This window comes from Cololabis saira, chromosome 22, assembly GCF_033807715.1.
Source record: "Cololabis saira isolate AMF1-May2022 chromosome 22, fColSai1.1, whole genome shotgun sequence".
Classification (NCBI taxonomy): domain Eukaryota; kingdom Metazoa; phylum Chordata; class Actinopteri; order Beloniformes; family Belonidae; genus Cololabis; species Cololabis saira.
The window spans coordinates 25,399,664-25,471,528 of record NC_084608.1 but is presented as its reverse complement, the minus strand read 5'-3'; the positions used below and the strand labels follow the sequence as shown (position 1 = coordinate 25,471,528).

Below are 71,865 nucleotides of genomic sequence, written 5' to 3'. Positions count from 1 at the left end.
GGACTGGGAGTCGAACCGGGGACCTTCTTGCTGTGAGGCAACAGTGCTAACCACCAAGCCACCATGCTGCATTATTTGTAAAGCACTTTTCATAAAATAATCTCAAAGTGCTACAGAAACCAACAAACAAAATAATCAAAAAGGATAAAAATCAAGACACATAAGAAACCAGAAGTAAAAGCATAAAAGCACAGAGACAATAAAAACACCTATAAAAGACCAGGGAAAGCCTTCCTGAACAAAAAAGTTTTAAGCCCCTTTTTAAAAGTGCCCACAGACAGGGTTGGTGTAGGTGTTCAGGGAGTTCCATAATCCTGAGCCTCTCCGTTGATTCCTCTTCCATCAATAATTGAGCTCACTAAACACCCCAAGACATCTTCACAGATCTGGCTGCATCGTAATGTGCCACAGTTCGTGACAACATAACTTTCTGCTCATTATGTTATCTTGGGGAGTTATGGTATTCTCACCCTCACTCTGGGCCATCTAAAATCTACATCACTTTCATTGGTCATTCTAAACTGCGTGTAGAAGTGAGGGGAAGAACGCAGGCCTATTTGTCTTATTTATCTCTGCATGACCATTTACCAGCCAGGAGATCTACCCAGAATGTAACCCCTCTTGAGCCCAGTGACATCTGGGGTGAGCACTAGTTTCTTACCATTTGGAGAATTCAGACAGCTCCATTCGTGTTTCTCCAGGTATTCCAGCTTCCTTCCACAGTCCAAAAACATATGTCAGGTTAACTTGTGATTCCCATAGGACTGACTTGTGAATGCGTGCAACCCCATGCTGGACTGGCAATCTTTCCAGGGTGTATCCCTGCCTTTCACATGAAAAGAGCTGGGATAGGCTCCACCAGACCCCTTTGGGCATATATAAGTAGATATAGATGATGGATGGACAAATAACCTTATGCTTCAAACTAAAACCAGCCCATGAAAACATCTGCTATGAACTAAATCTCATGTGGTTCAGATTTTAGTTCAAACTTCTCAACTTGAGCAAAGACCTGGTACAACTCAAGGTCTGATATCAGGTGGGAACTCTGAGCAGGGTTGAGTGACAACAGTAAACATATTGCTAGTTTCATGACACATTGCAAGTGTTTTGTAAAACAGGCCAGACATGAGATAACAGAATATATTTTATTCTATAAGCCAGTACAGTTGATTTACCTATAGTAGCAGATGTTGAAGAAAAGGTAATAGTCAATAGTTCTAGGCCACAATATTTTTATTTCAGCTAAAACTTTAACAAAATATGTACAGGCTTGAAGATGCTGGCAGTTACTACCTTGCTGAGGTCTTTATTATACCTGGTGATGTGGTATCCAATGCAGGTACCATGGCCACTTGGCTTTAAAGCGTGGCCTCTTGTGCGGGGAACTTGGCCGTTTGGCCAAATAGCTTGGCATTGCTGGGTTTGGGGATGGGTAGCCAGTCAGTGGGGGCTCCTGGGGTAGGTAGCTGTGCTGTGGAGTCTCTTGGGGCGGGTAACCATACCGTGGAGTCTCTTGGGGCGGGTAACCATACCGTGGAGTCTCTTGGGGCGGGTAACCAAACCATGGCGCCTCTTGAGATGGATAACCGTACTGTGGCGCCTCTTGAGATGGATAACCGTACTGTGGCGCCTCTTGAGATGGATAACCGTACTGTGGCGCCTCTTGAGAAGGATAACCGTACTGTGGCACCTCTTGAGATGGATAACCGTACTGTGGCGCTTCTTGAGGTAGGTAGCTGTGGGGTGTGGTCTCTTTGGGCAGGTATCTGCCCTGCTGGGTCTCCTGTTGTGGGTAACCTTGCTGTGAAATCTCTTGGTCTGAGATACCATGCTGCCGGGTCTCCTGCTGTGGGTAAGCTTGCTGCGGGGTCTCCTGTTGGGGGTAACCTTGCTGCAAGGTCACCTGCGGTTGCTGCGAGGTCCCCTGCGGTGGGTAACCTTGCTGCGAGGTCACCTGCGGTGGGTAACCTTGCTGCGAGGTCACCTGCGGTTGGTAACCTTGCTGCGAGGTCACCTGTGGTGGGTAACCTTGCTGCGAGGTCACCTGCGGTGGGTAACCTTGCTGCGAGGTCACCTGCGGTGGGTAACCTTGCTGCGAGGTCACCTGCGGGGGGTAACCTTGCTGCGAGGTCACCTGCGGTGGGTAACCTTGCTGCGAGGTCACCTGCGGTGGGTAACCTTGTTGCGAGGTCACCTGAGGTAGGTAAACATGCTGCGAGGTCACTTGCGGTGGGTAACCATACTGTGAGGTCTTCCGGTCTGGGTAAGTGTCCTGTGGGGTCTGCTGGGGTAGGAAATCGTTCCTTAGTGGCTCCTGTGGAGGGTAGCCATGTTGTTGGCCCATGTGGGGCCACTTGGGCCAGTGCCCGTGCTGCATGTGCATGTGCGGCCACTTGGGTGGGCCGTGCCGTGGGGGGACATGGGGCAACTTAGACGGGGAATGTTGCTGCAGGAGCATTTGGGGAAATTTGGGCATATGTTCATGCTGGTAGGGCTCATGGAGCCAGGGGAACAAGTCAGATTGTTGCCAAGTCCAATGGGGCAGGTAACCATGATGTCTGGGCTCCTGGACCATCTTATGTTGGTGACTATACTGCTCCTGATGCTGGGGCACCTGCCGCTGATAGCCATGCTCACTACTAACTTTAGGCACTTGGGATACATGTGGGGGAGCATTGTTGGGGTCCTGGGATGTCACCGACTGCATAAGTTGAGTGCTCTGCAGCTGAACTTGGGGTGGACAGGTAGTCTGTTGGGCCACCTGGGGTGGACATGTAGGTTGCTGGGCCAACTCGGGCGGACATGTAGGTTGCTGGACCAACTCGGGCGGACACGCAGGTTGCTGGGCCAACTCGGGCGGACATGTAGGTTGCTGGGACACCGGGCGCTTCTCAGGCATCGGCCACCCCCGTGGCTGCTGTTGGGGTTTAGAACCCACATCCTCTACTGGAGGCTGTTGAGAAAAATCTGATGAATGCTGTAGGTCAGGCACAGCTTCTGCTGCTTCAGACCCATTATCAATAGTGAAGTTGTGGCTGCCTGTGCCATTTGCGTTCACAACTGAATCATCAAGTTGTCCAGTGTTTGGTAAAGATTCATTTCTGGCGTTGCAGTTTCTTGAATCCCGTTCAAAGGTTGCATTATGAACATCCTCATTTGCATATTCTGAAGGGGATTCTGTCCCGTTGGCTGCTGAAAAAAAATGTAATGCTTAATACAACCACTCTTCAAGTGCTTGAATACAACCAGAGAAGTCATTTTGTTCAAGGAAAGCTTACCTTTCAGTTGATATCCTTTGACAGATAGAAAAAGCAGCAAGAATCTGAACAAGACATCCAAGTTAGAGCTTCTTTCAAAAATGTCATGTTAAAGCAAGACATAAAAATAATAGTGTTTAATATTTATTCTGTCAAACAGTACTGAAAAGAGATTTTAAGGAGGGTATTATTTCATATAATTTGGCTTGTCATGAAAATAAACTTAAATGAGAAAATAGGCCACTTGCATTCTGAATATTTGTAATACAAGACAAATTTGTTCCAAAGACAAAAAAACTTAGTAAAAGCCTCATGATTGTATCTATATCTTTACCCATGAATATCAATACTTCTGCAGCCAACTTGCATGTTTTAGATTCACAACATGTATTTATTTTTTACATTGGTGTTTCAATCACATTCATAGTCTGATTGATGGAACATTTTATTCCTAACTATTCTTAACTGGTAACTGGTTTGGCTCCTTAACAATTCAAATTAATGGAATAACTAATGATAATAATAACCTGGGCGAGTTTTTCAGGGGATACCAATCCTCTAAAAATGCTTTCCACTTCACTAAAGGTGTTAGTCCTTCACATTAAAGAAATAAAATTAATAAACTTGCCTTAAGAAAAAGCCCATGGCATGAGCCATAGTAAACCGTGAAGTCAGTGTGTCAATCACCGAGGTGACTTTATCAGCTTCCGTCATCAACTAACAGGACACAGCTGTCGAGGACACGTGCACGGACCATGACAGGTTTATTGGTTTATCTGGAACAGGAAAGACTGGCATGAACTTGGCAGACTTGAGTTTTTGGAGAAACAAGGACTGATATGTGAGGAAACACCTGTCATTATTTATTTATGATGCGTATAAGAGATGTGTGAGGGAAGTAGTTGGTGGGAAAGAAGGTTGTTACTTAAAATGTATTTGATTACCATACTTCAGGTCCAAGATTAAAAGGTTAAACATAAACACTGAACTGAATAATTTTCATATTTATAAAAAAATATTGATTTAATAAAGTTCATTTTGTCTCTGGATTACAATTTATTTTTTTCCAGATATATAATAAAGGGTCTTTAATTATGAGGTGCCAAGTGTAAAAATGTAGTATAAAAGTTGTAGCTAACACATTTTCATTATTTATCTCACTTTTCTTATATTTAGCACAAACATTTAATCACATATATTGAGGTAAAAAAAAGAGTATTAAATCTAAATATTTAAATCTAAATGGTATATATTATATCTAAATGTTAAATATATATCCAAATTAAAAACATATTAAAAACATATATGTTTCAATAAAAAAATAAATAAAATAATAATAAAAACTTGACGAGGGACTCAAGTGAAGAGGTCCATGTCCTGCAAGCCCCTCCCACTGAGCACCTATGGGTGCAGCTCGGGTTGCCAGATCGGAAAAATAAGCGACAGCCATATGAATGCTGAAAACACTGGTGTGGAAAAATAATGTGAGGAAGTTGAATGTGTTTGAATCAGTTAAATTTCAAATATTACTTCAAGAGTCAAGATGCGTCATGGCCGCATATGAGGGAGGTTATTTACAGCTTTCTTTTCATCCGACAAGTGAGTTTTTAAAGTAGATGTTTCATCTACTGTACCTGGGACAGTTTTAGTTTCAGCTGTGAATTCTAGCCATCCTTTTTTTTAAATTTATTTATTTTTCTTTATTATTGTATCTTGAAATACAATGAAAAATTAAGACCAAAGGCGAAATTCTAGCCTTCCTCCAAGTCCGTCCGCCGCTGCCGATGCGTCATTATCAGGTCTGGGACTCAGGTCTGGAGTTCACAGCCGAAACTGTCCCAGGTATGAAACATCTTCTCTAAAACTCAGTTTTCTAATTAAAAAAAAACTATAAATATAGTATCATAGAAAAACAAAATGAATCGTGGCCACTTTGTTACAGACTCACACACATTAGTAGTGCGTCGGGTTGATGCCGCGCGTAAAGATTATTCAGAGGAAATGAGAGGCGGCAGATATGTGCATGCCTGAAACAATCCAAAACTACAAAAACATAAATAAATTAAGTTAAAAAAGCCAATGAAACATGTGACTCCTGATATTTAAAATAACTGTAGAGCTCTTCTGTGAAACTCCTGAAGTGTGCAGAGGACATGGACTGATCCAGGACGTGATAAGTCTGCACAGACAGTCAGGAAGTGGAACAGATGGTGCAGTCAGACCAATACATCCATGAGTCAGACACACCTGGAGCTGAACCTGCTGACAACTTTGGACTTTAGGAGGAAACCCTCACCACTCCACTGAGGGTGTCTGGACATGTTCAGGTTTCAGGGATCCACAATTTCCTGGTACCCAAAGTTGAGTCTATCCTACAATCCATCCTACCAACCCTCCGACTATAAGAAGGTGTGGCAGAGGTAACAGTAAGGTCTAGAAAAGGTCATGGGGCCGACCCTTCACTCCATCAGGACCTGCACCGGTCCAGGGTCAAGAATGAGGCATTTCTGCAGACCCCTCATACCCTCACACAAACCTATCAAACTAATCCTAATGTCTGGTAGACACTGAAGAGAACCGCACACCACAAACGTTTTTTTATTCAATATTTATTTATTATTTCAGGTTGAAGTTTTTAATTTGATGTTTATTTATTTCAGGCTTAAGTTTATTTAATATGTATTTATTTCAGGTTGATTTTCTTTTTCCATTTGACTGGCCTCCAGCAGGAGGGTCCCCCCTTATCATCCAGGTACTGGTCCAGGTTTCTTCCCTCCTAAAGGGGAGTTTTTATCTGCCATTGTTTATGTAATAATTGCTGGGGGGTCATGTTCTGGGTCTCTGGAAAGCGCCTAGAGACAACTTCTGTTGTAATAGATGCTATATAAATAAAATTGAATTGAAAAATGTAATTGAATCATACAGTCAAACTACTGTATCGGTACTTACAGTACATTTGTTGTTATTGATAAAGGTTGTCAAGTTAAATGGCATTTTGTTATACAGTAATTTTCTACCTAGGATACATTTGGGATGCTGAGAGATAAATAAAACCCGCCTAGGGCCCCAATTCTGTCTAGTTTATACGGAAGAGTATTAGGGCCAGGCAGGAGAAAAATAAAAATAATATTTAAGAGGAGTAAGATTTTTTTTCATTATGCACTTCGAGAAAAAAGTCAAAATGTCGAGAAAAAAGTCGAAATGTTGAGATTAATGTTGAAGTACAATTTCGAGAAAAAAGTCGAAATGTCGAGAATAATGTTGAAGCACAATTTCGAGAAAAAAGTCTAAATGTATTTCAACTTTATTCTCGAAATTCAGACTTTATTCTTGAAATTGTATTTCAACATTAATTTCGACATTTCGACTTTTTTCTAGAAATTGTATTTCAACATTATTCTTGACATTTCGACTTTTTTCTCGACGTTTTGACTTTGTGCATAAGAATCTTCCCCTTTCAAATATTTTTTCTCCTGCATGGCCCTAATACTCGTAAGTTTAAACTGTAGTCGGTAAAAAGAAAACAAAAATAAAACTCTAGTCGGTCTAGTTTACATATTGTTTTGATTGCTGTAGCTTTTATTCATTTATTTATCCATTTACAGCTTGTTCTAATGAACAAAAAGACAAAAAGTCAACCGAATTAAGTTGCACGATAACAAAACTACATTTCCCATAAACAACGGCATTGCGTAATTATTAAATAACTTCCTGAAATGAACATTCAAAATAAAATAAAAGCTGCTTCATCGTTATCCAAAGACCCATACAAACACCATTCCGTGCTTTTATTTTGAAAGCAGCCCTTCCTCCCGTTGCAGCTGCCGACCTGCCTGCGACCCGACAACTGCATTCCCGCATGAACCGGCCGAGATGCTGCAGTCGGCCGGTTCGAGGCTCCGCCTGGCCGGAGTCGTGCTGCTGTCGGCGGCCGTATACTACGTCTACGTGCCGCTGCCGAGCGGCGTGAGCGAGCCGTGGAAGCTGATGCTGCTGGACGCGCTGTTCCGGAGCTTCATGCAGGCGGTGAGAGGGATGCGGCGCGCAGGTTGATCACATAAACGCAGATGCAGAAGCAGTAGTTCAGGGTTGTGTAATGTATACATTATACTGTTATGTACTAAAAATCTGCGGGAGAAATAACGTTTATTATAGTGTCCCATTTTATTTCTGCATCAAATATTTGTGCGTCAGTTCAGTTTTTATTTACTTTTTTAAAAAACTGCAATTCCTCAAATAATGTGGTTTCATATTAAAATTAATTGTGGATTTTCTTTTTCTTTTTTAAAAGCAGACCCGGTAGAAAAGGGGGAACCAGTCACTTTGATAAATTGTATTTTTAAATCCTTATACAAAATGCATTTAGAGGCAAACACGATGAATGTTTTTTAATTTTGGTCATCATAGGAATATGTTGGTTGTAAGGTGCTACAAAACCTTTCAAAATACTTAATTAAGAGTGGAATGAAAAGTTAAATATACAATTAAATGGAATTGGATTTTGTTTTTCTTTTTTAAAAACAGACTCGGTAGAAAAGGGGGAACCAGTCACTTCGATAAATTGTATTTTTAAGTCCTCTCTAAAAATATAAAAGGCATTTAGAGGCAAAAGCTATGAATGGTTTTTATTTCTTCATCATCATAGGAATATGTTGATTGTAAAGTGCCACAAAACCAGTTCTTTTAAAATACCTAATTAAGAGTGGAATGAAAAGTTAAATACACAATTAAATGGAATTGGATTTTCTTTTTCTTTTTTAAAAGCAGAACCGGTAGAAAAGGGGGAACCAGTCACTTCGATAAATTGTATTTTTAAGTCCTTTTTAAATATACAAAATGCATTTAGAGGCAAACGCTATGAATTATTTTTATTTCTTATAATAAATAATAATAGATTTTATTTATAGAGCACTCTTCATTCAGGGAATCTCAGAGCGTTTACAAGATTAAAACGAGTTAAAACAAGTACAGGAGAAGGTCAGTATCAATAAAATTTAAAAACTCAGAGACTTAGAAGCGGCGAACAAATACCCTTCTCCTCTCTACTTCTTCATCATCATAGGAATATTTTGCTTGTAAAGTGCCACAAAACCTGTTCTTTTAAAATACTTAATTAAGAGTGGAATGAAAAGTTAAATACACAATTAAATGGAGGGTTGGCTATTTAGTGGCATCAATTGATTATTGTTAACCATCTTCCTATTACAAAGGAAGATGATTAACAATCTCAAAATAAAATTTGATTTAACACCAATATTAGGTGTGCTTAAGACTTTTAACCAGCACTTGTACTAATGTATCCTTACTTTATTATAACTCATGAATACAAAAGTTTTCCTTTGCAGCCTTTTACTTAAGGTGGTACTAATTTAGAGTTTTTTGAGTACGTCAAACGTCAAATCGCTGCAATATGTGATGCACGATAATCAGCTGTTGGCCCCACAGGGAATAAGCCATAAGACGTTGCTTACACGCTTATATTAAGCTGTAAGTAACTGCTTTCATTATGGACGAAGCTGCTTATTGTTGCCATTAATTCAAGCCAGAATCCATTAATTCTGGCTTGTAAATTAAATTACCAGTTAGACTCATGCTGCGAGTTATATGTGTTGTGAACCACTAACAGTTTGTATAACTTGTTAATAGACTGTTTTATATGGCATTTGGTTTATATTCATGTATTTACTGCCGCAGTGACCTTTGTTCATCGGTGCAGGTGAACAGGAAAGCGTGAACTCGTGAAAAAGTCCACCTTTGAACCTGCTGCCGAACGGCCTTTAACCCGCAGGGCTTTGATGGAGGCACGCGTGACGGGGCTGAGACTGTATCACGTTTAGCTGCAACCAGCGCTGGATCTGTGGCGCGACGTTCCCAGCCCGGCAGGACTCGCCCTTTTGTCATTGTTTTGGAACTTTTGTGCTTTTTAAACTTTTGCCTCGTCACTGCAGAGACATAACAATGACAAAAGGGCAAGGCAGGGCAAGGCAAATGTATTTGTATAGCACAATTCCTACACCAGGCAATTCAAAGTGCTTTACAGAAGCATGAAATCACATTAAAATCATAAATAGAAAATACATTTCAAATAGCCACTATATGCTTATGATAATACACCTTAAATTTTAATCTTTTGCACTGTATGTCCTTTTAATAATTTTAAAGCAAATTTGTATTTCCTTTCTTTTCTTTTTTTTCTTTAATAATAATAGTAGACCTAATAATAATAAAATGAAATGACATTCCTGATAGCAGCAAGACCTGCGGTTGTCGTCCATCTCCATCTCGCTAATACGAGGAGATTTTATCTGGAAAAGAAGTTTGGAGTTCATCACAGACCCAGAAAACCAGAGTGTTTTAATTTTAGCTCTGTGGTGGATTTGTGATTTTGACATAACCGTTTAATAAACAGTTTGTTCAGTTCATGGTCATGGTTTAAATGAAGAGAACGAAATGTGGCCAAAAGTGCCGTAGGAGCACATAAGAGCACATAAGAGCACATTAGAGTACATAAAAGTATCTCTGAGTTCCTAAAGGTACATAAGAGTGGATAAGAGTACATAAGAGTGCACAAGAGTACATAAGAATACATAAAAGTACCTCAGAGTACATAAGAGTATGTAAAAGTGCATAAGAGTACATCTTTTTTTATTTCTTTAATAATAGTAATAGACCTAATAATAATAATAACATAAAATTACATTAAATTATAAGTAGAAAATACATTTCAAAGAAATGTCAGAAAGAAATAAATAAAAGAAAGAAAATACCAATTTGCTTTGAAATCATTAAAAGCACATACAGTGCAAAAGATTTACTTTTATGTACTCTAATGTGCTCTAATGTGCTCTTATGTGCTCTTATGTGCTCCTACGGCACTTTTGGCCACATTTCGTTCTCTTCATTTAAACCATGACCATGAACTGAACAAACTGTGTTTATTAAACGGTTATGTCAAAATCACAAATCCACCACAGAGCTAAAATTAAAACACTTTGGTTTTCTGGGTCTGTGATGAATTCCAAACTTCTTTTCCAGATAAAATCTCCTCCTATTAGCGAGATGGAGATGGACGACAACCGCAGGTCTTGCTGCTATCAGGAATGTCATTTAATTTTATTATTATTATTAGGTCTACTATTATTATGAAAGAAAGAAAAAAAGAAAGAAAGAAAATACAAATTTGCTTTAAAATCATTAAAAGCACATACAGTGCAAAAGATTAAAATGTAACGTGTATTATAATAAGCATAGAGTGGCTATTTGAAATGTATTTTCTATTTATGAGTTTAATGTAATTTTATGCTTCCTGTAAAGTACTTTGAATTGCCTGGTGTATGAACTGTGCTATACAAATAAACTTGCCCTTATGTTATCGTTATGTCACCGCGGTGACGAGACAAAAGTTTTAGAAGCACCAAAGTTCCAGCTGAGCTGCTGAATCTCCTGCAAACACGGCGTGTTTGTGCTTCCAGAGTGACGTGGCTCATGCGCTGGGTGTGTGCCACCGCGTCCACCTGCTGAACCAGGTGGTGTCCTGGGTGGAGGTGATCGAGGCGCGCTCATCGCCCACCGTGCACGTGATTGACACCACCCTGGGAGGCGTGCCCGCCCGGGTCTTTCAGCCCAACGGAGGGAAGAAGCTGAAAAGAGGAGTCATCTATTTCCACGGCGGAGGCTGGGCGCTCTGCAGCGGCAGTGAGTAAACAAGTGCTGTTTACTCTGGTTTGGATTTTTACAGCTTTTAAGTCACTTTGGCCTCATTCAGGCACTTTGATAATATCGCTAATTGCACCGACAGTCATGTGCAAAGGTTAGCACCTCCTCTTGAAATCTAACGTTAGAAAGTACACTTGTGGTTAAACCGCCTGAACCGAGACCAAGACCAAGACTAGTTCAGCTCAAGACGAGACTAAAAGAAATCCTAGTTATTTCCTGATCCTGCATGATTGTAGAACATCAGCTCCATCCTGGTTCAGATAGTTTCCATATGAGCTTGTATTCAACTGCATGAAAATAACACAAAGAAGTGGATGATGATGTTGAACTCACTATAAATGTTTTCATCAATCAGCTGATACACTATTGGAGGATTGACTCCAGTGCTTTTAAGGATTGACACGACTACTAACTAGTCCCAGTCCTCTAGCAGAATAACCAGCTCCAACACCCCCCTCCACCTCAGAAAAGGAATGAAGAGTAAATGTTACTGATTTACATTGGACTTTATTTGGAGATGAAACCTGAATTTTAGATATTAAAAATACAATAATCGACTTGAACTTACATTATTTACCATTATACTAATCAGATTACACTGAAGAACTGCTGATCACAAGACTCTGTCACCTTGCTGTGTGCAACGGCCTCTCAATTATCCAAGTCTGAGACCAAGACAAGACCAAGACCACATAAAAGGGGTATCGAGAACTACAAGTCTACTAGAAAGTAATAAAATGATTTGACTGTACGGGGTCTTCGTGTAAGAAAAATATTGTGCAACATATTTAGATTATTTTGTATCTGGTAGCAGGGCTGGGGATCGATTCAAATGTCAAGAATCAATTCGATTCCGATTCTTAAGATTCAGAATCGATTATCCAGTTTGATTCGATCCGATTCAATTCGATTCAGATATTGATTTGGATTAGTGTTATTAAAAAAGTTTTTTGAACTGTTGCATGAATGATATGACTGTAGTAATTCAACATATTAATACTAGTATTATATTGAGATTCAACAGCAAGTATTGGCAGCTAATGATGCTGTAAGGACCAATCACATCCCAGAATGCTGATATTCCAGACTATTCCAGAACAATTATTTATTTGTCAACAATTAAACAAAAAAAAACAAGTGGGAAACACTAATGGCGCTTTTACACTAGTACCTACTCAGCGCGACTTGACTCACCATGCCTCGTCCCGCCTCCACTCGCCTCGTCCTCGTTTGTTTTTAAATACCCAGATGAGAAGTAGGAGGTTGGAGCGAAGCTGCTGTGACGTATTTGATTGTGTGATCTAAACGGAGAAGACAACAACACTAAAGATGTAGAACCTGGAGGAGATGATAGATGTGCTGCTGGGTCTGTGGCTTGTGTTCCATATCAAGTTAAAAAATGAGAGTGAGAGAAGCTTCAAGCGGTGACGCTTTTTAATTTTTTTTAGTTTGACTAGCCGCTGATGAAAGGTCCGTTGGGAGCCACGAGCAGCTATGAAGTGACAGAGTTCCTGGTAGATCTGGTTGCTCCTTATCGCCCGTCTAGATCCCTTTTTAATTCTCTCCTCAGCCACCAGGTTTATGAACATCTGCACCTCAGGGTTGGATCATGAAACAGACTTTTGGAAGCCACGAGCCGCTCTTGTGCTGATTCCCGCTTCCAGCCCGACGCAGCACGCCCCTTTAGTGGGGGTGGGAACCCCCCCAGCAGCCCCGGCTTATAGCAGCAGAACGAAGAGATGGACTAAGGGACTGCAATGGTGTTTGCGTTGTAGTTTCACTTTGACTGACGTTATTTTGCTGCTTCGCAGGGATGCGCTCCTATGACCTTCTTTCTCGGAAAATGGCGGAGGACCTCGACGCCGTCATCATGTCTGTTGAGTAAGTGTTGAGCTTTTTGAAGGCTGTTTTTTTGTCTGAACACGCAGAGTCATTGCTTAAATGATCAAAGTCCTGATAGCAGCAAGTTGTCGTCCATCTCCATCTCGCTAGTACGAGGAGATTTTATCTGGAAAAGAAGTTTGGACTTCATCACAGACCCAGAAAACCAGAGTGCTTTATATTTAGCTCCGTGGTGGATTTGTGATGTTGACATAACCGTTTAATAAACACAGTTTGTTTAGTTGTCATGGTCACGGTTTAAATGAAGAGAACGAAATGTGGCCAAAAGTGCCATAAGAGTACATAAGAGTACGTAAGAGTGCATCAGAGTTACACACCAGAGTACATAAAAGTACATAAGAGTACATTAGATTACATTAGATTACATAAGAGTACATAAGAGTGGATAAGAGTACACCAGAGTACCTCAGAGTACCTCTGCTGGACTGGTGACCTGGGTGAACCCGGGTGGGCGGAGCTCCACACTGACGTCCCCTTGTTTCCTGTTGCTATAGTTACCGTTTAGCTCCCGAGGCCGTGTTTCCGGATCAGTACCACGACGCCTTGGCAGCATCCCGGGCCTTCCTGTCCGCCGCGGTTCTGCAGCACTTCAGCATCGACCCGGAGAGGGTCGGCATATCTGGAGACAGCGCCGGGGGGAACCTGGCGGCCGCCGTGGTGCAGGAGGTAGAGACACACCCACCTCACAGGGGGAATCAGGGGCAAATACACCTGTTCTGATGTTTGGAGGCTTTCTTCATCCTGCAGCTGCTCTGTTGGGGGTTTTGATTATCAACCGGGGCAGAGATTAAAAGCATGTAAGCAAGAGACACGGACAAAAACACTTGGCAGTGCACGGACTACAGCTTTAAGATGCTCCAACGGGGGAAAGGTTACACTTTGTTATTACTGCTTGCTACTTTATTCTATTTTATTATATCTTGATATTTTATTTTGTATATTTTGTACAGTCTGTTCTTATAGTTGTCTATATGTTGTCCACCGTCACTAAATGTAATACTGCCGCTACACTACAATGTAGGGCTGGGCGATATGGACCAAAAGTCATATCTCGATATTTTCTAGCTGAATGGCGATACTCGATATATATCGATATTTTTTCTGTGCCTTAATTGGGGTTTCCCCCAAAGCATTATAGCATAGCATCTCTGTTAGCTTCATTTTTTTCTGAGGCAAACCCTTAAAAAAACAGTCAGTTTTAATACAAAACCTCGTGCCAAATGTCACACAGGTTCCTTTATGAACAGAGGTCTGCACAATATCAACATTTATAAAACAAATGAAATAAAAATAAACTGCCTGCATATATAGAATAAAAATGCTTCTTGAATAAAATAAAACAAATATCCCTTTCCTGCATAACAATTAAATTAAAATACACTGTGCAATTAATACAATGTAGATATGTGATAGTTGTGCAAATAACAAAACATTTGTGCAAATCTCAAATAAAACATTCAAGTCAATTTGTCAGAAAATAAGCTATATCAAAATCATTTTTTTTAAATCGATATAAACGATATTGTCTCGTACCATATCGCGTTTGAAAATATATCGATATATATTAAAATCTCGATATATCGCCCAGCCCTACTACAATGTCTGTCTGTTTGTCTGTCTGTCTGTCTGTCTGTCTGTCTCTCTCTCTCTCTCTCTTTTCTCTCTCTTTCTATCTATCTATAAATCGAAACTCAGGGTGCTTTCAGATGGTTTTGGGTTATGTTGAAATCCCGCTTGTCTTGCCTTTTTAGGTAGAAGTCGTCCCCGTTTTTTCACCAGAAACACCAGCAGGACCTTGATATTACTAAAATAACTTTATATTATATACAGAAAGCAGGAAAGACTCTCCTGTAGCCATCTATGACTAAACTGCAGTCGTCATGTGGAAAAATAATGGGAAACATGATCAGGTTTGATTCATTACAGTTTTAGACATCAGACGTATTCCAGTGACTCATCAGCAGAGACACATCTAAAAGATTTAAAACCGCGGGTCTTGAGAGTGGTGTCACCGAGCAATGATGTCATCTAGATCTGAGGGGAACTGTGACATCACAGGCCCAGATCAGACTACAACTATCCACCTTTCCCATATTTATCTCCACCCAAAGTCAAATCCTGGTGAACAGGGAACACCTTGCAGATGTCAGTGACTACTTTACATGCAGTCAAAATTCGGGTTATTGCTAATATTCTGGTTACTGAAACATTCGGAATATTCTGTTTACATGCGTGAGCAAACAGGGTTATCCCTGTTTACATGGTAATTAATCATTCGGGATATCTGGATCAAACCAGCGACGCGCGGAGAACGTGATGATGCAATTCCCGTAATTTCCGCTTCTTCTTCCTCTATCCAAATTCAAACTAAATGCTGCTTCGTGCAACTTTTCACTCGCCTTCTTGTAAATCTCGCTATCCCGGTACTTTCTACCGTCTACAAATGCAGAAATGTTCATATCCTTCATTACATTTATGAAGTGATTAGTCTCCTCCTCACTCCAAAAGTGTGGCGTGGTCTTGGTTTCTCCATGTTTTATAAGAACTTCCTGGACTCAAAAGACCAAGATTCCTTGCGAAAAGAGCATGTGCAGAAAACAAATTCATGTTCCGTTTGATGGGGATATCCCGTTTGGCGTTTACATGACCGAATATTCGGGTTTTAAAAGGAGTAACCCAGGGGTCATATTCGTGTTTTTTAAAAACCGGAATATGAGCAAATTCGGGTTATTCAAAGGGGTTATTGGTGTTTACATGGCCGTGCAAATTCGGGTTATTGCCAATATTCGGGTTTTAAAAGGGTTAGTGAGTGCATTTAAACGCAGTCAGTGTGACACGCCCTAAAAAGGGGGTGGAGTCAAACTATCAAGGTGGCTTTTAGAAACTCTTCTGACTGAATCTAACCAGAGTCTCTCCTTTCCCACAGCTCGGCTCGGACGACACCCTGAAGGTGAAGTTCAAGGCCCAGGCTCTGATCTACCCGGTGCTGCAGGCGCTGGACTTCCACACGCCGTCCTACCAGCAGAACCAGGCCGTGCCCATCCTGTACCGGCCCTACATGGCCCGCTTCTGGCTGCAGTACCTGGGCGCCGACTCGTCCCTGGAGCCGCTGCTGCTGGCCAACAACCACAGCGCCCTGGACCAGCCGGGCATCAGCCCAACCACCCGCTCCAGGGTCAACTGGACGGCTCTGCTGCCGGCCGAGCGCAGGAAGCACTTCCGACCCGTCGTCAGAGAAACCGGGTTACCGGGGCTGGTGGGCAAGGTGCCATGGCTGACGGACGTGAGGGCGGCGCCGCTGCTGGCGGAGCAGCGGGTCCTGGCTCGGACGCCCAAGGCCTACGTGATGACGTGTGAGTTTGACGTGCTGAGGGATGACGGGATGATGTACGCCCGGCGGCTGCAGGACGCCGGCGTGGCCGTGACCAGCGACCACTACGAGGACGGATTCCACGCCTGCATGGCCTTCGCCTACCTGCCCATGATGTCCAGCGTCGGCCAGAGAAGCATGAACAGCTACATCCGCTGGCTGGACCAGAACCTGTAAGCCGGCCGGCGCCAGCGATCCACCCCTTCACGGCTTTAACCCAGAAAGCTCAGGAGGAGAAATAGCACAACATAGACTAAAAAGTGTGCGTGTGTGTGTGTTTATGTGTGTGTGTGTGTGTGTGTGTGTATCTCGTTCATCCACTGTATCGTTGCTTCTTCGGGAAGGAGCATCTTTTTAAAATCTAAAACCACTAAAATCCACTGGACTTAAAGATCTAAGTTTCCACCTCCCTGGAAAGTTTCCCTGAAACCAAAACTTCCTCATTCAGTCGTAACCAAAGAATGAAAAAACATTATTCAATGCAAAATATAGCAGAAAGATAGTATATTTATGATTTTTCTTTTAGTTTATTTATTCATATGTTTATAAATGAAGTAAAATCTACGAATTTAAAGTTAAACAGAGACATTCTGACTCGACACTGGATCTGAAGCTGCGCGACAGCGCCCCCTATAGAGCCGGAGTGTAACTAAACCTTCGCTTTTTCTTTGTGCAGTTCCTCGAATGACCAGCAGGGGCTGGATTTAGACATTTTTAAATACCTCATCAGGTAAAATGATCAAAAAGTCTTAAATTAATGCATCATTGGCACTGACGTGACTCGACATCTGTTGATGAAGACTCGAGTAGAATCATTGTTTTAAGGAAAATCCAGCTTGTTATGCTGGTAAATGTGGCCTGGAAGGATCTGGGGATGGAGGTGGCTCGGCTGGAGCTCTGGAGGAGCTGGACCCGAGCCCGGTTTGAGATCCAGTTAGGGATCTAACCAACCCTCAGAACCCTGCAGGTGATGTCACAGAAGGGTTGGGCCACTTATCTTTATACAGTCTGAGATGAAAGCAAGTACATCGTCCTCATAGCTCATCGTCCATGAAATACCTTTCATGTTTGCTGGATACGATACTTTGGTCCGGGTCCGGTTTAGCGGTTCTCTCTCTGAAATTGGCTCATTTACAGACCCGGCGAGTGCTACAGTATGTGGGTCAGGCGTGTCGTAAAGCTGGTGTACCGGGTCAAAGTTCAGCGGTGTTGTGTTCTGCACAAATGGGTTCATGCAGCCGAGCTGAGCCAAATGTGGGCCAAAGACAACTCCAGATGCGGGCTGGGTTTGGGCCGAGCACGCCTTTCTCCAAGACGTAACGTTACGCCTCAGTGACCTCATCCCGCTTTTATTTATGGTCTGTTAAGCCTGAATTATGGTTCTGCGTCAAACCAACGCAGAGCACACGCCGCTGCCGTGACGCCGTCGTGAACCCTTCTGACTTCTCCGTCAGTCCATTTCTCTGCGGTGCAGTACCCCCCGTGACCGCTAATTTGCAATCTTTTCCTGAATTGTTTATCTGACTTTTTCCGGTCACAGTGAATCAAAGAGATAAGGACAACTACTGTGCAAAAAAACAAAACAGAAAAAATCACACATACACGAAGAAAAGAGCGCTGAAAGTTCACGACTGCTTCAAACCGGAAACCGGAAATGCGTTGCTACCAAGCGAACCAATCACAGCCCTCTCCGTCTGCTCTCGGCGTCGTTTTGACGCAGAACCATACCTCAAGCTTTAGGAAGAACTGATGTTCTGACAACTTCAGACTGGGTTTAGTTTCAGACGTTCCTCCAGATGAAGGTATCACTGTTAGTTGTGATCAAGTTCTGCACAAGTTCTGGTAAAGAGGAACGTCTGAAACTCTGGAGGCCCAGAACTGCAGAAGATATTCCTCTTTGGCTTCAAGTTCGGTCCCCAGACTGTAACGTAAACAGGAATAATAAAAGAGAAAGAAAGAAAGAAAGGATGGGTGACTTGAAGGTTTGTTTCCAGAGCAGAGTTTTTAAAAAAGCTGAGTGATGTGGAGGATTAAGGGCAGGAAGTCGTGACCATCACTTCCTCCGGGTTCAGCCCGGGGTTGGTGCAGGGGGTGCGGTTACACTAGCAGACAGGGAGCGATGCGAGTGAACTCTGGCTGCAGAAACACAGCCAGCCAACATACTCTGAAGAGTAGCTCACGATTTGACTTCTGGCCGTTGTTAAGTGCAATAATTCAGCGTGAGATGTTCAGACTCGGAGGAGGGAACGCCACAACTCCTCATCTGCTGCTTCCATTACAAACTCCAGCAACAATATTTATTATCTGCTCTGACACAAACAACACAAGCCGTCAGAGTGAAATGTATGTCGGAGTTCAAGGCCGCGCACGCTCTCAGGATTGTGCAACGCCGCCCTGCCGCGCCTGTGCAGCCACGAAACCGATGAGAGATCACCGGATCGCCACGAGAGGAGTTCCCCGCAGACGATCGGGTTTCTCTTATGAGAACGATGCGAGCGAGCGCCGTGCGGACGCGCGGCGGCCTTGGCTCGAGGCCCAAAGGCCGCTGATCGCAGCTTTGAATGTTTAAGTGCAGCAGAGAGACCGGTCCGGGGGTCCCTCCCCACATGAACGCTTCTCATTTGCACAGTAAAATAAGTCCTTTATGAGAAATATGGGGCCTCCGAGAGCCGGGCTCTCAGCTCTCAGCTCTCAGCTCTCAGCTCTCAGCTCTCAGCTCTTAGCTCTCAGCTCCGCATGTGAAATCCTGCATCGCATCCATTACTACTGTGCGGAGAGAGTCTTAGCATAAGTTGAGTTATGCAACTAGTTGTTTATCCAGGAAAGCAGACTAATGAATCTCATGAAGTAGCTGTTGTTGGCCCCGGCGACGGTTCTGGCCGTACGAAGGGAGCAGGCCGACCATCTGTCTTGTTTTCTTTTATTTTGGTCCTCCAGTGTTTTATGTGCGTTACAATCATGTGAACTGCTCTTTTTTTCCTCCTTTTCCTCCATATGTTGGTGTTTAAAGTCACATTCCTGGATAATGTTTTACTGTGGTAACAAGTACGAGAGGGGCTGCAGGGGACGGCGTGCAGCGGGGGTCCCGTCTTTCTCCGTGCTGAGCCTCGACATCTGCGACGTCGTGCTTAAGAATGTAGTTTTCTGACCGGCTGAAGTGGAATATTAAAAAAAAAAATCAAATATCCAAACGTGTCTTGTGATGTTTATTCTGTCGCTCCCTCCGCCTGTCGAGTATTTAACATCTGTAATGTTTTACATATAGGAAGACGTTGCCAATTTGAAAGGACATGCTATCGTTGCTATGGTTACTAATAGGAAAGGAGATGATTAAAGTTACTAAATACCAGGCAGGAAAAAAGTGTTTTTAGAAACGGCTTCACTGCAAAAACTCATTTCTTAGAAAGTTAAAAAGCCTTTTTTCAAGAAAGAAGAAGACTGTTTTCCAACTATTTTGCTGGTTTTAAGAGTTCTAGTCGAGTAATTCATAAATGTTAAAGATATTTTTGCTCATAATAAGATACATTTGACTAGATTCAGGAATATTAGGCTGATTTCTAGCAGGGTTGTTTTTAGAAACTGCTTCACTGCAAAAACTAATTTGTCAGAAAGTTAAAAAGCCTTGTTTGAAGAAATAATAAGACTGTTTTCAGACTATTTTGCTAGTTCTAGTCTAGAAAATCTTAAAGATATTTTTGCTCATAATAAGACAAATTTGACTAGATTTAGGAATATTAGGTGGATTTCTAGCAGGGCTGTTTTTGCAGTGTTTGAAATCGATCAGATTTTCAGATTAGCGGCTGATCAGGATGGACAGTTTACCCTCCGTCTCAATTGATTGCTGGATCTGATCTGGGTCCGGGTTCTTATGGGTTGAAGAAGTCAACGTTATTAGTTTAGAGGATGCATGAAAGCTGAGTCCACACATGAAAAAAGAAAACCAGCCAATCAAACCTTGTGCATTCTGCATGAATATCATGAAATTCAACTGTGCCCAAGATGGACATGAGCTTTTGTGTTGCTCATTTCTGAAGCAGAGTTTCTGCCGAAGACCCGGGTCATCATGTGTGTACAGTTCACTTGGACTGAGATGTAAACAAGCGCCTGGGTTTGTGCAGGACTGCAGTCTGTGTGTGTCAGCAGAGATACGAGAACAAGCCGTCTCCCTCAGACTATCTCGCCCAGGCCAGCCTGAAAACAGACGACTGCCGGTCCGAATCTCCATGCCTCCACTTAGCACACGAACGAACGAGAGAACAGACGGAGACTGTCCAATGAAGTCTGAGGTCGTCACAAACGCCTCGCCTGGTTTTCAGTCGGGGCGGAGAGGATTTGGAGGCTCAGGAATCAGGAATGCGAGGGTCAGGGTCAGGCAGCCTCCCGTTATCAGCGAGATTTCACTTCTGCAGCTCATATAGACTTAAGAATGTACAGACATAAACATAAATACATGAATAAACGATGCTCTTATGTTGCTTTTATGTCATATTTAGAGAATCTGCTACTAAATACTGATGAGAGTCGGTTACTTAAAAGTTTTCTGATCTGATCAAAGTACAAAAGTCCTCTTTTCCATGTCTCTGCAGCTCCGTTCACATAACAGCGGGTTTAAAGGCCTCAGACACGGCGTGACGACGGAGAGCCTGGATCATTCCCTCTGATCTGGTCAGCGATGTTACAGTAGCTCATTGATAAACTTTGAAGATTTAAGATACAGATTTCTCAAATTGGTTCTTGCTTCAGACTCCCAGAAATAGTCACTTAAACAGATAAAAGCGCTTTTGTAACGAAATATCTGCTTTAAATCCAGGATGTGTCACATGTGTCACCCCTAAAATAACATCTGCTGCTATTAGAGCTGAGATGTAGAGAAGGAAGCTGTTTATTTCTTTGGTTAGTATATTAACCTTTTGTTTTGACGTTAATGTGATGGTAAAGGTTTATGTACATACAAGAATAACGAAAGACCATAAAAGTACTTAACAGTCCTTCAGTATCAGCCGGTACTTCAGTTTATCATAATACCTCTGAACATATGTTCCTGTTATTCTCTTATTTTCTTTGCTGGATATTTCACAATAAGAGTCTAATACAGAAGGTGGCGCCAGATCCTTGATTGGAGACCGGTCTCCAATCTGAGACTCAGCTGCACAAATACAAGTACTGATGTCATGTATCGTGTAAAACATCCATGTTTGCAGTTCAGAGGTCAGCAAAGTTGTAAAATATGACACTTTTCTGCAGCAGTATGACATGTCAGAGCTTTCTAATCTCTGGATTCAGAGTATAAGATCGTAGCTCAGATTTATGATTCAATGTCTGATAATAATGGAGAGCAATAAAACGTGAAGAGAAACAAGCTTGTGCAAAACTTCTCTATTTATATATCATCCTGATGAAAAACACTTTCACTTTTCAGCGCCAGCAGTAGATTCATATTTCTGTTTCCTGCTCTCCGTCTAGTCGAGGCTTGCAGAGGAACCAGCTCCTCCTGACAGACAGGTCTGTGTTTGCGTGCCATTAACAAGCACAATCAGCGCCACATCTGGAGCACCACAGGGCATGCTCAGTGTTGGCCCTCTCACATCTAACCAAGCTTGATTGGTGTGCAAGTGCCCATCAGGACTTCATTACCCGGCTGTGTGTGTGTGTGTGTGTGTGTGTGTGTGTGTGTGTGTGTGTGTGTGTGTGTGTGTGTGTGTGTGTGTGTGTGTGTGTGTGTGTGTGTGTGTGTGTGTGTGTGTGGGTGGTGGATCGGTCGGGTAAGAGTTTGTCTGCAGCCACAAAGGCCACATGAGTGAGTGAATATTCACATGTCTTTTTGTTCAATATGTTCAATCAACCTGAAGATGATGAGCAGAAGACTCATCCCAGCATGCATTGTGTGCACAGATCAAAGGCTGGATCCTATGAAGTCAATAATTCAGGGCAATATTTTCCTAAATATTAGGAAAAAAACACACAATAAATGACCTTCATCATCATCATCTGGTGCATTCAGGGGAACGTCTGCAGTCACCATTTAATTCATTGTGAATAGGCAAGGCAAGTGTGGCAGGGTGGAGGAGCTGCAGCCACTCAGGCTGATTAGGGCACAGGTGGGCCCAATCAGCCCCTCCACCCTGCCAGCCTTCATAAGGCATAGCTGCACAGTTGCTGTGAAGGTGCTTGTGCACGCGTGTGGGTGTTTTGCGATAATAAAGAGGGTTCTGCACAAAACTCCGTGTCCTCTCTATCCTGTCGGTCGGGCCCCCGTAGCACTCGCCCCGCTACACTGGCGCCCAACGTGGGGCCCGATGGGAGGAGAGGCATGGAGCGGGCCCTGGACGCGCTCGCCCAGGCCATTGCGGACCTGGCCGCCCCGCTACAGCAAGTTTATTTGTATAGCACAATTCAACACAATGTAATTCATAGTGCTTTACATCAACATTAAAAGCGGCAAGACACAATTCGGTTCATGGTACCTGCTTGTAAAACCAAACGTTACAAAAACAGCTTTGTACCAGCAGCCATCAGTGCTATTAACAAGTGAGGGAACTGCTACATAACCTTGTATTTATGTTTGGTATTGTTTCCTTCCTTTATCTAGTTTTTATGAAAAGGCTCATTTTTTATCCTTTGGCTTGGTTTGAATATTTTAGTGTTTTTATCTACTGATGTTTTAACTTATCTTGATTCTTATCTTGGGGCCGTCCTTCTTGTTCTTTGTTCTTTTAACCCTTCTTTTATCTATCTATCTATCTATCTATCTATCTATCTATCTATCTATCTATCTATCTATCTATCTATCTATATATCTATCTATCTATCTATCTATCTATCTATCTAAACAGTAAATAACAAATAAAATGATAAGAAAAGAAGTAAAATAATAAAAAGCAAAAGTTGTTAAAAAATTACAGCAGGTAAGTATTTAATTCAAGAGTACGCTTCAGTAAACAGTAATGTTTTTAGCCTGATTTAAAGGAGCTGACAGGTCAGCAGGTCTACAGGAAGTTTGTTCCACCGGTGAGGAGCAGAATAACTGAACGCTGCCTCACCTTGCTTGGTTCTGGTTCTGGAACCACAACAAACCAGATCCAGATGAACCTCAGGGGTCTGGGAGCTTCATAGGAACTAACAGATCAACCATGTATTTTGGTCCAAGACCATTCAGGTCTTTGTAAACCAGCAGGAAGATTTTAAACTCTATCCTTTGACTCACTGGAAGCCAGTGTAGCGATTTCATGACCGGTGTAATATAAGTAAATAAGTGAATAAGGGGTCAGGTCTCGGGGGTCCCACACCGGTCCTCGAGTGCCGCTGTGCTGCATGTTTTAGAAGTTCTCCTGCTCCGACATCAGCATCCTCACCGAGGAACAGAGTGTGCTGGAGGAGGGAAACGTCTGAAACGTGCAGAACGTTGACCCTCGAGGACCATAAAGTCGAAATTTCGAGAATAAAGTCGAAATGTCGAGAAAAAAGTCAAAATGTCGACAAAAAAGTCGAAATGTTGAGAAAAAAGTCTAAATGTCGAGAAAAATGTTGTTGTTCTAGGTTCATGCAACCGACCGAGAAGTATCTTCTTGCACGTCTCATCTCTTTGAACTAACAGAAAGTCAAAATGTTGCTTTAATCTGACTGGTATCAAAGTTTTAAAACCCATGTATACACCTTAGTCGGACCGAACTGAAGCTCTTGAGATCGAGCTTTTACTGCCATAACTGCCAGTTATTCCAGCATGTATACCAACCCACGCTTAGCCGAGCTACTGACCGCCCATCAGGAAGTGACGAGCCGTGGGAATAACAACAGTCACGGCATCACAACAACACGGTAACAGAAGAAGAACAGGGAGACTTTCCTGCATCTAACCTGCAACATGACCAGCTTAGTATGTACGACTTTTACAGAGCTGCTGCATCGTTTCTTCACATGTTGTTGTCCTCCTTTGCTCTTGTTTACTAATTGTACCGGAAGAATGGTTGCGTATACATGCCGAAATAATCTTGTGTTTTTTCATGTGTCCAAGTGTCCTTTCTTTTCTACCTCCGTTTTTTTTTAATCCTATTTTTCTATTGTATTTATACCGCACTGCTATGACAACAAAATGTAATCAGTCATCATCTATCGTCTATCTCATCTATCATAACTCAGATTAGGACGCATCGTCTGGCACTAAAAGCTCCATCTCTTTTAGCTTCAGTTTGACCCGACTAAGGTGTATACACTTTCTGTTAGTGCATGTAAACATGTAAACGTACTGAGTGATGTTTGTGGGCGTTTTCTGTTACTTGTGGGTTCTTCTTCCCTCTCTGGGCGTCACAAACTTTTCTTGGTACTTGATATTTCTCTAAAAGTGACATTAAACAGGTAGAAACAGTTTTATTCTTCATTTAAAGTCTATATATATATATATATATATATATATATATATATATATATATATATATATATATATATATATATATATATATATATGTATGTCAGAGAAGTTGACCCTCGAATAACAATGAAGGACTTTTGAGCCATGACAGAATATAAATAGGTGAGTTTTATGGGCGTTCACCTCCATCCAGGAATAATAAAGTGGAAAATGTATTTTTAGAGGCTGATTTATGTATCTTTTAATGTGAACATGTTTGGTAGGGGGTCTGCAGGGACCAACTGATTCCGTCGAGCGCCTGAAGCGGCGGGTCGGGGGTGACTGTGAGTTTTGGCACTCTGCCTAATTGTTCCGCTCACGACTTTGGGACATGGTTGAGAGACGTTTACGGACTCAAAACGTCTGGACAAGACATTTCCTTACTTTTCGGTGCATTTCTGCGAGAACAGACACGACTAAGGGTGCGTCCCAATACTCCCCCTCGCCCTCCTTTTCTTCCCTAACCCTAACTTTTGCGCGTTCCCGTGAAGGTAGTGGCGTCCCAATTCCTCTTTTCACCTAGGGGGAGGGGGCATAACGAGGGCTAGGGGCTGAGAATAGCCCCTTCAAATCGAGGGATTTCAGATGCTGACTTGGCGAGCGAGGGGGTATGAAAATCTCCCAGAATGCTTTTCGTCGTCATTTGCGGACTGAATCAAAAAAAAAACATGGAGGACATTTCCTGTTTTTTTGGGAATAAAATCAATATTTTGAGTTAGTTTCTGCATAAAAATGCATTTTGATTACATTTCTCGGCGCAAACCGATATTTTACTTTCATAATATTCACTCAGTGAATGTACATCATCCCTTTTTTGTCCGTTGTTCGCTAAGATCGCGCCGGAATATGGTTACGTAACCTACGTAAGCGACGCCGTAGGTTACGTAAGCTACGCCGTAGGCTCGCCGACCGAGGAAAACATGCTTTGCAGACTCGTCTCGATTTTGAGCAAGCAAGCATTTTTTCATTTTTTTGAGTCAAATGGCGAACCGCAAAGAGCAGGAGGATATTGAACCCACAAATGTAAGTATAATGTCCCATGGAATTAAAAAAATCACAGTGCTTTTGTATGTTTTAACAGTTTGAACAGTACATAGAAATACCACATTGTTTATTGTTTATTTTTAATACCAAAGAGTGAAATTACCGGAGTCAAATTATTTGTTGGACAATGTTAGAACCTGGCCAATAAAGCTGATTCTGATTCTGAGTTAACGTAAGATAATGCAATACGTGGCTGTTCATGATGAGTCGGCTAGATAACATTGCCGTGTCCTGTTAACTACTCGTTAACTCTCATATTTTCTACAAATTTGTTGGATATTTCACATTACTATAAGGCAGCAACGTTATTTGGGGGGGGGTTACGAAGTAATAACGTCGCTTGCTGCCTTGTTATCATAGTTCAAACGTTTTCTTTTTGTTGTTTGTTTTTTTTTTTTACGAGGACGTTTGTGCATTGCAGTAATCACATTTCATTCCAGGGACTCCGGATCAGGTCCGACACCTAATAAGCTTTAGGACTACCAACGAGGAGAATTTTACAAAGAAGAAATATGCTGCTAAACCACTGTGGGAGTGAGTGATTTAGCTATCTGCTTGCAGAATATCTGTGATGTGGTCCTTAACCATGGTATAACTACTATTCATCACTGTTTTCTGTTACAGGAAACTCATCAAAGAGCTGGAACTGGAGGGGAAGGTGACCACAGCACAAATTGGCAAAAAATGGGAAAATCTTAAAAAAATATATAAGGTAAGCAATGGTTATGGTTATATATAAGTTATATTATCTGCTGAAGAGATGATGCTTAACAAAAAAAAATCCATGTAAAGTATTTATTAATAGCACAGAGGTAATTTTTATTTATACAGTGATAATGAACCTGGTATGATGTTGTGGGTGTGTATGATAGTCCAGTCATGTGTGTAATCAACATGTGTATCCATCTTTTTTATCTCAGAACACTTTGGAAGACGCCAGCACATCGGCCTCAAGCTCTGCCTCACCAGTTCGAAGAGGAAGCTGGAAGCTTCAGGCATCAGGTCCACTTTCCCCCCGATCCCCAAAAAAAAGAAATTCTCTATGCAGGACTTCCTTCAAGCTGAGGCCGCCAAACAAGACAGAAGATGTAAAAAGAATGAAGAACACATGGACAGGTTCCTGAACCTTTTAGAGAAAATTGTGGACCAGACACCTCATCAGCAGTAGCAGCACATACACTGCAAATTTTTTTTTTTGTACATATTTCTGTGCAAATTTTTTTATATGGAACAGCACCTTTCTTTGTTCTGCGTGCAATGTTTACTTTTTTCTTTTTAAAAATTGTATTTGAATATAGAAAATAAAGCCTTTTTTACTGCAGATTCTCTCACTATCCTTATTTTACTATTGATCTCGTTGTACAGTTTATAATTTGAGACATTACCTTACTTTGAGAAACCCCAGAAGAGAAAACTGTTGTGTAACAAGTTTTATTAGACAATTTAAAAGTATTTCCAAGTGAGTAAAACCACACAAGTACAAAACTATATGAAGAACACATGGACAGGTTCCTGAACCTTTTAGAGAAAATGGTGGACAGGACACCTCATCAGCAGTAGCAGCACATACACTGCAAACTTTTTTTTTTTGTAAATATTTCTGTGCACATTTTTTTATATGGAATATAAGTGCCATATTAACAGAGCTACAGCTGAAATTAAAACAGCTTTTGGCTCTCAGCTTCCTGATCAGGGTAGGGATGAAAACGAGGGGTAGGGGGAGAATTGGGACAGGCACCTGGGCCAAGTGCCCTAGATTTCAAGTGCCCTAAAATCTCCCCCTTCTTTTTTAGGGCTTAGGGAAGAAAAGAAGTGCGAGTGGAGAAAAGAAGGGCGAGTGAAGGAGAATTGGGATTGGCCCTAAGACTCTCTGCGGCTTCGGAGCGCCCACTTTGCTTGACGGTTACTGTGAAGTGACAGGGTGGGAGGACCGGCGGGGCTCCAGCAGCTCGGGTTCTTCCCAGGGGCCTCCTTTCGTCTTAAATATCTTTGCCTCCGGGTCTCATTAACGGACATTTCCACTCTAAGACCGTATGTGAATTTTAATGTGATAAAAATGATTTTGTGCATCATTTAACTGCTCAAAACGCTTAAATTCAAATGCAGAGGAGGCGAAAGCAGCGAGGAGATGAGTATATGTTTAGCTGCTCGTGCGCGACCCTGTCAAGGCATGACTTCCTGTCGGCCCCCAGTGCCGCTCGTTAATCACGGGTGCCAAGATGATCATTGCTAAGAAAAACAGAGCTGCTGTGAGCTCGAACAAACAGGAGGGGAACGTGGAGGGGAAGCCGCCGCGGCGGTGGATTTACGAGGGAGAATGCTATCGCCTCAACCAAAGGTCATATTGTTCACCTCTTCCTGACAGGCAGAAAACCAGCACAAGCACGCAATGATGTGAGGGCTGTTTCTGCTGCTACGCTGCCTTCCACATCTTACCGGCTCACAGAATGACATATTTTCAGACTTATTTGGCCCCGAAGGGCATGTTGTGTTAAGGTTTCTAAGTTGGTCGCCACTTCAGACACCAAAATATACGCTCTCACGCATACGGGGGGAGAAAAATTACATGTTCTCCAAAGCTGGTATGTGGGGCATACCAAGTTACCAAGATCCTCTGGAATAGTTTTCATTTGAGCAGGACAAAGGTAAACGCGTAGAAGAAGAAAAAGCCCTCGGCTGGGGGGTTTATGGGAACTTAAAACTGAAGGTTGGCAGCCGGGGCTTCGTACATTTCATCCAGCTTCCCTTTTTTCCTCCTTTTTAAACCCTACGTCTCCATTTGTGCCCATAAACACATGTAACACGTTAAAATGCAATTAAAAAAACAACATTTACACTTGTCTGTCACCGACTTGGACACAAATTGCAACAAAGTGGATCAGAACCAGGCTGACGGAGTAAAACATGAAACTCACGGAGCAAATGCAGCCAAACATGCAACCCTTTCAGTCTCTCGGTTTTATCTGTCGGCACCAGAACAGAACCCAGACGCTGAGATGGAGTCTGCAGAGGATCACAAATGTTGTGTTTTACAGAGTACAGCGGACGCCAGGCGTAACTGTAATAAAGGAAGCTTTTTTTAAATTGAAATAAAATTGTACCAGTGTAGACAAAGTCCACACGGTATTGATCCTCGTCTAAACGCATAAAAACATCATAAACCATTTCTGTTTATTATATTAAATCAGTGAAACGGCTACTAACATGACAGGATAAGATCCACAGTGAGAAACATTTCTTTTACAGACTGTCTGGATACATCGATGACATTTGTAGGTGCATCTGGTTCACAATTCACCGTAAAAGCATTGGAGGAGTTTGAGGAAAATGCTTAAAATCCGTAGCTGGACAATTTCACACTTTGAGTCCAACCACCATAAAAGAAGCAGGTATGTGCTGGACGCATCAGTTCGTCACATTTTTAGCTTACGGTAGATTACCTCAACTTTTTGTCTTAATTTTACTTTTACAGGACTGTCTCAGAAAATTAGAATATTGTGATAAAGTTCTTTATTTTCTGTAATGCAATTAAAAAAACTAAAATGTCATACATTCTGGATTCATTACAAATCAACTGAAATATTGCAAGCCTTTTATTATTTTAATATTGCTGATCATGGCTAACAGTGTAAGATTAAGTTTCCCAGAATATTCTATTTTTTTTTTTATTCTTAAGCTGTAAACCATGATCAGCAATATTAAAATAATAAAAGGCTTGCAATATTTCAGTTGATTTGTAATGAATCCAGAATGTATGACATTTCTGTTTTTATAATTGCATTACAGAAAATCACAATATTCTAATTTTCTGAGACAGTCCTGTAAGCATGAATGAGTCGTCACTTCTGGTTTTGTTGGATATTTTTGTGTGGATGCCGTTTCTTTTTCATTACAATGTAATGAAACGCGATGTGTGTGACCAGGTTGAACCGTTAAAATAAATGTAGATGTTATCCTTAAAACGTCAGGAACCGTAAAAAGGCAAGTGATGACTGTAGCAGGGTGGATGCTACGGGGGCCCGACCGAAGGATGGAGAGGACACGGAGTTTCGTGCAGACCCTTTTATTTAATCCAGTTTCACCCAACACGTGCAGAAACACACACAGCTCCTCAGCAGCAGCTTCACAGGACCCCACCTGCCCAGCTGCAGTCTCCCAGTCCTTATCAAGGCTGGCAGGCTGATGGGACACACCTGTTTCCCATCCACCTGAGTGGCTGCAGCTACTCTACTCTGCCACACACCCCCAACGACAAACTCGAGCCGGGGTCCGTCCGGCCGAGCATACTCCCCCCCCCGCCCCCTCGGAGCGGGAGAGGAACCCTCCGGGCTTCCCGGTCGGGGGGGTCGTCCCCGGCGTCGGCCTGAGCAGTGGAACGGTCGGGGGGGGCGACCCCGGCGTCGGCCCGACCAGCGCAACGGTCGGGGGGGGCAACCCCGGCGTCGGCCCGGTCGCCGTGGACGACGCTCTCCTGGCCGGGCCCGTGGTGTCCTCGGGCCACACGGTGCGCCCCGGACCGCCTCCTCCGTGGCGTAGTCCTGCGCCAGCTGCCGGTCCGCCTCGGGGACCGCCTCCTCCTCCTCCTCCGCAACGCAGCCCTGCTCTGGCTGGTGGTCCGCCTCCGTCCCCGCCGTCGCTGATGGCGGCTGCGCCTCCGCAGCCGCCTCCCCAGCCAACTCCGCCTCCGTCTCCGCCGCTGACTCCATCCCCGGAGCCGTCGCCTGGCGGCCCGCAGCTTCTGCCTCACGGCCTCTCAGCTGCAGCGCCACCAGCACTGCCGCGGCGAACCTCAGACGGGGTGCAGGGATGGGTCGCTCCGCGGGTCCCGCCGCCTCGGGAGCCGTCGCTTGGCGGCCCGCAGCTTCTGCCTCCCGGCCTCTCAGCTGCGGCGCCGCCAGCTCCTCCCGCGTTGCTGCGGCGGCCCTCAGACGGGGTGCAGGGGCGGTGGGTCGCCCTGCGGCCACCAGGGCTTCTATGGCGGCCAGCTGCCGCTCGCCCTGGTCCCGGAAGGTGGCCGCCATGCCCGCCATGGCCCGGGCGAGCGTGTCCAGGGCCAGCTCCGTGCCTCTCTCGTCCATTCTTCGGGCCCCACGTTGGGCGCCAGATGTAGCAGGGTGGATGCTACGGGGGCCCGACCGAAGGATGGAGAGGACACGGAGTTTCGTGCAGACCCTTTTATTTAATCCAGTTTCACCCAACACGTGCAGAAACACACACAGCTCCTCAGCAGCAGCTTCACAGGACCCCACCTGCCCAGCTGCAGTCTCCCAGTCCTTATCAAGGCTGGCAGGCTGATGGGACACACCTGTTTCCCATCCACCTGAGTGGCTGCAGCTACTCTACTCTGCCACAATGACGTTGATGGACCCGGTAGGATCCACTGACCTATCAACTACCGCTCCATACTTCTGTTTGACACTCTCCATTAAACGAAAGAAGAAAATGACAACAGAGAGGAAGGTTTCTGCGTTTCTGTCTTCATTCGTCTCGTTTATTGCCACCAGTGAATGAGACGAGACATCCCGTGCTCAGAGAGGACATTGAGACGGCTCTGAGGACCTGACCCACAGCAGGGACTTGTTTAGGCACAGCAGAGGTTTCAGAGACGTCTCGCTGACAGGGTTGTACCTGACAACGGAGACGCTCCAGCGACTGAGATCCTGTAAAACTCTGAAAAGTCTGATATACTGATGCTGCTGAGAATCAGTATTGATAGTGAGGAGAATCTGTGAATGTAAACAAACTCTTACCTCCTGATAGTTATGTTGTCTTGGTAGTTACAGCAGATGACGCCGGACAACACAGGAGAGATGGAGCATTTGCAGGGATGTTTAGTAACTTTGATACTGATCCGGTCCCAGTCTGGACTTTATCTGACCTGAGTACACAATCTTTTTCTGGTCCTGGCGAACAGATGGGACCTCTTTTGATGCACTGGCTTGTCATCGCTGTCGAAGGAGGATAATAATAATAATAATAATAATAATAATAATAATAATAATAATAATAATAATAATAATAATAATAATAATAATAATAATAATAATAAATGAAATAAAAAATAAAATGAAATGAAATAAAAATACTAATAATAATTAAAGAAATAATAAAAACAAATAAATAAAATAATAATAATAATAATGAAAAAGAATAACAATAATAATAAATAAATCAATAAAATAAAAGTAATAATACTAATAAAAAATAATAACAACAATAAAAAATATAATAATAATAATAATAATAATAATAATAATAATAATAATAATAATAATAATAATAATAATAATAATAATAATAATAATAATAATAATAATGTTATTTTGGAATAATTTCTCTGTATTCGTAGAACCACCACTGACAGGCTGCATTCCTCAGCCCTCCGTTCTTCCCTGAACACACCTGACGACAGGGCCCATACTATTGCCATAATCTAATTATATATTTTATTATCTTCGAATGGCTGTTTCAGAATAATACCAGTCATTTTGTTGTCAAGTGGTTTGGTCCACACGAAGCTGATGGACCTCACAGGAGTGCCGCTACTCCTGTAAATATAGAAAAACAAGTACACGAAGACCTAACTGGAAATAAATATACGCACAGACAGAGCACTAACAAAAACACTAGCACGCTCGGGCATATCAGTGCTTTGAACACGAAAACACATCGTCCTGTTTTCATGACTTCATTTCTAAAGACTTACCAGAAATACACTTACCAACACTGATCAACCATAACATCCAAACCGCTGTAACGGGAGTGAGACTGCTCATATCTTTAAATGCTTTGTTCTGCTGAGAAACCACGCATCTCGGCCTTCACATGGGCGTTAGTCTGACACTTGCCACCTACATAAACATTGCTACAGACTAATCACGCGCTCCCACACGTATTCATGGGAGCAACACTCCCATACGGCAGTAAGTCCTGAGAAAAACCTCTCGGATCTTGCTTACAGAGCATGACAAAGAGTGTGAGGTGTCCACCTGGCCTCCAAGCCCTGCAGATAGCAATCTGATGAGATCTTTGGGAAGCAAGCCCACTCTGGAGAACTCCTGCCCCGACCCAAAGGGCCACAGGAATCTATTGCGTCATGACACCCCAGGTTGCACTCAGATGTTCTTTGTTAGGGTCACTTTTAGTATTAGAGTAGGAATAAAGAACAACGACGCTGGCCAAAATGCTCCACGCTTGAACAGAACTGAGCTGTATGGCATAAAAACAGTGGAGCCTTATGTAACCGATCTCTGGGTTTTAGCTTTCTCAAGTGGAGCATCAATGAGAAGAGATAACGCTAATATGTCTGCATGGGTCTCTGCATTTATGGACGTGAACTATTCCATATGTCCGGGCTGTCTCTGTACGGGATTGGCTGGATGGTTGACAGCTGTGATCTTTGGATGTGATAAAGATCTCAAGCAGAATTACGCCCATCTATTTAAAACTATAATGTCAAGCAGTAAACTCTTAAAGATTGGTTTTGGAATTGGACGGGCGATGGAGATCCAAAAAACAAGAACTGTGAAGATGCCACAAAGAAGGGTGATCCAAACCGATGTATAATGCACAACGTCTTCCAGGACTTTGATGGGAAAATGAGTCTCCACGAAACTGCACTGGTGTCCACCTTGAGAGCGCTGTTAAGACTCACACTTGACAACAGACTAAAGTGAGCCAGAAAACCATCCAAGGCGAGCCCGTGGACGAGATTAAGAAAGTTTATTTGCATTACTTAGGCAGTTTCGTGAAGATTTGCAGTGGGTTTCTGCTTTTTAACTTAGTGTGCAACAAAACCTGGACATCATCAGCAAAGGAATGGAGAAGAATATTATGTTTCCTAAAAATAGACCCCCAAAGGCAACATGCACTCTGAGAATGGCAGAGGGCCCAAAATGGACCCTTGAGGCACCCCACTAGTGAGGGGGGCCGCAGAAGAGGAACATTTCCCTAAATGTACAGTAAAGTCAAGGATGGTTCTTATTATTGATATGCTCAAGTCCTTCCAATGTGAGGAAAACTAATTCATACAAGAATAATGCAAATCCAGACACACAAACACGATGGCAACGGTCTGTGGAGGGGTCTTTCTGGAGTTTGATGGCCTTATCTGAACAAAGTGAGAGGTCCAGAGAGGTCCTGTCATGTGCAGAAGAGTACAGAAACACACCTCAACCCACCCAAACACACACAGAAATAGAAAAAGCAAAAAACCAGAGGAGCCAAAATAGTTTTGGAAACTTTGGAAAGTCCCCAAAAGTGCTTTGTTTGCTCATTGGTTGGCTCTGGGTTTCCGGCGTGCCCATTGGCAGCTCCAGTTGTTCCACCTCTCCCTTCCAGAGGTGTGTGTGGGAGTGTGTGTGCCAGAGATCAGGGATATTGTTCAGCTCTGGGTCCTAGTGTGTGTGTGTGTGTGTGTGTGTGTGGGTGCGTGCGTGCGTGCGTGCGTGCGTGCGTGCGTGCGTGCGTGCGTGCGTGTGTGTGTGTGTGTGTGTGTGTGTGTGTGTGTGTGTGTGTGTGTGTGTGTAGGGAGGTGTTTTCCTTGGCAGGAGCCCAGATAGATGGAGAGGGAGGGAGACTTGCAGCATATTACTGTTCTCAGTCATTGTTTTCATAAATAATGTGTATGTTTATATTAATAAGCTATTTCCACAAACACTGGAATTAAGTTCACACACATACTTGTTTTGTGACTCAGGAAGACGTTTCTTTGATTTTCATTCACCACTAAATTAGAGAAGTGTTAAATAAAAATTCAGGGTTTGAATCAGTTTTGGTTTACAGTTTAAGGTTAAGACGTAATATCGGCAAGAGACGCCAAGAGATGCTCAGCGGCTTGAGAAGGTATATTTACCTTTTTCCACTTGTTCGGGGTGACTTGGACTGGGTTTGGATTGAAATTTGCATAATAATTGGATTTGGACTGGAACATAATTGTAATTATGATTACGATTGGATTTTGATTGGATTGGAATTGGATTTGGATTAAACCTGGATTGGACTGAAATGGATAGGGAGGGATTGAAACTTGAATTAGAAATGGAATTGTAACTGGAAATTCAGTTAGAGCAAAATTTTATTGGATTAAATTCGGACCGGAACTGGATTTAGACTGAAATCAGATCTGAAGTATTGGAATTGGATTTGAATTACAGTTGTATCCACAGCGTTACTACGACGGAGTATTAGGGCCAAACTAAGACAAAAAAAAAAAAAAAATTGGAAATTACGAGAATAAAGTCATAATATAATGAGAATAAAGTCGTAAAATTACGAGAATAAAGTCGTAATGTTGCGAGAATAAAGTCGTAATAGAATAAAGTCGTAATATTATGAGAATAAAGTCGTAATATTACAAGAATAAAGTCGTAACATTACGAGAATAAAGTCGTAATGTTGCGAGAATAAAGTCGTAATATTATGAGAATATAATTTATGAGAACTCTAACAGGAAGAGCTTCTTCTCCCTGTGTTAAAATGAGGAATATTGAGTTATATTTATATATTTATAATATATTACGACTTTATTCTCGTAATATTATGACTTTATTCTCGTAATTTTACGACTTTATTCTCGTAATATTATGACTTTATTCTCGTAATTTTACGATTTTATTCTCGTAATATTATGACTTTATTCTCGTAATTTCCTTTTTTTGTTTTTTTGTTTGGCCCTAATACTCCGTTGTAGCGTTACAGTAGTCCAGTCTACTGGAGATAAAAAATTCTTCCAAGTCCTGCTGAGACATGAGTCCATTAATCCTCCATAAATTCTTTAGGTGATAACAGACTGACTCAGACCTGGATTTAAATCCGGACCAGTCCCAGATTTCTGGCTCTTGGTTCTTAGCTTCACCGCTTGCAGCCAAGTGCTGACGTTAAATCTTTATTCTTTGGCTCCGAACACTATTATTTCTGTTTTGCCTTCATTTAACTGAAAAAATGTTGACACATCCCCTCTTTAAAGGAGACCTATTATTAAAAACATGTTTTTTTCTTGCTTTAACATATATAAAGTGGTCTCCCCTCAGCCTGCCAACTCAGAAAAGGAGGAAAGCAACCAAATTCTGCAGTGTCTGTACAGCCGCCCGGATGAGCCGTCCAGTCTGATGTGGATCGACGAGCCGTTCAGATTCTGCGATTTACATAGGTTGGCCTCCAATGCGTGAAACCACGCCCACAACTAACTCTGGCCGGAACAACAACAACTCCGCCGGCCGGAGCTTCCGCCATCTTTTCATAGCGGTGTATCACGTCATCCAGGCAGCCAATCAGCACAGAGCCTCATTATCATAGCCTCCCCGCCCACTCAGAATCCCTCATAGATAATGAGGTTAGAGACTGGGAAGATAAAGACATGGCTCAGAGGCTGAATTTCTGATTTATTTAGCAAAAATAATCAAAAAATTGTTTTTAAGACATTCAAGGCCTGTTTAAAATAGGTATTAAATGCCATAATAGGTCTTCTTTAAGTTGATCAATACATTTAATCAATGTTATGCATACATTCAGATCACACAAGCTAAGCAACTTCTTCACCATTTTTTTTTTAATGAATGAATAATATTTTTAATATTATATTAAAAGGCATTGATGTGAAAGTTCCACAAAACAAGAGTGTTTTTTTTTATATACCGTATTTTCTGGACTATAAGCCGCACCTGCATATAAGCCGCACCCGCTCTATTTTTAAAAAAACAATTAAAAAAAGATATACAAGCCGCACCTGTATATAAGCCGCATCCGCTCTATTTAAAAAAAAGATATGCAAGCCGCAAATATTTATGTTGTTAGATTAGATATTTCCTACATGTACAGAAGGATTTTGAACTGTAAATGATGTACATGTTTGTACCTAAATAGATTCTTTCCTAACAGTGTCTTTTAACACAGCAGCAACTTTGCTGATTAAAATGGGACAGAACCAAGAGAAAATAACCAGTATTTATTTATCTATTTATCTGTTTGAAATCTGCTTCTACCTACTTCTATCTGCTAAAGAAGAAGTAGCGTATTCTTCTTTGAATTTATTTTGTCTTAGTTTTGATTCTAATTCTGGTTAGAGCGCCCCGAGCGGTGGAAGAAAAATCCACAGAATACACGCACCTTTGTATAAGCTGCATGGTTCAAAACCTATGAAAAAAGTAGCGGCTTATAGTCCAGAAAATACGGTATATGTTTTTCAAATTGTTGTTATAAAACTTTTTTTTGCACATCTTCATGTGTTGCGTGTTTTTCGTGCTATAAGACAACGCTCAAGTGAAGGTAGGAGTCATCACGACGGGACAAGCATCTCCAGCTTCAGCTGCTGAGCACCTGCAACACAAATCATGCTTTCACATCAGTTTCTTACAAAAACAGACTCATTCATCCGGGAGAAGGGGGGGCGCTAAGTCTCGGGTCAAGTGATCGGTTAGTTTACCTGACGGTGACAGTCAGCAGCACGTTGTAATGAACGAAAGAAAAACACACTTAACTGCCAATAACAGAGACTAAACACGTGGTGTTAAAAGCTTCCAAATGTGGGTAAAACCAAAAAAACAAAAAGAGGAAAAGCGAAGGTTCAACTTGATGCAAGACAGGTTTACAAGCTTCTACACACTCGTTTGTCACAGACGTCGATTCCTCCTGTCAGCCATGTGCAGCTCAGGTTTTGGAAAACGTTTGCGGCTCCAGTTATCTGTTTTATTGGTTATAAAACGGTGCCTTCCAGAGTCGTTACGCACATCCTGAACAGGCCGCCCGAGCGCTAAAAGGTGAGGTCGTAATATCGCCGCCATCGAGACTGAAAACTACATGAAAGAGCAGAATCAGGTCCCGAGACGGAGGGACAATTCAAGGAAGAGAAGAAGAAAGAGGGTCAGCGGGACAAAGGGAGCGAGGCCGGCCGAGGAAGGAGGGCAGATGTGAGTGAGGCAGAGTTTAGCTGGCGACAGAGGCCAGTCAGCGCTGCGGGGGAGTCGGCTCGCTCGCCGTTATCAAAATCTGGCAGCTTTTCAGAAACACACTCAGACTGTACGCTTCAGCCTGCCTGGGGCGAGAATCAGCTTCGGTGACCTTTGACCTCGTTATTTGACGGCAGAGGTGTCAAGTAACGAAGTACAAATACTTTGTTACCTTACTTAAGTAGAAATTTTGGTTATCTATACTTCACTGGAGTAATTATTTTTCAGACGACTTTTTACTTTTACTCCTTACATTTTCACGCAATTATCTGTACTTTTTACTCCTTACATTTTCACGCAATTATCTGTACTTTTTACTCCTTACATTTTAAAAACAGCCTCGTTACTCGTTACTATTTCATTTCGACTTTTAAAAACTATCCAGTTAAATTGCTCCATCCGGATTGAGTGAATTTGGTTGTGGTTGTTTCAGATGTTCTTGTCCAGTTTTGTTCTTACATCCGTTCCCTCAGATTCCTGCAACTAAACTTGGATGTACATTCCAATAAAGGTTAGGATAAATGATAACATGCCTCTGAAGTTTGACTTTTTGCACCATTACAATACTTATAGGCAACTAGTCATCATATCTTCTGCTCTCTGAAACACATGTTAATGCTCAATAGTACACATATATATTTGCATTATACTAAGATGCATTCATTTTCAATGGCTTTTGTCCTTAATGGCTTTTTTCCCCCTTACATTACTTTTACTTTTATATTTTAAGTAGTTTTGAAACCAGTACTTTTATACTTTTACTTGAGTAAAAAACCTGAGTTGATACTTCAACTTCTACAGGAGTATTTTTAAACTCTAGTATCTATACTTCTACCTGAGTAATGAATGTGAATACTTTTGACACCTCTGTTTGACGGTAACAATATTTTTGTTCGTTGGGGGCTGAAGTTGAGCTCAGACATGTAACACATCTGGATATTGATGTCTTCCTAGTGAAGCCTCTACGTGAGGATGCTCTCATGGATGGTGTTGACCTTTCACACACACACACACACACACACACACACACACACACCCCCCCAGCAGGCCCGGTGGGTGTAGCTGTATGAAACCGAAGCGGACGGCGCGTCTCCCCGGGGAGGCGGCGGGGCGTAGAGTCCAGATTGAGGCCAGATGTTGCAGATGCAGGAATGAGCCACAAGTACCAGGATCCATTTATAGGCTCGGCTCGGCTCGGCTGGGCCCGGCTCGCTGCAAAGCAACACATTGATAAAATTGACCAGAGCTCCTCCGACGGCGGTGCCGCGCCGGGTTTTTCAGGTCCAATATAAAGCTTTGTAACAATCAGAGGACAGTGACACATGTTTGGAGCAGAAAGTCAGCGAGTCCAGATGTAACGTGATACTTAGGGAATGATTAAATGTCTAAATACTGACAGGACTTTTCAAAAAGTAAAAAATGTTGGCCTGAGGATTATTTCCTGGTGATTTTAGACTCAAAGTCTGCCGAAGCAAACCCAGAGTGCGACCGGGTCGAGCCAACAACAACATCCAGACTGTTCTCCGGTACGCAGGAGTCACGGCGCACCGCGGCCACATTACGTCCCCGCCGGCGTCGCCGACCCGCCCCGCACCCTTTGGCTCGGACCCGGATCCAGGATCTGCTCACTCACTCTGGGCTCCTTGGAAACCCTCTGGCAGAGTCACGGGCGGTTACTAAACCCGGCTGTGCCACAGAGGTCAGCGGAGCCGTGAGGGCCGAGACGTCCGCTGTGGAAACCCTCGCTTGAACCTCCCAGACAAACAAGCTCCGTATCTTCCTTTTAAACCCTTTAAACCCTGAAAATGAACCTAGTTTCACTTCAGATTGTTGTGATAAATACTTTCTTCTTTATCTCATATTTAGTTGTTCAGCACTTTATAAGCACTTTGACCCGAAGTATCAGCTGCAGGCGAAGTCAAACCGAGCCCGGATCAGCTGATCTGCATAATGTGGTAATTGGAATTTAAAATCAATTAGTATTATTAATATATTAATTAATACATTCATTACTGGTCATCTTTCCTCCCCAGCTTTGATGTGGACGTTTTTCTGTTATTTCTCTATGGTTTTAAAGCTTTACTTGAGTTTTACTTCATGTGCTTTAAAAAAGATATCTTCAAATTAACTTTTTCTAAATTCTCTCATTACATTTTATGATTTGTCTCCCTATAACCTTAGAGGTGTCTGCAATTTCACAGTACAAAAAGCTAAAAAATGTATGAAAACGAGATGTGTCTCCATTACTGGAGTTAAATTCTGGAATGATGCCAACATAAATTTAAAAACATGTCATTCTCTTTTTGTTTTTAAGAAAATGGTTTGTAAAGCGATTTTTGAAGCTTATAAGTGCAATTGACTATCTGTAAATGTTTCTTTGCTTTTCTATTGTTTCTTTGCCTTTTGTTGTTTCTTTGCTTTTCTATTCTCTTTTTGGTTTTCTGGAGGTCGGTAGCCAAAAAAAGAAAGTTGGTACTATAGGATAGGCTTTTATAAGCATTTTGCTTCAGCCTATGCCTTTTCAGTCATTGTTCAACACATTTTTGGTTTTGTATGAAATGTTAATGCTGTGTACAATGTTTTTTTTTGTGTTGTTTTGTGTTGTCATGACTGAAAAAACATCCATTCATTCAAATTCCCCCTTTTATCTTCTCTTCACTGCAATATAGGCCTCCCTCTCTCTATCTCTCTCTTACACTATGATTAGCTGTGATTATTATAATAAATATAATTAATGCTTATTAATTTGTATTATTAATCAGTCGGCTCTTCCTTGATTTGAATTGAATGACGCATCATTAATACGTGGAGGGAAGTCATATTACAAATTAGTCAGCAGACGCGGTTGAAATCCCCAGAGAGCATCACGACTGCTGTGGACTGTTAGGTTGGTCGCCTAGCAACGCTACAAGCTCGTCCATCCGACCTTCCAGGGATCTCCCACTCACATGATGACCGAGGGGGGAAAAACGGTCCTCTCTTTTCACCTGATCTCTCCTCCGCACGGCTGCTGGACTCTCCTCCGGAGGCACGACGACAAGTTCAGGGAAGCTGCTGCATCTCCTGGCTGGTTTTCACTCACTGCTGGAGGAGGTGGAGGAGAGGAAGCCGCCGCTCCTGTGACCCCAAACACAGACAAGTGGGATTTAATGGATGAATGGATCCAAAAGCTACTCAACCAAGAATTTTTAAGTTCTTTAAATACCTGACATGTTTCTGCGATTCGTTTCGCCTTCATCAGACTCACAAGAGGGTGTGTGACCTGCCAATTAGAAGACAACAAACACCAGTGCTGGATCAGGGACGGGGGGTGAGGACCATCAACAGGGACGAGGGAGCCTACACGCTCTCTAACACCTGGATCAGCAGGAGGGGTGACGCACCTGTCAAATCTGATCCTTTCAACATCAGCTGATAAATAACACACGCCATCTTCTGACTGATGAAGCGAAAGGAATCACTGAAACATGTCAGGTATTTAAAAAAACTAAATATTCTTGTTCGACGAAAAGGTTTAGCAAATTAAATTGTAAAGCCATGGACTAAATGAACTTTATTAAATCATTACTTAACCAAGGGTTTAGAAGTGCTCAAAGGTGTTTTTGCAGGTTTTAGTCCAGCAGATCCCTGTTTCTAGGAGCAGAGGTTAAATGACTCAGTAATGTCCGGGTTTCCTCTTCTTTCCTCTCTTCACCTGCCTGTTTCTTAGTCCTGCTGCAGCTCTGTGAGCTGGTTTCCCCGTTGCCGCTCCGTGGTCACGTGACGCAGCAGGGATGCAGAGCCCACCAGCAGCCTGGGTGGTGTTTGCAGACACGGGGAGGGGAGACAACGATAGTCAGACAACGCTTCCTGAAAGTCGTCAAACTTTCCCTCAGATGAAAATAAAACCCCGTCCCGCAGGTGTAACCTCAGTGAGCAGGGTTCAGGAGGTCACGGGACCCTCCACCGTCACGCTTGCTTACACTTTAAGTCTCATGTTTTTCTTATTTAGACCTCATTTATTATCTTTGTTAATCCTGGAGCTCTGCAGCTGGCTTCAAACTGATCCTCAACTGAACTGGAAAACATCGCCACGGACCCGAACGGCCTCAGTTTTAACGGAAGTCCCGGGTCTGGATGGGTTAAACATGGTTCTGGCATCAGTTCTGCTATTATATTTCTCCTTTTTAGTGAAACTTTAATGTTTAGAGCGACATGTGTCCCATGTTCTGCACAAGTTCTGCACGTGGACCTGAGGAGATGGAGACGAACGTCATTACAAAAGGCCGGTGAGAGACGGGCGGTTTGATCCGTTTGGCAGCTGAAGGAAGGTCAAAGGTGACTGCTGCACAGTTTGGAGAGCTGTGTCAGATTTGTTCATGTCATTTTCACTTCATCATCCATCCCCTAATTTCCTTCAGGGTTTTCATCTTGCAGCAGGATGGGGTTCGTAACATCGTGGTTTTGTTACGCAGCCTGTTTAAGTTAGAGACGCACCAGTTTCCAAAACAGCCCCGTCATTCAGGACTATCGTCCTCTAACTGCAGGGAAACACGTATCTGCAATCACCGAGGAGATGCAACAGGCCCTTTGTGCCGCTCTAAAGTCCCGTCTTCACATCGCAGAGAAACACGATACGAGCGCAGCCTGTAATGGTGCAGAAACGTCTGGAACATCTGGTAGATATTTCACCGGAGCAACCTGACATCTTCTGCTCATGTGGTCTGAGGCGGCGCACAGTTGGGAGGCTTTTAAGGGAAAGTTTGGGTTCTTTCCACAAAATGCCCTTAGGTGGGATCAGAATCAGAAAAACACTGAAAACTGCGACGCCAGAAGTTCAGAGACTTTGTAAAATGCAAATAAAAAACAGAATGCAAGGTGTTTTATGCAATATAGGACATAAAAAACACATGGAAGCTCTGAGCTGCAGGCAGGTTAGTTCTGCTCTGGACTCTTCTAACGTGTAATGACTCAGTTTAGCGTTGTCTTGCTGAGTGATGCAAAGACGTCCATGGAAAAGATGTTGCTCTACAACCTGTATTTATCGTCCAACAGTGATGTTTCTATTAGACTTTTTTGTGGTCTTGGTCTTATCTCGGTCTCAGACTCGGATAATTGAGATGCCGTTGCACCAGAATCTGGTGATCGGCAGTTCTTCCTCTTGTTAATGTACAGTTTTCTAAACTATTTGTATTTTGCATCTGATTTAATGTTTTGGTGCATCTGCATATGTCTGTATTTGATTACAGTTTTGTGTTTGTAACGGCCTTGTTTGAATAAATATATTAATAATATTTGCATATCGTTGTGATTGATGAAGCATCAGGTCCATTTCAGTGATGCTGATATACGGTGTAATCTGATTATTTTAATGGTAAATAATGTAATTTCAGGTTGATAATTGTATCTTTAATATTTAAAATTCCGGTTTCATCTCCAAATTCAGTCCAATTTAAATCACTAACATTTACTATTCATTCCTTCTCTGAGGTGGAGGGGGGTGTTGGAGCTGGTTATTCTGCTAGAGGACTTTGGGACTAGTTAGTAGTCGTGTCAATCCTTAAAAGCACTGGAGTCAATCCTCCAATAGTGTAGAAATAGCGGTAGTGCAGTCGCCACACATATCTGATCTCAGCTGATGGATGAAAACATTTATAGTGAGTTCAACATCATCATCCACTTCTCTGTGTTATTGTGCTGCAGTTGAATACAAGCTCATATGGAAACTAGCTGAACCAGGATGGAGCTGATGTTCTACAATCACGCAGGATCAGGAAATTACTAGGTTTGGTTTTGGTCTTGGTGTAGGGGGTCTTGACTACAAGTCTAGTTTCTATCAAAAAATAATAATAAGAAGGAGTCACTGGCATTAGTTGTAGATGTTTCTGCAAGTGTTTGGTTTTACAGTTTCAGTTCCTTGAAGTTGCTGCCATCACATCCAAATTCAGATCCGTTTTTGAAATGAAAAGATGAAACGTCTCTTTTGTTTGTCCTGTTGAGAATAAAGTGCGTGTTTGTGAGAACTGAAAATAACTCCTGGTGGCATGGAGGGGTTTTTCTTCACAGAGAACCCCGCAGCAGAGATCTCATGCGCAGATATGCGCGTCCACAATGAACTATAGAAAAGCAATCTGTGTTTTCTCAGCGCGCAAATGAAACAATAAAAACGTCCAGGAGAAAAAGTGAAAGGCTGATTCCGCAGGCCCGCCTCCTCCTCCTCCTCCTCCTCCTGCTCCTCCTGCAGGGCTGGGGAGGCAGGGGGAAGGTTCCGTCTCCAGCCTCTGCCATTGTTCGGGAAGCCTGCGTCGGGACGGCTCGGTACCGGACGGGACGGCGCTGGTGCTGCTCGGGGTCCGGGCGGCGCTGTGTCGGCATGACGGGCTCCGGTCCGAAGCTCGGGGTCCTGCTGCTGGTGGCGGTCCTGCTGCAGACGGTGGTGGTCACCATCACCGTGCTGCACTTCACCACAGCCCTCAACGCGGTAAGAAAGACGCAGCAGCGCAAAGACGCAGCGTAAAGGCGCAGCGCCGCGGGCTGCGTGGATGCACCTTTAACCTCAACCTGGTCATCTTTCCTCTCCAGATTTAATGTGGACACTTTTCTGTTATTTCTCTATAGTTTTTAAGTTTTACTTGAGTTTTACTTCATGTGCTTTAAAAAAGATTTATTGGAATTCCATTTTTTATCTTCTCTTCACTGCAATATAGGCCTCTCTTTCTCTTTTTCTCTCTCTTACAGTTTGATTAGCTGTGATTATCAGGAAGTTTCTGCAAAGCTCTGTGTGTGTGTGTGTGTGTGTGTGTGTGTGTGTGTGTGTGTGTGTGTGTGTGTGTGTGTGTGTGTGTGTGTGTGTGTGTGTGTTCTTGGCTTACCTGGATTCATTCCAGTGTAGTTCACAGGGTGTGTGTGTGTGTGTGTGTGTGTGTGTGTGTGTGTGTGTGTGTGTGTGTGTGTGTGTGTGTGTGTGTGTGTGTGTGTGTGTTTACAGCCATTAATCATTAAACCCCGATGACACGCCGCCTCGTTATGTGAGAAATGAAATCTAAACAGATGAAATGCAAAGGAACAGGACTCGTGCCAGGTACACAATTGTTCTGGTGTGAGACGTGTTTACGTCTTGATTACTGACACTCTATAAAACATTTAGAGCCTGGACCCTGAACCACCTACCACCCACCAACCCTTGTATACAAGGGTTGGATTTTAATCACAAAAATCACACCAGAACAAGAAAGAAAGATTTAAAAAACAGCAAAACCAAGCCCCCCATCCCTCTTTCTGGCTCCTTAGGATTTAAAAAGTGCTGCTGATCATCAGCTGTGATGAACTGATCACCGGTCTGTGTTTGCTGCTGTTTTAGCAGGTTGCTGGTCTGGAGCAACACAATGCCTAAAGGGAAAGACATTAGCAGTTGTTGCTCTACAGGTGGTTATAAAACCAGCCCGTCTTGACTGGATATAGTTAGTTAGTTAGTTAGTTAGTTAGTTAGTTAATATTTATTTCGGTCAATCACAAACATAAAAATCAACATACAAGATAACACAGGTTTTTCTTTGGTCAACATTGTGATTATTTTGACCGAAAAGGTCTGGGCTTGAAGCATAAAGCTCATCTTGCACAGCTTTTAACACAATAGAATATACAAAAAGAACAAATGAAGTATCATGAGGCTACACAAAATAATAATAATAATAATAACAATAATAATAATAATAATAATAATAATAATAATAATAATAATAATAATAATAATAATAATAATAATAGTAATAGCTTAAATAACTGTAATAATAGTAATAGTAATAATAATGATAATAATAATAATGATAGCTCTGAAAACAGAAAGTGAAAAGATGGTAAGGAAACCGACAAAACCAATTTAAGTTGTCATTTCATCTCATGCATGTGTGCATTCTTCTTTGTTTGCTTATTATGCTCCTATATATGTGTCCATCCTTTGCTTTGAATAATATCTTGTATGCTTTTATTGAGTTTGCTAATTTAAGGTCGTTGTCTAATGAGTTCCACAGTTTTACTCCTAAAACGGATATACATCTGCCCTTTGTATTTGTTCTTATTGCTGTTGTGTCAAACACGTACAGTATACCTTAGAGTTACAGTTGTACACCTGGCAGTTAGCTGTTCTTTTTCTAAAGGAACAGATAATAATGCTTCTCTTGGGACCCCCCCACCAGATGAAGGAAACCTTCGCCAGGAGCAGCGTTTCCTGCCTGACGGGCGCCGACCTGCAGAGCATCACGGCCGTACGGGGGGATCCATGCTGGCAGGTCTCGCAGCAGCTTCACCAGCTCATCGAGAAGGTGTGACATCACACACACGTCCGTGCATGAAGCCGTTGATACTCAGGCCTCGCCGGGGTCGCAGCGCGGGGCCGCCCCGTCCCGCTGAGCTGCACGTTTCTCTTTGTTTTCCTACCAGCATTAAAAACTCTGATTTGTTGGCAAGCTGTGCAGCTTTTCAAACTTAATCTTCCCCAGCCTGTTTCAAATAAAAACTCCCCACCCACTTGATTTTTGGAGACATTACTAATCCCCCCACAGATCAGCTGCGAAGCCCGAAGCCTCCCGGAAAATGCAAACGTCATGAAGCTCTTCAGTTTCGTTGTTTCTTATGTAACCGACCTTCTTACCACCCTTTGATAACGTCCTCGTCCTTTTGTTTAAGAGGTCGAGGTGTTCGAGGTATTGATTTGGCACCTTGGTGAAATAATGACAGTATCAGCCTCCTGCTTTAGACTAGAAGACGAGGGTTGCGTCATTATTCTCATAAACGGGGGACTTCCTGAACAGCAGCGGAAGAAAAATGCTGAATTGATCCAAATCTCTGTTGCACAATGAGCTCCTTCATAGCGGGAGATGTGATGCGATCCTCCAGGGGTCTAATCGGCACAGGAATGCATTCACCTGCCCTGCTCTAACCCCCCACAGATCCAGTTAATAGAAGGTCTTTTCCTCGCTGTTTGTGCATATCTTTCTTATTCCAGTACTCCTCCTCCTCCTCCTCTGCTGCTAACCTCTCGGGGAGGTTTCCCACTGAGCCGAGTGATTTTATTTAATTCAGAACATGAACTGGGAGAGTTGAAGCCTTAAAAGTGGTTTAAACTAATGACTTAAATGATCTGAAATCATATTCACACGTTCAGTAAAAACCAAACCAGCACGGTGTAGTTTCAGTGGAAGGTTTTCAGATGTGTGACCTCGCTCCGTTGACACTCCGATGGGAACGACGTTCCAGCAACAGAGTAGGAAAAACTAAAGATAGTTGCAGGAACAACATATTAAATGTTTTCATAAAACAGGTACTCGTGAAACTTTCCCAACTTAGGCCTCGCTGGCGCTGCAGCGAGCCTTTGTTGGCTAAAAAGGTCCTATGTGGTATTTATCACAGCTCTTTATAACAGCTCAGCAACACTCTTAAGAAGCAGTGTCGCATGTTTGTCCGATAGAGTGGGAATAAGATCAATCAATGGTAAAATTAGCTGAGTAATAACTATTAAGCGCATACAGATGGAGTAGCAGCAGCACGTTCCAGGTTGAAAGCACCATCCGTATCTGACGTTATGTCAAAAACAAAAGACAGAAATGTTACACATTAACACTATGTGCATCAAGGGTGATCAAGGCTGCAGAGAGGATCATAAAGACAAAGCTTCCGTCGACGGACACCATTTTCACACAACGCTGCACGAAGAGACACACATCACCCAGCACACAACCTCCTCCAACATAATCACTCTACATTCAGCCTTAGACAAAGCAGAACGGACATATCATCACACGGAAAACATGCTTTTACAACAGTTTCTTCCCTGCTGCAGTGAGACTGACGGCAACAGCAAAGTACCATCAGTCCTCTTGACTAATGTACCTCTGTTTATTGATAACCAACTGGGAAAAGTGCAATATGCTTAGGTGTAGTATAAAGTGTCTGATATTGATATTTATTGTTATTTTATTCTTTTTTATTTCCCGTTTTAGTTTTTAAATGGAGTTTTAAAAAGTTTTTATTTTGTACTCTGTCGTCTGCACAATAATGGAAATGGATGGATGGATGGATGGATGGATGGATGGATGGATGGGTGGATGATGGATGGATGGATGGATGGATGGATGGATGGATGGATGGATGGATGGATGGATGGATGATGGATGGATGGATGGATGGATGGATGGATGGATGGATGGATGGATGATGGATGGATGGATGGATGGATGGATGGATGATCGATGGATGGGTGGATGATAGATGGATGGATGGATGGATGGATGGATGGATGGATGGATGGATGGGTGGATGATAGATGGATGGATGGATGGATGGATGGATGGATGGATGGATGGATGGATGGATGGATGATCGATGGATGGATGGATGGATGGATGGATGGATGGATGATGGATGGATGGATGATGGATGGATGGATGGATGGATGGATGATGGATGGATGGATGGATGGATGGATGGATGGATGGATGGATGGATGGATGGATGGATGGATGGATAGATAGAAAAGTTCCGATCAGTGTTTAGACTTTGTTAATGTCCCGGTCGGCCATGTTGGGTTCAGACAGCGTTGTAGCTGAGTTTCCTCAGACTTTCCGAGCTAAACTCTATCCACAGGATCATCAGTGATTCTGCTGCAAATGCTTAACGATGTTCATAACCGGTTCAGGGGGCTTGTGGGTAAAACCGGTCATAGACCAAAACTGTGTGAGGAGTTGAGTTAAATCTTTTAGCTCTGATTTCCATCTGATGAAATCCAGCAAGAACTACAAATGTGCGCCGTGTGCCGGTGCGGCGGGACCAATCAGGACTCACCTAAATCACAGCCGCGTCGCCGGAGGAGCAGTCGTGTCTGGCCGAAACGTGAGCAGGATCCATCACACAGCTGAGCTGTTCCAGCGGATGAGCGTGTAACTAACGTCCTGCAGCGAGAATTAAAGTTGAATATGAGAAATAAGAGCAGCATTTCTAAATGTGAGGGGAAGTGATCACTCCGAATGATTGGTTGTTGTAGGAACTGAATGGAAAAGCTCTGTTGATGAGCTCCACGTGGTCTTTTATTGTAATGATGATAACATGGATCGTCTGCACCCTCGTAAATATGTCCAGACAGGTTAAGTCACATTTTATGATGATGATTCGGTGCCAGCGTGGTGTAAACTTTACCTGAAGGGAATCTGACATCATCCCTTAAGCCTTTATACCATCAATCGTTTCCATAAAGGAAGGCTGCAAGACATAAATGCCACCTTGAGGGAGAAATTGAGGTATAAATTGATCATTGAGGAAGCGTGCAACCAATCAGAGATGTAGTTGCAGTGGAGTAAGCGCGCTTTCAGCTCGGTACGTTCCGTACCGGTGGAAATTTCAGTTAATGGGAGGCAAACCACTTCTCCAGAAATGTTTGTCCTAAATACGTAAAATCTGCTTTGCAGGAGCTCAGTCACGACTACGGTTACCAACCTCTGACTAAACCTCCCACAAAACACCTCTCATATTCCTGTTCCAGTCTGGTTTCCACGAGTTTAAGAGGGGTTGACTAGTTAAAGAAACCTAAAACATCAGGAAGGAGGAGATTTCCAAGAAATCCAGCCTGGACACAAGAGCCCTATTTTTTTTATTGTTATTCCATTTCCTCCTGATGTCAGCACATTGTCCGGGTCAAAGTCCAATAACAGATTGTTTGGAAGAGCTGTGGAATGAGCTGACTGTACATAAAGGGGCGACTTTATTACTTTTAATGTGTCTAGGATTCAGCGTTTCAGTCCAGGGCTTTGTTTTGTTGGTGCCACTTTCGGGTTCTGAGGTCCGATGGTGTCACGGGACAGCAATAACCCACAAGACATCAAAGAGTGGGGTCTGAATAACTGTTCCCAACTGTTCCCCTGCAGTCTCTGTCGCAGCGCTACCAGAGGCAGATTTCATCGGCCGTGAAAGGTGAGAGCATGAAAACATAGAAACTGGGCCAGAAACAACAACTGGATTCTGTTTTTATGTTCTGAAAGTTCATCCCTGTTTTCCTTCCCGTTAGATGAGGTGTCCCGGGTTCTGCCCTCGCTGGTGATGGACGACAGGGCCTCCTTTCGACCCAAAGTGGCGGCTCACGTGACGGGCAGCTTTGTGCCCAAGCCGGAGCGAGAGGAGGGAGGTGAGGCCCGCTGAGTCCTATATTTTCTGAAAAACAGACTTTTTTCAATTCAAAAAAGGTTTAAATGGATAAAAAAATACCCTATATATGACCTACATGTCCCACATATGGACTCACTTGAAATTTACAAAAAATACTAGTTATTTGGGATTTTGTTGTTGTTTTAAGCGTAAAAATGTCATGTGGTGCGACCGTCCGACCATGACTCTTGTTTTGAAAACTTTTCTTGGAATCACTCTAAATGTATTTAAATCAATCTTCTGCCCTATCTGGCATGATTTCTGAAATATCTTGTAGTGTGTAAGATTGCAACACATTTGTATTTATATTTCCATCATTATATACAAACAAAGTTTGACTGATGTCCATTTTATGAAATATCATGTGGCGCGACCATTAAAAAAAACAACCATTTTTGTATAATACTGAAAACTTGTAAAAAAAAAGATGTCAAAATGTTAAGGAAATTAATTTATTTTAATATGAATCATGGTTGAACCAGATGACCTTTTTTAAGGTTAGTGCCAATTCATCTTGACAAAAAACTCAATTTAAAATTTTCATATGAATGTATGTGTACACAACATTCTTAATGTTTGAACTACTGCAATAGATATTCTTTTTTTAATTATTTTAAAATTGACCTGTTGAAAATCTTTATTCGTCATTGACCCAAACAAAGTCTGAATCCAAAATATGAGATGCTAAAATGAGCATTTTGACTTCCAGGGAAGCTTTGTTGGATCTACTGACATCTAGTGGTGAAACCGCAAACTGCAACCAACTAAACAGGCAAATTACATTTTGACCAGGACTTTGTCCTTTTTAAATGATCAGATTTTAAACATTTCATATTGGGTTCAAAAATAATAACAGTGGGGGTGCTGTTTAGCTCACAGGGATAAGCAGGAGCCCCATAGACAGAGGACTCAGTGCTTTACCTCATTTCTCTGCCCCCCATTTCCTGTCTGAATACTGTTAATAGAGGTCAGTAAAGCCACAAAAACCTCAAATAATAATAATAAAGGACACTTTTCTCCCAGTTTGGACCCCCACCCATAAGAAAATCCTTTTGCCATGTATCATACGTTCCCTTCTCCACGTCGTCATCTAAGAGAGAGTTTGGAGGCAGACGTGTCGGTAAAGGTTTTAAATCAGCTGCCGAAGTCTTGTATTTTTTGGTGAGTTTTAGGTAATAAACTCAGATGATTTAATGACTTTTTCACACGGCGACACCAGCGGAGGTTACTCAGTCCAGCAGGTGTTTGGCGGAACCCGAGCCTTCGTTATTTATGATAGTGGCGGGGGTAATAACTAGTGTTAATGGGCACCTGGTGGGCTGGAGTCCTGTCATTTGCTCGATAGCGGGGCTCCAATTAAGTTAACGAGATTTTTTTTTGTGTCCCTTTGGTGACCATGGACACACCTTTAGAGCAGACGGGCTCGTGTTCGGCCTTTTAAAATCCTAACGCTGCACAGACGGCGTAGGAGACGCCATGTTAGGCCCATCGATGATGGGAAAATAATGTCGTAAGAAGCACTGACTTTTTGTATTTTGTATTGTATCTTGGATTTCGAGCATAAGCAAAAAAGAAATAAATAAAACAGCAGAACTATAAATCAATAAAATAAAAAAGAACAATAATAATCACCAAATAATAAATGTACCATTGTAAACAAAGTAGACGAGACTTAGTAAATATAATAGCAAATGTGTTCTGCTTGAAAAAGGAGTAGGAAGCCGTAAAAACTGATGAACTCAATACTATTTTTTTCCAATTGGATCCTCGTATTAAATATGAAAGAAGGACTGGACAAACCCACCTGTGATGTCACACACACATTTTCTGAAGAGTACTTTTGAAGCCTATTTCCTCATCCTGTGCAGCGTCATATTACGAAGGAAACAAACCGGTTCCAGGTTCCAGGGCTGGTTCTGGGCCAGAGCTGAGTTTGGAACCGGGTTTACTGTTTCCACTGATAAAGAATTGGCTCCGGTTACAAGGTAGCACCAACTCTTAGCTGGACTAGAGGAAAGAACCGCTTACAAGCGCAAACTGCAAATGTTTTAACACAGAGGTTAAATTACTTTGACTGGCTTTTAGAGCCGACCCCTAGTGGTCAATCGAAGAACTGCAATTTTTATGAACATCGTTTTGCCGTTGAGTTAAAATGTTGCTTTCGACATGGCATGTTCATGCAGGAAGTAAACAAAAGGTAGCTTAGCACCGTGAACCTCCACCTGCAGCACCACCTAGTGCTTGGAGACGTAATTACAAGCAACAACAAACAAACCTCACCTAAGAGTGGCCAACACATATTTCTGAGACTAATGGCACTTTTCCACTAGTACCTACTCGGCTCTACTCATCTCAGCTCGGCTCAACTCAACTTGGCCTGGTTTCTTTTCCATAACAATTCAGCACCTGGAGCAGAAGTAGGAGGTTGGAACGAAGCTGCTGTGACGTATTTGATTGTGTGAAACGAAGAAGACAACAACACTAAAGATGTAGAACCTGGAGGAAATGATAAATGTGCTGCTGGGTCTGTGGCTTGTGTTCCAGATCAAGTTAAAAAATGAGAGAGAGAGAAGCTTCAAGCGGCAATCCTTTTTAATTTTTTTAGTTTGTCTCTGCGCTGCTGAAAAGTCCGTTGGGAGCCGCGAGCAGCTATGAAGTGACAGAGCTTCTGGTAGATCTGGTCATTCCTTATCGCCCATCTAGATCCCTTTTTAATTCTCTCCTCAGCCGCCAGGTTTATGAACATCTGCACCTCAGAGTTGGATCATGAAACAGACTTTTGCTGGTGGAATAAAATGAACAAGAAGCTCCGTCAGAGTCGCTCTTTTGCTGATTTCCACATCCTGACTCAGACGTCTGACTCCAACCCCCCGACCAATCGGTGGCCTGTAGTGTGATGACGTCAGATACAGCCGACTCAGCCGCTTAGAACCTCAGCAGAATAGTTACAGAAAAGTATCTACTCTGCACGTTAGACCCCTGGTGGGAAAGAACCAAACTGAGTGGAGGCGAGCCTAGTCGGGCTGAGTAGGTACTAGTGGAAAAGCGCCATAACCGTCCCAACGTAACTTTAGACTCCTGAGACGTGACATCAGGGGGGACGGAGAGACTCTGATAACTGAAGACCAAACAAGACCCCGTCTCAAAGCTCCATGCCGACACTGGGAGCCTCTGCACTAAGATCGTTTGTTTGTGTCTCTTTTAAAGAAAAAGGACTGTTCTCTGAGTGTGTTTGCTCGTTCCAGCTCCGGTCTCCGCCGGCCGCCGGGTCCAGGGCCAGAAGATCTCCTGGTGGGAGGGCCAGAAGGGGCTGGCGTTCCTCCAGGACGTCCAGCTGGTGGACGGGGAGCTGGTGGTGCCGCAGCCGGGCCTCTACTACATCTACGCCCAGACGTACTTCAGACACACCCACTCCCTGGAGGAGGAGGGCGAGGACGGCGGCGAGGCGGAGGACAGGGGGAGACCCCTGCTGCAGTACGTCTACAAAAAGGTGACAACTTCGTCCTTGGAGAGTCGTTTTAGGCCACGTTTATACATTGCCGGGTATTTACAAAAACTGATATTTCCCCCTCTACGTTTTGAAAAATATCCTCGTTTACACGAACCCGCATAAATATGCTGTTAAGGTGCTATGAGCAGCCAAACCTGCAGGGGGCAGTGTAACCTGAAGATAAAGTCATGCTAGCCAATCAGAATCCTGGAAAAAAACGTCAACAAATGACACGTGTAAAGCCTGAATAATATGGTTCCGGTTAAATCGACGGCGTAGTCTACGTACGGTGCGCGTCGCCGCGTACCCTACGCCGTAGGCTCTGCGTTGGTGTAACGCAGAACCATAAATCAGCTTTGACTGCCAGTTACTTCGAAGACGGAACGAGAGTCTTTCGTTTGGAGAGACAGAGAAGTGGAGTTACTTTTAAGTGTGACTTTGGAATATAATTTAAAACAGGTAAAATACAAGAAAATATTGACGGTGGCCAAACAAATTGTAAACACAGGTCGCACAAATGATGCTGGTGACGTTTCTGTCTCATAATGTGACGTTCTGAAGCCTAAATATCCGTTTCCCTCCGTTTACAAGCAAACGTGAAAACAGAGTTTTTGAAAATCTCCACTTTGGCCGGAGTTTTCAGAAATTATCGTTTTTGGTGACTTTGAGCTTCGTTTTCGTGTAAACGAACGGCCAAAACGCATGAAAACACCCCCGTTTTTTCTCCGGCCTCGGAGACGATCCAAGATTCACTCATCGGTGACACAACAAACATCTCCTCGCCACAATAAAACTCGACACGACAACATGACCAGTGTACGTCTGCTCGTCGGCTTGTAACCTCCCAGCTTCGACTTCAGTGACATCGTAGAGCGATGATTCACATGCGCGACTAAAAAACCAGGCGGCGAGCATGTGTTGCCGGGCGGCGTCTCCGACATCCAGAATTCATTAGACTGGAGATATTTTCAAGGAAAAATCAAGTCCAGATCTGCGGTTACTGAAGGAATTAATCGTTTTAATGCTCCAGATATTAAATTCTTAGTTGAAAGTTGCAGCGACGAGATGAATAGATTTGGACATTTAAAAGAAAACAAAGAAATCCTCCAAGTCTGCTTCTGCTTAATTATCGCGCCTGAAACCGTCAAAGTAAATAAGCCCTTCTTGTCCATTTGGTTGATCTGGAAGCCTTTAAGTCACTTAAATGATAAAACACTAAAGGTGAAAGGTCACGTCACTCAGGATAAGACAATAAAAGTTGTGCAAAAGCTCTCATTTATGCAGCTCACATTCGGCCGCGTGGAGTCCCACATGTGCGGGTTCTGGTTTATGTTTTCTTGTTTGTTTTCCTGTGCTGTGGTCATAATTGAGACAGATGTTTATCTCTGGTCCCGAGGGGCAAACTCTCGGAGCGCGAGGCCAAATCAATCACGGCAGAGTGGTTTTTATTCAGCAGGAATGGAGCCGTGGGTGGCGCTCGCAGCCGTGCACCGTGCCAGCTCGCCATCAGACCGGGCCTCTAATCAGTCCACTGATTTCACGAGCCCTTTTTGTCTCGGCGGGTGTGTTTTTACTAGATTTGGGGAAACGTGAGCCTGAAGTTAAAGGTTTTATTGTTAAGAAACTGGCTCTCTCGGTCCTGAGGAGAGAGAAGTCGGCCCGCTTGGTAGGGCTGGGCGATATATTGAGATTTTAATATATATCGATATATTTTCAAACGCGATATGTTATATCGATTCAAAAAAAATCGATTCAAAAAAAAGATTTTTTTTTTAAAATATTTTTTTAATGATTTTGATATAGCTTATTTTGTGACAAATTGACTTAAATGTTTTATTTGAGATTTGCACAAATGTTTTGTTATTTGCACAACTGTCAACCTCAGTGGAAAAGTCTGCCTGTTACTGTCTACATTGTATTAATTGCAGTGTATTTTAATGTAATTGTTATGCAGGAAAGGGATATTTGTTTTATTTTATTCAAGAAGCATTTTTATTCTATATATGCAGGCAGTTTATTTTTATTTCATTTGTTTTATACATTTTGATATTGTGCAGACCTCTGTTAATAAATGTACCTGTGTGACATTTGGCACGAGGCTTTGTATTAAAACTGACTGTTTTTTTAAGGGTTTGCCTCAGAAAAAAATGAAGCTAACAGAGATGCTATGCTATAATGCTTTGGGGGAAACCCCAATTATGTCAGAAAAAATATCGATATATATCGAGTATCGCCATTCAGCTAGAAAATATCCAGATATGACTTTTGGTCCATATCGCCCAGCCCTACCGTTCGACCACGATTTACCCTTCTGTCACGTTTCTGTCCCGTCCCCACCAGATGAGCTCCTACCCCGTTCCCATCTTGCTGATGAAGACGAGCCGGACCTCCTGCTGGTCCCGGGGCGCGGACTTCTCCCTCCACTCCGCCCACCAGGGGGGGCTGTTCCCGCTCAGCACCGGCGACCGCCTGTTCGTCACCGTGACCAACGCCTCGGCCGTGGACATGGACGAGAAGAGCAGCTTCTTCGGGGCGTTTCTCATCAGCTAGACGATCGCGGGCCGGATCAAGAGGTCGGTCCGAGGAGATCCCCAGGAGGAGGGGGGATGTTTCCGTGATTCATCCAAGCTTCCGCTTGGTGAAACATCAAACTGCTGGGATCTCGACTCAGCCGGGGAAGAACTGTGATAACACTGGTTCTGTGGATGCAGAAGGCGGCAAGTGTGAGCGCCGATCAAGTCCGAGAAACCTTTTTGAATGTGTATGAAATAAGAAAGGATGTGCAGACTTTTATTGAGGCAGTTCTCTCGACTCTAAAGAAGCTTAACGTGTTTTTCTGTAGTAAATTAATTCCAGTACCAATCTCTCCAAAGGTTTCCGAGTGTGAACATTCGGAGGTCGATTGATGGATGGATTTGTGAACACAAATATGTAGCAGTGCCACAAGTCTCCACACGGGGGCGCTTTTTCCCGGAATTTACGCGCTCGTTTCTGCCACCTGGAGGAAACAAAACTACAACTTAGATGCAAACTAACACTGTCACACCTGATCTTTAAGCGGAAAGATTTTTTTAAATGTTTTTTCTTGGGCGTGTGTGTTTAAAGATGTACATATTGTTTGTATTTGTTTATTATTTTCTTTCAGATAAGATTCGAACATGGAGTCTGGACTTCTTTCCGAACTCTAAACTTAAGACCATTACGGGCCACGGCAAAAAAAACCCCATATAAACAGATTAAAGGAGTAACTTTGTCCCTCACTTCATCCGTTCCGGGGGAACATTCAAATACGGCTGCTTTCAAATCATATGTCATACATAATAGTGTGTTTTTGTTGGCGGCAGCCCCGCCGTCCGTCTGCCAGCGCGCCGGCTTGTCCAGCACGCCCCATTTCTCCAAGCGGGGCCTTAAACGCTCCCTAGCGGCCGGTATTCATGTTGTATTGGATTAACTGCAGATGGGACTTTCAGATGTCTGCGTTGGACCAGCAGAAACGAGCTCTCGTCTTTGAAGCTCTGCTGACGCGTTGCAGCCAACACGTCGTCAGCAGATCCCCAGACGTGTGAAGGAAACCCATCAGTTGCATCCACGGAGGTCAGATCTGCTGAAAAGCCCCATGAAGTTAAATTTGGATGTTTATCTTTCTATACGATCCGTTCTGTTAACCTCCGACCCCTCCGTCTTGTGTTTCACGGGACGTTCAGACTTCAGCGAGTTCCCAATAAATCACAATTTCCTACGATGTGAAGCTTGTAGCCCCGAGCCAGCGGTGCAGAACCCCCCCCCCCCCTCTTCAACTGGGACCATCAGGGACCCTGTTATGTTAAGTGGAGGAGAAGCCTTTCGCAGTGAGGTAGATCTGCGTACGATAACGACAAGTTTCATCAGCCGCATTTCCAGTCCGAACCTCCCGCCGGGCTGTTTAGCTCCATGTCAGATGTGGAGCTGCGAGCTGGTCCGGGGAGACGGCTCGAGTTCCCCGATCGTGTTCCAACGATGTCATTGAGGCCAGATGTGGTGGTGACATCAGCTGTTGCTGGAGGGATACGTGCTCCTAGACGGGTCTACGCTGCTTAGGGTCAACAGGAAAGCCATCAGGAGCTCTCGGCTGGGGCACAAGTCGGTGTCGGGGTCACCTGAGTCAGGGCGTACGCCGATGAACATCACTGAAGATGCAACTCTGACTAAACACACAGTGGATGTCGATCAGTACTGGAGTTGAGGGGGGATGAGGGGGGATGGCATCCCCCCCTAAAATAAAAACGGTCCAAATCATCCCCCCTGTAAAACTGCCATCCCCCCTTTCAATCCCTTATGTCATTTCATCAATGAATGTGGTTTTACTGCTATTTCAACATTTAGAGTCATCACCAGAAAAATAACTTATTTGACAATTTTCACCTGTTTCAAGTAAATTTTCACTTGAAATAAGTAGGAAAATCTGCCAGTGGGACAAGATTTATCTTCTCATTAGAAGCAAAAAAAATTTGTTCCACTGGCAGATTTTTCTACTTATTTTAAGTGAAAATCTACTTGAAACAGGTGAAAAGTGTTGTTTTTTCCAGTGATGAGTCTTGTTTTAAGTGTAATAAGATTTTTTTACTAAAATGGGACTAACTAGAAATAGGACAAATTTTCTTATTTTGAGTTTTTGCAGTGATCCATTTTACTTATCCTGTGAAGGACAGAGTCATATTGATAAGTTCAGAAAACTGTTTTTTATTGTTGTGTTTTGATGTATTTGATGTAAGCCCAGTGGATATTTAAAGCTTACAGAAGGCTGCATTTAACTGCTGCTATGTCATTCCTGCAGTATTTCTGCAGGTGTTTTGGTCAGTGCTATTATTTGTAATATATTATATTATTTGTAATCAGCACAAATTATCTGTCCCCACATGATAAAATCCACCATCCCCCCTGATTTCTTTTTACAACTCGAGTACTGATGTCGATAATAGTTGCTACAAAACTCCTGATCGGTCAGAGATCCTGGTGAGCTTACCTGATACTTGGAGGCAGGTTACGTCCACCCGGAACAGTCGAGAGACGTTAAAAAAATGTATTTTCGTTCAAATCTTTTTTTAAAAAGTTGTCAGAAAGAAGCTGAATGTGAATGTACATAAATGTGCTTGAACATGTTGAAATAAAGACACTGAAAAGAAGCATATTTGAGTATTTGGTTCATAAAGTGGTCGTGATTTGTGAGCAGCAAAGTTTTTGATGACATGGTTGCTATGGGAAAGCTAATTAAGAAGTGCCGGGGAGGTCAGAAGGAGCTGCGCTGTGTCTTTGTAGATTTAGAGGCGATAATGAAGTCTGGGCTGACAGAAAAGTGTGTTGAGAGTCTTACAAGACTGGGATGAGCAGCGGGGCCGCAGCGAGGTGTGCAGTAGGAAATAGGGGGGTTTCAGGTAGAAGTGAGACGGTTGGCCGTGGTGACGGACATGGCATCAGCGTGAGTAAAGGGAGAGGTTTATAAGACCACAGTTAACCCTTTTCCACCAAACCGGTTCCAGGGCTGGTTCTGGGCCAGTGCTGAGTTTGGAACCGGGCTTTCTGTTTCCACTGACAAGCGATACGGTCCACGGAGGTGTGCTACGGGGACCAAGTCTGTATTAGAGCAAATACATTGTTGCAAACGTAGCAACGTAACTGACATTTGCAGTGACGGGTTGTGAAACAACACCAGCCCTGGGACCTGGGACCTGGGACCACCAGCATACAGGACTGTCTCACAAAAATAGAATATTGTGATAAAGTTCTTTATTTTCTGTAATGCAATTAAAAAAACAAAAATGTCATACATTCTGGATTCATTACAAATCAACTGAAATATTGCAAGCCTTTTATTATTTTAATATTGCTGATTTTGGCTTACAGTTTAAGATTAAGATTCCCAGAATATTCAAATTTTTTGAGATAGGATATTTGAGTTTTTCTTAAGCTGTAAGCCATGATCAGCAATATTAAAATAATAAAAGGCTTGCAATATTTGAACATTTACAAAAAAAAAAAAATAATAATAATATTTCAGTTGATCTGTAATGAATCCAGAATGTATGACATTTTTGTTTTTGTAATTGCATTACAGAAAATCACAATAGTCTAATGTTCTGAGACAGTCATGTATGGTTGGAGGTGGCAGAGGTGTACAATTTTTTTTTTTTTTTTGCATATATATTAATGGTTAATACCAATTTTGGTAAAAACCTAAAGCATATACAGTATATGCATTTTAATATATAATCAATTTAATATCAATGTTTTTTTTTTAGAAATGTATATATATATATATATATATATATATATATATATATATATATATATATATATATATATATGATATAATTAATATAAACAAGATTAAGAACGAGTACATCAGAGGAACAACGGCAGTTAGGAGCTTTGGAGACAAAGTTGGAGAGGCGAGATGGTCTGGAAGCATAAAGATGAGAGGATGCTGGAGATTTTTGGATGTGGTGAAAGAAGATATACAGTTGGTTGGTGTGAATGAGGGAAATGCAGAAGACACTAAAAGATGGAACCAGGTGAACTGCTGTGGCGACCCGTAAAAGAAGCCAACCACGCTCTCATTTTAAAGACCTTAAAGCACTATAATCATTTACATTCTTCTCTCACAATTCTGCATCTTGTCAAATCCCTATCTTAGAAAAATGTTTATGTTTTGGATTTATGGTTTAGTGCTAGATACTTACCAGACATAAAACTTGTAGATAAGTGAGATATATAAGGAAAAAGCAATGTCAACAATGAGGTCACAGCCATCTCTATCAGAACTGTGCAATTTCAAAACACAGGCGCCGTTACTCATAATTTAGAAGAAAAATATAGAAAAAACAACCTAAATAAAAGTAATTAATTGTAGCTGTAACCTGTATGGTCAAATTATTCTCACTAGTTAACAGTTTACTATTAATTTTTTCATATTAAATTCATTCCTGCTGGCGTTTACTGAAACATGTAGGTCTTCTCATGCCCTCTAGTGTCCACTGGCGGTACTGCAGCTCCTCAGAAATCAGCTGGAAAAAATAGGGAAATAAATAATCACAGCACACTTATCAACGTTTTGATTTTCTTTCTTTTTGTGGAAATATGTTACAGTTATTTTACAGGTATTTAAATGCCCAGAGGGAGAACAGACAACAGTTCGGAGACACCAGAAACTAACACTAAGAAGATGACGGCAACTAAACCCCAGACAGAACCTGTCCGGACCAGACCCACAAAGTCGGGGGCGAAACTGCTTCCAAAACTCCCGGAGAACCGACGTACGTGAGGAGATCTTTTTTCCAAAAAGTAAAAATACTGCAAATGCTGTTAACGCAAATGGTTTTTAAAACAGAGGAGGAGAGGGATCCAGAACAGAAGACGAGGAACAGAAAAACGCTCTCCTCCTTGGAGTCCTTCGTAGAACCTAGCAGCATGTGTGTAGCTCGCAGAAACCTCAAACGTGGGAGAAACAGCGCACGGCGTCTGCAATCAACCAGAGATTTTAACACACCAAAAAGCAGAAAACGAACACAGTGGTCGTACTGTCGACTGATGAAACAGAAAACCAGGGATATAAGCTTTGTTTTCCTGCAGCCTGTTGGATGTCAAAATTCACTATTTCACTGGTTAAATACAGTACATGTTTAGTTTTATTTTTTTGTGTGCACAAACATCTCAGAATAATATTTGGTGGTCTGACGAGGGCTCACGGAGTATAAACATTCAACAGGCATAATCAAACCTCAGCTGGTGGTAAAATTCACATCCTGACTCCTCAGCTAAGCGTATAAGAAACTATATTTTATTTTTGAATAACGTAGAATTTCTGGCTGAGCAGGTTTTGATAAAATACCTTCTACTTTCTTCGTAGTGTGAAAATATTCTGGTTGAATGCAGATTTGCCCCCCACCCCCCCCCCGCCCTGCATTGGCTTCTATTGGTTTGAATGTAACTTATAAAATACGTCATAAAATGTCTTCATAAATGGAAACGGATACGTCCATGTACAAAAATGTCTTTTATATAAATTACACCAGTCTCTGATGACGATGTCCCCGTTCCTCCCCAAAGCAAACCCTCACACATACACACTCACACACACTCGCACGGAGGCGCGACGGCCGTCCTGCTTTAGCTACACGACTCGCTCCACGCGTGGCCCGGAGTGGGAGGAGACGAGGGAAACTACAGGAACGCTACAACTCTCCCATTCCTCCGGGCACGGTGCAGATCCGGGCGACCCGGGCCGCCGCCCGGCGCTGTAGCTGCCTCGTTCCGGCTCCGCCGCCACGACCCGGTGGTGGAGGGCGGGGGGGAATGTCGGGGGGAGGGGGGGACCTCAACAGTCGAAGCGCATCTCCAGTGAGTCGTCGTAGCCGCGGCTGTCGTGGCCCGCCCCCGACAGGAAGGCGGCGGTGACGGGCGCCCCCGTCGCCGTGGTGACGTTGAGGAGCGTGCCGCCGGGGGAGCTGGTGGCGGGGCCGCGCAGCGCCGCCGCCGTGATACTGGTGAGGTTGATGCCCAGCGTGAGCCGGGTCTGCTCCAGCGCCTTCTCCGGCACGGCGAAGGCCTCCAGCTTCTTCTCGCCGTTGGCCATGTAGGAGTTCTGGCAGCCGCGGCAGATGCAGTCCAGACACGCCTGCAGAGTCACATGATCAGAACGACACAGTCACATGATCAGAACGACAGTCACATGATCAGAACGACAGTCACATGATCAGAACGACAGTCACATGATCAGGGTTCATCAGCAGGGATTTCTCAATTCTAAATCGATTCTCATATTAATTCCTAAAAATCGATTCATATGTCTAAAGATTGATTTTTTTTAAATGTTTTTTTGGGGGGGATTTTTTTTTAATTTTCTTTTATTTATTTATGTATTTTCTTTTTCATCATTACATTACAACTTTTGGTATTTTTTTTGTTTATCCCCGAAAAAGGAATGTTTTGTTGGACACGAGAATAACTGGTGCCATGTTTTTGCCTTTAAATATGTTTAAAGGTATGAAAACATTAAAGTGTTAGGTTATAATTGCATAAATTGTCTATATTTCATTACTTTATATACTGTCTTAGGGCTACATTTGCAAAAAATGCTAAAAACCAAATTCTCAAAAATTTTAAACCAAAATAGACCGAAAATGGAACAAATAAAACGGAATGTGGGAAAAAATAAAACCGATTTCATCGTTTCTGTTTCCTCCCTGGATCTGTTTGGTAATTCTGACCCACATGATGTTTCTGAAAGCAGTTCTATCAGCATTCTGGGAGCTGATTGGTCCTTACAGCATCATTAGCTGCAATACTTGCTGTTTAATCTCAATATAATACTAGTAGTAATATTTTGCATAACTACAGTCATATAATTCATGCAACAGCTCAAAAAAACGTTTTAATAACACTAACCCAAATCAATATCGGAATCGAATCGGATCAAATCTTGATAATCGATTCTGAATCTTAAGAATCGGAATCGAATCGATCCCCAGCCCTAGCAAACACATGTTTATTGACTCGCTCAGAAGTGATCAGCCTCCCAGGAGGAAGTAGCGTGGCGTTGCAGAAATCTACGACTTTCTAAAGTTAGAACAACGACGCCTGGAGTTTCTGACAAACAGGAAGTGACCTGCCAACGTTACGTTGCGTAACGGTTCTGCACATCTGATAACATTTTTACTCAGACGAGAAAACAAGACTTAAAGGAGCTTGAGGCTCCTTTTTAAGAAATGAGACTCTCTAGCGCCACCCTTCACCACGACGGCCGTTGGGGGTACTGCAGCCAACAGTGAAGCCGGCACGGGAGAACGGGGAGAACGTGCATGCAGCGTCATGTGACGTCACATCCGCAGCCCAGCGCGGGAAATTCGGGACCGAATTGCAGCACATTTTGCAGCACACAGCCTGTTCAAGGCAAAGGAGAGATACACTAGAGGGCTCATTCTTTTGGGTTTGGAACGCTTCATCTGACATTATTACTAGAAAACTTAAAACGTATACGGATTTTTCTCATAAATCTTGCCACAATCCGGCCTCAAGCTCCTTTAAGAGAGTTTTTTAACAGAAACCGAGAGTCACATGACACCCTGAAACTAGGGCTGGGCGATATATCGAGATTTTAATATATAGATATATTTTCAAATGCGATATGGTACGACACAATATCGTTTATATCGAGAAAAAAAAAAAAATTATGATTTTGATATAGCTTATTTTGTGACAAATTGACTTGAATGTTTTATTTGAGATTTGCACAAATGTTTTGTTATTTGCACAACTGTCAACCTCAGTGGAAAAGTCTGCCTGTTACTGTCTACACTGTATTAATTGCACAGTGTATTTTAATTTAATTGTTATGCAGGAAAGGGATATTTGTTTTATTTTATTCAAGAAGCATTTTTATTCTATATATGCAGGCAGTTTATTTTTATTTCATTTGTTTCATACATTTTGATATTGTGCAGACCTCTGTTAATAAAGGAACCTGTGTGACATTTGGCACGAGGCTTTGTATTAAAACGGACTGTTTTTTTAAGGGTTTGCCTCAGAAAAAAATGAAGCTAACAGAGATGCTATGCTATAACGCTTTGGGGGAAACCCCAATTAAGACACAGAAAAAATATCGATATATATCGAGTATCGCCATTCAGCTAGAAAATATCGAGATATGACTTTTGGTCCATATCGCCCAGCCCTACCTGAAACACAAACCCGGTCACATGACCCCTGAACCCCGCCCGTGTGCTCACCTTGCGGTTGGAGTAGCAGGGGCAGCGCTGCCCCCTGCAGGTCAGCACCGAGGGGTTCTGCGTGGCTCGGCCGCACTTACAGCCCTTCTTCTCCACGGGCTTCTTGTACAGGGGCTTGGAGGGGCTGGGGGGGTGTGTGAGCGGGTGGGCGTGGGGGTGTGGCGGGACCCGGTCCCGGGGCTGGGCGCGGGGCTTGGGGGCCCCCTGCCGGGCCTTGCTGTACGCCTTCTTGGCGGCGCCGTGGTGCTCCATAGTCTTTTTCAGAGCCTTGCTGGTGACGAACACCGTCTTGCTCACCTTGGGGGGGCCGCCGTTAGGCACCGTCGCTAGGTGGGGGTGGGGGTGGGGGTGGGGGGTGGCTGCTGGGAACTTGGGCTCGTGTTTGGTGGCGGCGGCGGGGCTGGGGTGGGGGGGGGACCCCGCGGCGCCGGCGGCCGGTCCTCTGATAAGGCTGGAGATGGGGAGGGGCTGCACCTTCTCGCTGTCGCTCTCCGAGCGGGAGCGCTTTCGGTGACAGCGGACGGGGGCGCGGGGGGCGACGGCGCTGGGCTGGGGGGGCGGCCTCGCCGAGGGCTGGGGGGGCGGCCTCGCCGAGGGCTGGGGGGGGAACTGCAGGTGGGGGTGGTGTAAGGGCTTCGCCGAGGGCTGCAGGTGAGGCTGGGGGTGAGGCTGGGACTGGGGGGGGCGCGGGCTGTCCTCCGGGGGCAGGGAGGGGGTGAGGCGGGAGGAGTCGGGGCCGGACGGGCAGTGAGAACCGTTCAGTCCCGGCGAGGGGGCGGGGGGGTCCGGGTGGGGTTCCGGATGGGGCTCCGGTTCAGGTGCGGCGTCGGGTTCATTGTCCGTCTCCAGAGTCCTGAGCACCTCCTCCACGCTCAGCAGCAGAGAACCCCCCCCATGTTTGAGGTCCTCGCCGAAGGTGCTGATGTCACAAAGCCCCGCCCCCCCGCCTCCCGTGACGCTCACACATATCGGCATTTCCTCCGAGAAGCCTTCCGGCCTCGCGGCGCCGCAGCCCGCCTCCACGCCGGCGGGCTGCGGCACCTCCGACCCCACCAGACCGTTACAATCGTGGAGTCCGTTCACGGCGGCGGGGCTCTGCTCCCTCGCCACCTCCGTCACCTCCGTCGCCTCCGCCACCAGCGGAGCATCGTCCGACTGAATCACCTCCGAGGTGGACGCGGCGGCGGCGGTCTGCGACGGTGAGGCCGGATCGGAGGCGACTTCTGAGTCCGGTTCGCTCTCCGCCAGCGTCAGGCCCTCGTTGAGGATGGCCTGCAGGTCCGGCGAGTCGCTGGCGGCGCTGGCGACGTGCGGCGCGAGCGGAGACTGAATGATGTAGAGGCAGAGCTTCCTGTAGCAGTGGACGAGCAGGGAGAGCTGCCGGTTCTCCTCGAAGCGGGTGTAGTCCTTGCACCAGCTGCAGGACGGCTTCAGCTGCATCCTCTGACCCTTGCAGCCGCGACAGACGTAGTGCTGACATGAGGAGTTGGTGGGCGCGATGGGGTCCTGCAGCAGGTTACCTGGACCAGAGAGCAGAGGGGAAATATAAACATACCGGATTTTACAGACTACAAGTTGCTCCGGAGTAGAGCTGGGTATCGATTCCAATTCAAGATTCAGAATAGATTATCAGGATTTGATTCAATCCGATATTGATTCGGGTTAGTGTTATTAAGTGTTTTTTGAGCTGTTTTTTTAATTATTGTGAAATAACTAAGAAATAAATAACTCAAATAGGCCTTTCAATATTTATTTAAAGTAATAAAAAGAAAGAAATTGCAACAGTTCATGTAGTAAACTAATCATTTTAGCTTGTCTGATTTATTCTGTCACCAGACACACGCATTTTTCAGGTATTTCATGACAAACCATGTGTCCGATAACAGAAGAACCCAAACAAGCTATAATAAATATAGATAATATGAACTTCATTGAACTAATAACATTTTGAAATTTAAGCTAAAATATCCAGCATTTTCTCGAAAGAAAAGTTCATTTAGTTCAGGAGTTTTCAAAACCAGAGCTTTGTTAACGCTACTGCTACTCTTTGACGCCATGTTCAGTGTTTGATAGTTTCACACCAACGCGCATGTGTGAAATAAATGACGTGACTACTGGGATAAAAGTTCACCGGGCGAAAATGTAATGATGAAAACATTTTTTACAAAAAATAAATAAATAAATAAATAAAAATCGATCTTTAGACATACGAATGATTTTTAGGAATTAATATGAGAATCGATTAGAATAGGAAAATCTACATATCGTATTTTCCAGACTATAAGTCGCTCCGGAATAGGCCTGTTTTGAAAAACAATCAATTTTCCGATTATAAATCGATTCTCATATTAATTCCTAAAAATCGTTTCGTATGCCTAACGATCGATTTTTTTTCATCATTACATTACAACTTTTGGTATTTTTTTGTTTATGCTCAAAAAAGGAATGTTTTGTTGGACACGAGAATAACTGGTGTCATGTTTTTGCCTTTAAATATGTTTAAAGGTATGAAAACATTAAAGTGTTAGGTTATAATTGCATAAATTGTCTATATTTCATTACTTTATATACTGTCTTGGAGTTACATTTGCATAAAATGCTAAAAACCAAATTCTCAAAAATTTAAAACCCGAAAAAGAACATGCAAAATTGAAAAAATTGAAACGTAATGTGTTAAAAAATATAACCGATTTCATGCGTTTGCTGCCCTGGATCAGTTTGGTACTTCACCAACAAGATGTTTCTGAAATCAATTATATCAGCATTCTGCGAGGTGATTGGTCCTTACAGCATCATTAGCTGCCAATACTTGCTGTTGAATCTCAATATAATACCAGTATTAATATGTTGCATAACTACACAGTCATATCATTCATGAAACAGCTCAAAAAACTGTTTTAATAACACTAACCCAAATCGATATCGGAATCGAATCGAATAAAATCTTGATAATCGATTCTGAATCTTAAGAATCGGAATCGATTCTTGACATTTGAATCAATCGCCAGCCCTGCTCCGTAGTACAAGTCGCACCAGCCATAAAATGCATAATAAAGAAGGAAAAAAAACATATATAAAGTCGCACTGGAGTATAAGTTGCATTTTTGGGGGAAATTTATTTTATAAAATTCAACACCAAGAACAGACATGTCATCTTGAAAGGCAATTTAAAATAAAACTAGAATAGAGGCAACAACAGGCTGAATAATTGTACAGTATGCTTACGTTACATGACACAACTGAGAACAAGCCTGGTATCTTGAGATAACATATTAAGAATTATTCAGATAACTATAGCATAAATAACATGAAGTTTACCAAACCATCCGTGTCACTCCAAATAACTAAAATCCAATGAAATCTTCATCATCACTTTTAAACAACTCCGCTAACTCCGGAGGTAGAAGATGCAGCGCTTCCTCCTCAGTTGCAGTTCGCCTTCTTGCGGTTTAGTGTGAAAATAACGTGATATGATATACTGGTAATAATGTGTTAATAATTTCACACATAAGTCGCTCCAGGGTATAAATCGCACCGCCGGCCAAACTATGAAAATAAAATGCGACTTATACTCTGGAAAATATGGTAAATATACTGCAAATCTGACAGGAATGCTGCAGAAAAACACTTAACGGGACCGAGAAACATCAGCACATGCATGGCAATAAAACCCCCATCCAGCCCATAATTATGCCTCTCTGGGTGTCAGAGGAAAGCCGCAATCCTATAATTTATGGCCCAGGTTTTAAAACCATGATTTAGTGTTGTCGACAGCTTCTTATAGCAGCGTGTATTTGTAAACATGAGCTGCGCTTGGCGGCCGGCCAGCCCGAGCGACAGCTGCTCTTTGAGGAGCTTCCTTAGCAACACTGGAGCTTCCTTAGCAACACTGCCTCCTAAAAAGTGCAGCTGGAGCTGGGAGAAGGCAAAAAAAGGAGGGATGAGGATCCATTCATGAGACACAACCACCCCTACACAGCCCGACTGAAAAATCCCACATAGCTGCAGCAAGTCTATATTTAACGTATCCCATGCCTTGCTTTCATGTTTATATATTATTTAGGAAATGGAGGTGGAGGATATCTGTAAGTATGGTAATGCTTTTAAGTTTTCTTATCTCACCATACTATAAATAAGCTCAAAGATACTATAAATATTATATATATACACCCACACACACAAACACACACACACACGTACTGATAACCTGCAAAATGTTAACCTTTGTGCTCAAAATGCAACCTAAATAAACTGAAAAGTGAATTTTATTCACTATCTAATGCAAGGAGACGGATCAAAGATGTCTTCAAAGCCTCGGGTTAATTTCATTTTTAATTTCACATAAAATAAATCATCAACATCAAAGCAGACACCGTAAATGATCTTGCTTCCACAGCTCTCGGTTTTAATTCCTTGGTCCTATTTTATTTTATTTGGGTGAATTTGAGGACGAGGGAAGGGAAACATACGGTGCTTTATATCCAGTAGAGCCAGGACTGTCATTGCCCTGACGCTGCCAACAGCACACAGAGGGGGGTGTGTCTTGATGGGTGTAGCTGAAGCGTATGATGCGTTCACTGCGCTTCGGAACTGGCGCATTTAATCTCATAAACACCGTCAACTGGAGGGACATGATGAGAAAATAAAACTTGTCCGTGATTTGTAATCCTGTCAGACCATAATGATCAGAGGAGAGATCATAAAGAAGCAAGAGCTCTCGGGCAATAGATATATTCCCCGAATTAACATCTCACATCAAAGAGTATGCAATATTTGCATATTAAGGACCCTTATAATAATTTAATACAGTCCACAATTTCTGTCTAATTAGCTCTCATTCATAAACATTAGCAAGATAGTTAGTATCTTAGATCTTTTAAATTAAAAAAACATAAAGAAAACTTAGTAGAAATCTGAATGATGAGTTACTTTATCCTTCCATTAGACAAGAAATATCTTTTAATATCTTCCTGTATATTTATCAGATCTAAAATAATTCATCTTTAGGAACTGTAAAACATTGCAAATTCTGTCTTTGTTAAAAATGTTTGAACCTTATCTTCGTAAAGTGTTTTCGTTCTGCTTTGAAAAGGTCTTAGTAATTCCTAGTAGTCCTGTTTTAATAAACTTTAAATAAAAGTCTGTTATTTTCTCAGAAGACTTTTGCACAATACTTTTCTTTTATTTGTGGTTTTAAGGATTTCCACTTCATGCTTGATGAGACGTTTATTAAGCTTTAGTTTTATACACAACTGTCTCATTCATGATTATGTTTTTTTTTGTATGCTTATGATTTTAAAAACGGCTTCCTCGCTTAATGATCATTATTTACCCGTTCATTTTTAATGGGTCACATGCAACAGTTAAATTGTGATTTTTTACTGCCTGCTCTTGGTTCACTGTATCTGACGACAAACTGGACTGTGCAATAACTTTGTGCAATATTTCACAACACTTATTTCTTTTCTATTCATATAATTCTATTTATGGCACTGCACTTTTTATTGAATATTTTATCTTTTTATCTTTATATGGGTGTTTGGTTTTTGGGATGTTTTATTTGTATATGACAGGGAACCTCTCAAAGGGATTAATAAAGTCGTCTGAATCTGAATCTAAATCTGTCACTATGCAATAATAATAATAATAATCCTCACAATCATATATTGTAACAATGCACCTTTCAATAACCATGTCTACCTCATACTGCTGCACCTTTCACAATAAGAGCTGTCATTTGTCTATTTACTGTACAGTGAGCGAAAATAACAGAGTCAAATTCCCTGTCTTGTTTGACCTGACTTGGCCAAATAAACATGATTCTGATTTATTTGCAGCTACATTCACAACCCTTTATTATTAAGTCTCTTCGCTGCCTCAAGGTTCAGTTATTCTGCTCCTCACCGGTGGAACAAACTTGTGCTTTTTATTATTTTACCTCTTTTCTTATCATTTTATTTCATTCATTTGGTATTTAAGCATACTCTTAAATTAAATACTTTCTGAAAACCCCGAATGAGATGTGTACTTGTGGTACTCTACTCCCGTTACTTTTCAGCAACTTGTGCTTTTTATTATTTCCCCCTCTTTTCTCATAATTGTATTTCATTTTATTTGTTATTTAGTGTCTAATTGTGTCTTGCCGCTTTGAATTACCTTGTGTTGAATTGTGCTATATGAATAAACTTGGTCATGTGTTATTTCTTTATTTTACTGTAATATTTTTATAACCCCAGTAACTGAAACAATCCTTTGCAGCTTCTCAAATGAATAAGGTTTGTTTACTCCCACAGAGCCTACTCTGGATGTTGATATTTCCGACAGCACTTGAAGTGGTCATTAGTGAAGGCACGTTAGCGCAACCCAGTTCAAAACACACTTTTTGTACAGGGATGTCTTTACTGATTAAGAAAATAATAAAAAATAAAACAAAAAGCCCCCAGAGACTAGGAGAGGCCGGTCTCTTACCGCAGACCAGGCAGGACAGCGACTGCCTGAAGAAGGGCAGCAGCCTGCAGAGCTCCGCCAGGGCCCGGTGGTCTCGGGGGTCGCACTGCAGCACGGACCGGCTGGCAGACACGTACAGAGAAGTGGCGTTGACCGGGTTCATCTCCGCTGCTCCGGTCCGTCACGGTGTGTTTAAAACGCAAAAAACCTCAACAAATCCGACATATGTGGCAGCAGACACACATGCAGCAATTCACCCTACACATCCCACAGTCATATCCACTCCATCCCCGTGCGTGCTGGTCTTTTTCAAAGCAAAATCAGCCTTTTTGGATGTGCAAAAGCATGCAAATAGAAATCACGGTGTCTCCACATCAGTGTGGACGTCCATGGTGGTTGTAACTCCGGGACTCTTGCAGGGGCTGTGGTGACGACGTGATCCGGCTCCAGGAGAGGCTCCCCCGGTCCACATGCATGCCTGTCCCCGGCCCGGCTGTGCTGCTACACGGTGCATGGATCCCCCCGCCCCGGGGCGCCCCGGGTCTGTGTCACTGCAGCCTGGCTGTGTTATTGTTACAGATTCATGGCGGCTGGGAAACACGGGCCACGGTGTGAAATCGTCCTCTTGGTTAAAAAAAAAACCCTGCAGCTTCACATCAATGGGGGGGGGAATAAAAAGAGATGCCCCGATTGTTAAGGGAAAAATAGTTTCGAGGGTCCCCGTTTTCTGTAATCTGCAAAGCGGAAGGCGTGAGCGGAAGCACCGGTCTTTCCTGAAAGCGCTCGCCGCCTCAGGTGCACCGGAGGGCGGGCTACGGACGCAGGCCGCCGGCCACTTCGCGGGATTAGCGGGAGTATTTCGTTGTCGGCGTTTGGCTTCGGTGGAAATGTAGCGGGAAATGGTGGATTTTGCCCGAAATTGAGATTTGGAGCAGCTTTTCGTGGATTTTTCGTAATTATTTCACTAATTTTGATTGTTGCTATCGTTAGCCGCGGTGTTTTCCTCAGACGTCCCGCTTCTTCTCCACACGCCCACTGGGGGGCGCTGCCGGCCCGCTCTCGCGAGAACACGCAGCAACTTACACAAGCATAGGAAGAAATGAGGGAATCAAAACATCAACAGAACGAAGACTAGGGGTGAAAAAACGTTATAATCAGTACTCGAGTTGCAAAAAAAAAATCAGGGGGGATGGTGGATTTTATCATATGGGAACAGATAATTTGTGCTGATTACAAATAATATATTTATTACACATAATAGCACTGACCAAAACACCTGCAGAAATACTGCAGGAATGACATAGCAGCAGTTAAATGCAGCCTTCTGTAAGCTTTAAATATCCACTGGGCTTACAT

At 42.9% G+C, this 71,865-nt stretch overlaps 3 protein-coding genes across 3 annotated transcripts; 2 read left to right on the top strand and 1 right to left on the bottom strand.

The window, feature by feature from the left end:
• Positions 1 to 7,089: 7,089 nt before the first annotated feature.
• On the top strand, positions 7,090 to 17,902 carry LOC133423003 (neutral cholesterol ester hydrolase 1-like). The gene is made up of 5 exons (XM_061713088.1): positions 7,090 to 7,286; positions 10,733 to 10,955; positions 12,788 to 12,857; positions 13,373 to 13,544; positions 15,805 to 17,902. Exons 1-5 carry the CDS (start codon positions 7,134 to 7,136, stop codon positions 16,423 to 16,425), a joined length of 1,239 nt encoding a protein of 412 aa, XP_061569072.1. The 5' UTR covers positions 7,090 to 7,133; the 3' UTR covers positions 16,426 to 17,902.
• A 25,986-nt stretch (positions 17,903 to 43,888) lies between these two features.
• tnfsf10 (TNF superfamily member 10) lies at positions 43,889 to 56,390 on the top strand. Its single transcript, XM_061713606.1, has 6 exons — positions 43,889 to 44,101; positions 45,816 to 45,941; positions 49,536 to 49,581; positions 49,676 to 49,792; positions 53,058 to 53,302; positions 55,643 to 56,390. Exons 1-6 carry the CDS (start codon positions 43,994 to 43,996, stop codon positions 55,850 to 55,852), a joined length of 852 nt encoding a protein of 283 aa, XP_061569590.1. The 5' UTR covers positions 43,889 to 43,993; the 3' UTR covers positions 55,853 to 56,390.
• A 4,005-nt stretch (positions 56,391 to 60,395) lies between these two features.
• On the bottom strand, positions 60,396 to 71,554 carry msl2b (MSL complex subunit 2b). Its single transcript, XM_061713646.1, has 3 exons — positions 70,531 to 71,554; positions 64,063 to 65,582; positions 60,396 to 61,952 (listed from the first exon to the last, which is right to left on the bottom strand). Exons 1-3 carry the CDS (start codon positions 70,670 to 70,672, stop codon positions 61,653 to 61,655), a joined length of 1,962 nt encoding a protein of 653 aa, XP_061569630.1. The 5' UTR covers positions 70,673 to 71,554; the 3' UTR covers positions 60,396 to 61,652.
• Positions 71,555 to 71,865: the final 311 nt, after the last annotated feature.

Bases quoted from the DNA above. Each gene is read 5' to 3' on its own strand.
- LOC133423003 (XM_061713088.1), top strand. From the start codon at position 7,134: ATGCTGCAGTCGGCCGGTTCGAGGCTCCGCCTGGCCGGAGTCGTGCTG. The intron at 12,858-13,372 runs GTAAGTGTTGAG...CTGTTGCTATAG, and splicing joins GCCGTCATCATGTCTGTTGA to TTACCGTTTAGCTCCCGAGG. The intron at 13,545-15,804 runs GTAGAGACACAC...CCTTTCCCACAG, and splicing joins CGGCCGCCGTGGTGCAGGAG to CTCGGCTCGGACGACACCCT.
- msl2b (XM_061713646.1), bottom strand. From the start codon at position 70,672: ATGAACCCGGTCAACGCCACTTCTCTGTACGTGTCTGCCAGCCGGTCC. The intron at 65,583-70,530 runs GTAAGAGACCGG...TCTCTGGTCCAG, and splicing joins GCTGTCCTGCCTGGTCTGCG to GTAACCTGCTGCAGGACCCC. The intron at 61,953-64,062 runs GTGAGCACACGG...GTGACTCTGCAG, and splicing joins CCTGCTACTCCAACCGCAAG to GCGTGTCTGGACTGCATCTG.
- tnfsf10 (XM_061713606.1), top strand. From the start codon at position 43,994: ATGACGGGCTCCGGTCCGAAGCTCGGGGTCCTGCTGCTGGTGGCGGTC. The intron at 44,102-45,815 runs GTAAGAAAGACG...CCCCCCCACCAG, and splicing joins TCACCACAGCCCTCAACGCG to ATGAAGGAAACCTTCGCCAG. The intron at 49,793-53,057 runs GTGAGGCCCGCT...TGCTCGTTCCAG, and splicing joins GCCGGAGCGAGAGGAGGGAG to CTCCGGTCTCCGCCGGCCGC.